Genomic DNA, 72089 nt, shown 5'->3' with positions numbered 1-72089 from the left:
TCAAGTGGAAGTTCTTTTATCCACGTACACTTGTGTCACCATTAACACATTTACCACATCACGAGCACTTCAACGGGACACACCTTCTAACTATCACTCTATAAGGAAGACCTTTGATATATACAAGGAGCCAATCGCTTACTCAAATTACCAGCTCGAATACCACTTATGTGTCATGAAGAGTAATATTCATATTGGGTCAAGAGCAACAACACAAGTGTGAGAGACACCACATATTCACCTAAAACTTTAAGGCATTAGGTATACGGGTCCTCCCACGTATAAAGTGTTCAACCTCCACTTTTTCAAACAATGTGTGACTTCTAACTCACACTTGTATCTCAACCAATTCTCCATTTAACATTGCCTAATGATCATAGAAGCCATTAAACTTAGGAATTATAAGTTGTGCAAACTTGGAGGATTCAACCATAGATGAGTCTTGAAGAGAGAAACAATGGAGAAGATGAAGATAACCATTTTGACTAACTTTTCTGCTCAAAATTTAAAACTTCATTTTTTTTCTGCAGTGATGGACACAAATTATGATTCAAGTTGGTCTCTGATATCCCTTGTTAGGAGAAAATGATGTCATTGACTTATCATTGATATTACAATTCTATTATATAGATTTATTACATGAGCAAGTCATTACTTGCGATGCAAGCAATAGATCTTGGGCTAATTACATTATAGTTGGAGTTACATTAGTTAGGCCTAAGAGAAGCTCTTAAGAAAATTGAAAGCTTTCAAACGCTTGTACTAGGTGATAATGGATTCTTTGCATATTTGATTGCATAAATATATTAATAATTTAATTTTAATTAATAAGTCATAGTATTTTTAATTTATTTTTTGAATTTTAAATTTAAATAGTTTGATTTCAATTAAATGAATTTCAATGTACTAGTATCACCAAAAAAAGTATGATCTTACAATAAGGTTTCGGGTCCAAACTATGTTTATTTTGCCAAGAAGGAATCATGGCTTACCTTTTCGTTAATCAATTGATTAATAATCATAATTGCTAGTATCATGCTATGTCTATCACCATTTAAATCATGGCTTCATAACATGCCTAAGACATACAATTATATGATTTTGAAACCAGTCACAGCAATAGTGCAATTCCACTTTCATGCTCTTATATTTATTCATGAGACAGTTGAGTATTCTAACCGCTAACTAACATTCAATTGATTCCTATGGCACCATATACTAATTGAAAATTATGAAATAATAAACATTGATTATGGTTGAGAAATTATTCATGGTGGATACAACTACAAGTAGGAAAATAGCTTCCCATGCTTGCTAATTAATATTATGATAACACATGCCACAAACTAATCAATCGATGTTATAACATATAAATATATATTATAACACCCGTAGTGGATATCACAAAAGGCTAAAAATTTGCTCAAATAATAATACAAATATATCAACTCCATCTCTTTGTACCTTTTTCTATAAAAAATCATATTTAAATATTGTACAAAAACTATTAAAAATAAATAATATCAATTTTAATAATGTTCACGAGTTTTGTAGCATCCCATACTATTTTCAAGATAGTGGTAGAGGCTGATTTTATATGCGATTGAGTTTTTAGATGTTATTTTATCGGCTAGATATGTGAATAGAGTTGTTTACTCCTCCTTAGAACGAAGGTCCTCCTCTTTTTAAATTTTTTTATCTTAGTGAAAAAATGCGTCTCTTAAAATTTAAGGTTGACGATCATTTCTATTAGTTTGTGGATAGTATTAGGCGAAAAATAAGCAAGAGTTAGATAATTTGTGAGTTGGTAGTAGCCCCTTAATGTTAGATTCTCTAAATTTTTAGTATTTTAGTTAGTTTAATCATGTTTTTTTATGGAGGTAAAGGTTTTGGTAGATGAGGTGTTTGTTCGGGGTTTTTGGTAAAAAATATCTCTTATAGTCTGTGAGTAACAATCTTCACCTCATTAATTAGAATTTAATCCCTTTCAAAATTCATATTGATGGTGGTGGAGTTATGCTAGAGATACGTTTTTGCGGTTGTCTAGGTTTACAATGCCCTTCTGATTTATTTTGGGGTATAAAATCTTTTTTTTTTTAACTCCTGATGCTTCAATATACAGCTTCCCTAGACATTGATCGGCACACTTAAGCATATAAATCTGCAGGTAATTTTGAGAAAGGTAAAACCAAATTGCTCTAAGACAATAATCAAAACCAAGACAAAATAAAAAGCGCCGCACCATTTTATTCCTTTTTGTTTGCCATTTGTATTATCGATTTGGATTTATACCCTTTGTTTCTTGAAACTAGTATAAAACAATTATACTAACATATTACCATTATATATTTACTATTATTTATGTAGGAAACCTAGATAAATAATAATATAAATTGATAAAATCAACGAATTAACTAATTTATCCATCCTCTCATCATATGTTTAACAGCCACCAGTTACTTTAAATCATTGAACTTGATGTTTCTCTTCAAGGTTGATACCATACACGTGTCTTATATCCTAGTCCTATTATATAGGGTCATTTTTATAAGACGTGGGGCTCAACAATATATTAAATAAGTATGCTCATTAAAAATCGGTTACCCTCCTAATTTAAAGTCTGTTTGCAACACACGGTTTGTGAAACATAAATGTTATTCAAACATATATTCTTTATTCAAATATGCAAGTAGATATTTAAGAACAAAGACATTAACATAAGGTCTCAAAATATAGGAAGCTTTATATATATATATATATATATATAACTCATCAAGGAAAATATAATTACTATAGATTACATGGGTACTCTTGCCCATATGCAAGAAGATCCTACTTAGGGAAGTTCAAATGACATTTACACTAATCATAAAATATCTATTTCTGACATTTGAATCAATTACTAACCACAACCAAGACATAAGCTTAATATTGAAAACAACTTCATTTTTTAATTTCTACACATTTTGCATCATTGAATAATATATTATTTCTTACTTTTCAAATGTTTAGGATGTTGTTATCCTGTCGCGATACGAAAAATACTCGAGCGTATCGTATGTTCGAAATACAACAGAGTCGTCACAGAATTTTATTTATTCTAAAAGAAAAGGAAAAATATTTCGATAAAATCTTCAAAGAACGACAATATGGTCATCGCAACCAAGAGCGGATTTAGGAGTCGGTTATGTAAGGAGAAGGTATTAGCACCACTCACATCCGTTGTACTGACCCATTTAGTTAGTCTTGTGAACGAATATTAACGTGATGTTTACTTGCGATCTTCTACTTATGCAAAGAGAAAGAAAGGGAAAATCTTTTTTAGTTTTTTATTATTGTGCTCGCCAAGATTTCAAAATCCTATGCCCACGTATTCCCAAGTGCAATGGAAAAATCAGAGTTTCGTAGTTCGGGTAGTAAATGTCTATTGGTTAGTCGATTTTAACGAGACACAGCTGATCGCATTCGAACGAAAAACATTGCTTTCTACCCAAATGAATGGCGATGCGAAAGCGGTCTATTCATGAAGTGAGTGGATGCGAAAGCGATTGATTTATTGTTTTTTAGAAAACGCCTTTGATGTTGATCAAGGTTTTTACGCTAGAATTTTCTATGTTCATTTGCTTTTGAAAATGGTTTGATGTTGATCAAATGTTTTTTTTTTGGGAAAAATGATTGATTTTAGTTACTGCATTATTCGATTAAACTAAGCTAAAACGAGAATCAAAAGCGAAATAAAGCACAATGATGAGAGGGGGTACATTATATTACATGGGGTTGATAAAACATAACAAAATCATAACGCACACATCAAGCACATGTTAGAAATTCTAAACCCCATTCTAAACACAAAACACATGTTAGAAATACTAAGACAATACACGTTCAAACGTGAATGACACCTAGCACACAACTTCATCAAAGGATGAAGAACAAAAATATGAGGGACTTGACTCTCACCCAACAATAGTGCTAACATCCAATTAAATTATGAATTCATCACAAAAAAACTCATGTTGAAAGCATAAAAACACAAATCACCAGGACTTTTGATAACATGTAATTATATCGTATATTAGGCTCGATTATAACATAAATTGTTTCGTTATTTTATTATAATTATATTTTATCACGGTATTATGCTGGTATTTTCCTTTGTTTCAGGTATTATGTTTATGCAAGAAGCATTTGGCAAAAGAAGAAGAAATCGAGAAGAAATCATATTAAAAAGGGCAAAAGAATCAAGTTGGAGGTACTGTAGTGAAGTGAGGTGCAAATAGAGGAATCCAAAGTGGAACACGCGAGGCCCAGCCCACGTGAAGTTGAAGCCCCCACGTCTCCAAGTGGGAGACGGTCGTCTCACCCTCCACAAAACAAGGGACGCACGTCCCCATCATCCAAGCCACGTCTCCAAGTGGGAGACGCCCGTCTCTAGGCCCACTAGAGGGAGGAGACGTCTGTCTCCTAGACCCAAGGGTGAAAGAGAGCCACGTCAAGCACTTGAGACTTCCGTCTCCATCTCTCCACTATTTTCTCCACTTCTTTCTCACGCAAGGCGCACGTCTCCAACACTTTCCAAGTCAAACTGTTCCTAAATTCTCGGGGAAGAAAGAGGAACACGTGAAGAAGCAGTTACCATATTTGTCATTATAAAAAGAGGCTTCTACAAAGTGAAAAAGGGTTGGACCATGCTTTGCCCCAACCATAATTTCTTTTTTCAAGTTTTCCTATTTTCAATTCCAGCATTACTTTTCCTGCATTGAAGCTTATTTCTATTTATTATTCTTTTTCTCTTTTCATAGTTTTAGGCAGATATTTATTTTCTCACAATAGTTTCTACACCGGAAACTATTGTGTAATTTTTACTGGATCTAACCTTACGTTAGATCATAGTATTTTATTTCCTTGTTTTTATTATTATTTGATCGAAGAATTTATCGAAGAACAATCCAACCGATTTGTGGTGGAGGTTCGAGTACTTGAAGATCTAAAGATTTATTCCAGATTTATATTATTCAGGTTTTCTATTTACCGCATTTATTTCTTGTATGATTATAAATTGTGTTCAAATTAATATGCCTGAATTTATAAACCAAATCTATTATTGCATGCTTAATCCAATTAATATGTCTGGCTAATTTATTTAGATGTCGGTATGTAAAGTAATCAACCGAAGGGATCCGAAATAAATTGGCTTAAATATGTTTTATTAAAAATCACTCGTTTCTGGTTTTGTGTCTAATTTAATTTGATAAAGTTATAAAACCAACAGAGTGAGAGTTTGAGGTTTTAGAACTGATAAAGGTTAAAATCAATAGAGCGAGAGTTTGAGATCTTTAACTGGATAGTAGACATAGGACATTAGTTTTAAGGATGGCGAAAGCGTATTAAAACTGATTAGAATTTATTTACTTTCAAAAAGTGTTTTTAAACCCAACGCAGAATGGCGAGAGCGTACGTTAGGGAATACTAGCATGATCCGAGTCAACAGAGCGAGAGTTTGAGACTAGGAGATTTAAGTAGGTAACGTCTTCATGAAGCGAGCATTTTATTAAATATGTTGTTTTCAAAAAGCGTTTCTAAATCTGGTGGGATGGCGAGAGCGTACATTATGAGTTAGGATCGTAGTCTTAATCAATAGAGTGAGAGTTTGAGAGGAGGACTTTTAAATGACATGGTTAGTAAAGGTTTTTGATTTAATAATAATCTGGCCAATGGAACTTCGGATCACCTAAGTTAGACGAACTACATACCGATATTCGCGCAGTTATATTTTATTTAGATTTAGGATTTTAGTTTCCCCTTAAACAAAACCAACCATCATTAGCCTTAGCTTTACATAGTAACTTTAGATAATGGTAGATCGATTTATAGTCCCTGTGGATTCGATATCTTTTAAAACTACACGACACGACTGTGCACTTGCAGTTATCTCGACTAATAGACACGTAAAGTCGCGATCAACTTTCAAGGGTTGTAATGATGCATAACAAGTAAGGGTCATATCTAAAGGCCTTTGAAACAAAATTGTCTAAACCTATGAGAGCAATCACTTCCTACATTTTCAAGCAATCAAAAATAGTACTCACCATTTTTCTCTTTGCTCATTTGCTACAACCTTGATCTTATTCTTTTTTTCTTTTCTTTTTCACAAATTTTTTCTTTATTTTTCAAACACTTTATTTTTCCATCAACTTAGCAACCAAACTTTAAGCAACCAATTATTTTTCTCCCTAACTTGAATACAACCAAACATCGTGACACGAATGTTCCCAAACTTTATAAGGCAAGGAAAAATTCCAACCACAATATATGGTTGATGGCTCAAGTGCTTTAGAATCCATGACGAACTACGTACTCATGCATAAGTTCATAGTTCAACACCAAGATGGATCCTAACACTAAGGCTCAAAGGGTTGAACAAATTCTCGCTCACTCACAAGGTAAATTACTTTTGGTTAGGTGGTTATGCTCAATTTAAAAAACTTCCTTGATCTTTTTCATGCTTTCAAACATCATAAAAATGATTTAAAACAAGGATTATTGGTTTCCTATGCATATGGTACACAATGGAAAGCTTCTCACCTTTAGGTTTTGATCTAAAGTGATTCAACTATGAACAAGTATTGTAAGAGAAGGAGTGACATGACATTTATACAAGTTACAAGTTTCATAATATAGAAAGAAATAAAAATGTACCTTGACAATGTGTAAACTTCAAACACTATCATTATCACACATTTACATGTTGAAACATTCAAACTTGAAACAATCACTCCATGCTTCCTCAAGTCATTTGACCAATTTTTGAAAACAAACAACAAAAAAACAATATTAGAATTTACTACTACAATTTACTACTTTACAACAATTTAAACAAACAACAATAAAGTTGGGTTTCCTCCTAACAAATGCTTGCTTAACGTCGTTAGTTTGACGCCTTTATTTAGTATACACTCCTTCTTGGTGTTTCCTTTTGCTTGGCTAGTTACTCCTTCACCTGAAGTTTCTCCTAACCAACACTTGAGCGACCGTTATGCAAAACAAGTATACATCCAATATAGACAAATGCACAAAGCTTAAAAATATAGAAACTATTGCAATGCAATTAATATCTAAACACCAATCCCTGACAACTGCGCCATTTTTGTTACTGCGGTATTTAGCAGTCAAAAAGAGTAAGTATTTATTTTATCATCTCCACATGGATTGGTGCGATATCAATGTCGTTCAACAATTAATATTTTCTTAAGCTTAAGTATGCTAGGGTTTTGAAAATTTAAAATTACGGAAAGTAAAGCGGTTGAATGATATACAAAGTCTCTAAGAGAGATGAGAGCTTGTCAGGAATATAATATGCAATTTTACCAATCAGTTGTGCACAATTTGAACATTTATCAATACCATCATGTATCGCTCAAAACGTTTATGTCCAAACATCTGATGAAAGTTGAACCTTTTAATCGACGATCTCTCCACCTATTAAGTGGTTCCTACCTTGTTGTTTAATTGACTATTTCTTACCCTATTAAACAACAAGGAGCATTAAGAGTTGATATTCTTTGTGAATGTTAGCCAAAATCTATGTTTAAAGTTTATAATCTAACATATGTTCATCTTACTTTGAGTTTTGAACCGTATTTCTCAATAACAATCCAAACCCATTAAGATAAATAGTAAAACAAAGATAACATCGATATAAATTCACAAATAGATTGTATACAACGCCATGATAAATAAAAATACATAAAACAGTAAATTTGCATCCAATCCCAACAGGAAGGGATTTTGTTACCCATGATAACTAAATACAAAGAGAAGAATGAAGAAGAAGAAACATCCACCGCGATTTCCCAACTATTGATGCAAACCCCAACTCCAATTCTTTAAGTTGCACCATCTATTGTTGTCTTCTTAGCCTTTCTCTCTCCAAAAATGGTTCTCAACCCTAAAATAATAATGGAACCCCCAAAAATTATGTTTATGCCCTATTTATAGATTTTCTGTTGGGCCGAATTCGTCCGACGCCCAAAAGTTTCGCCCGGTGAAATGTCTTTTTCGCCTCACTCATCCAGCGCAAAATGATCAACTGCCATGGGAAAAATATCTAATTTCTCCCAGCGACCAAAAATATCGTATGGCGAATTCCATGCTTCAAGCTCTCCCTGCGACTAAGCCTCTATTTGCCATTAGGAAGCTACTAATTTGTCTTGACTCAGGCTCTCTCGTAGCTCGCCTGGCGACCACAAAGCATTTTGTATGCTTCTTGCTCGCTTGGCGACCAAAGAGCATCCTGCAATTTCCTCTTCTTTACTTTGTGCCTTCTTCTTTGATGCATTGCTATAATTTCCGCACAAAATCAAACAAATCAACGATACCACAACTAAATACACAAAAGGTGGCATTCTAACAAAACTTGGGGAATTAGATGAATGAAAACGAAAAATGAAGTCTAAAAGTGCCAAGTTTTCATACGGAATCTTAGTCATATTTGGCACTTATCAATGTGTTGTCTATTATTGCATGCTGCAACACTTTACGAAGTATTGCCTATTTGTGAATATAAAAAATAAACTTAAGCAACGACTAGTCACTACATGCCGACCAAAGGTCGGCCCAACAGTGCTTCACTGGTGCCGCCGTATAACGCTTTGAGTAGATCGATTGCTCCGATGTGTCATGCTCAAGTGCCGCCTACAAGCCTCCACTAACGCGTCTACGCCCACGCCCTCGGACCAGATCATGGAACCGGAGGCAACACCGACAAGTGGGAGTATGTAGGAGACATATGACATAAGATTTGAGACCACCATACTTGTCCATGTGAGAATTTATCCACTTTAGCTATTTTATTGAGTTAATTAATGTAACTTTTTATAAAGGCTTTTAAGTTTAGTGATGCTTTCTATGTGAGACTGTTTCTCATGCATTGATTGCTCATTTCTTTACTTCCATATTTTTTTAATCATTTTAAAACACACCAATGATAATTATAATCGCTATAAATTATAGTACAACACAAACATCATAAAAGAAAAAACTACACTTCTATTTCAAATAACAATTTTTGAAGAAAAAAAAAAACTACGCTTTTATTTCAAATAAAACAATTTTTACAAAAAAAAAACTTTTTTTTTGACAATTAGTTTTATTTTAACCTAAGCAAAGGGACCTATAATCTAAATATCATTATTGATCCTACAAACTTCAGCATTAGGGTCTTGAGTAAGTCAAATAGAATCCTCCTTTTCTTGTAGTGGGATTTATTGTATTCAAATTATTATTATTAAAGGTCCATCACCTTTCTTAATTAGGAAAAAAATTCGTGGGAAAGTTTGGTAACCAGCTCCTTTTCTGACCAATGAGACTAATTAATATCCATTGACTCTTCAAATGATATTTCCATGCAAAGTGAATCAAAATAGTTTTAAAAAAAGTAATATCAATTATTTAGGGTTCTATTTTGAGGCAGTGTGCTTACTAAGACCACATGTAACCATGAGTTGTTTGATAATTACATATTTTGTTGTTTTATTTGATTTGTCAAAAATGATATGCTGAGAAAACAGATCCTTACTTAATTAGTTACATATTTTATTTCATTTTTTCTTCTTATCTTTTTGCTTTTATGACAATTTTCTACTTCCTTTTTAATATTATTCCTTACTATTAATTATCTATGACAATTTGTCTTTCCAAATATAGAGGGGGTAGGTGTATTAACAAACTAAGTGAAATTCAAATGAAAAATAAATTTAAAATGATTAAGTGGTTTTCATTTATAGTTCTAGAGAGCAAACTTTTGTAATAGAAAAATCAAAGTAATTCTCAAAGGAGATATGATGGAATATAAAGACAACAAAGAATGCATATTTTCAACGTATAACTTTAAACTAGCAAACAAAAATTCTCTCGAAGTTCTAAGTATAAGTTAGAAGAATTCTACCTAATTTCAATACTACTAATAGTTTAATATGATTAAGCTTTTAATGAAGGAAAGTGCTGAGAAGCTTCAATTTAACTAAGTGACTATAGTCATCTTTTCGTACAGGTGTGAGTATTGTTTGCATGTACACTCTTAGGTTATATTTGTCAACATTGATGGCAAGCATGCATTTACTCGTTCAAGTATCAAAATTGTCAAGCAAAAGACAAATTAAATATATTTGTTTTTAGTTAATTACAGTAAATAAAATTTAAAAAATTACATTGATGATGTAGATATAATTTATACAAATGTCCATTTATTTACATTATATGATATTACATTCTTGCACATGTAAAAACATCCTTCATAGTGAAATATAATGTAACAATGTCGTGCATAAAATATATATCATATTTTTATTATGATCCTAAGAAAATTGTGCATAATCTTAATCTTAATATGTTTAGTGTGTGAATGTAAAACTGAATTCTTAGTAAGACTAATCACTCTAATGTTGTTGCACTTAATTGGAATATAGATAAGCTTTAAATCATAGTTTAGTAGCTGTAGATTTAGTCAAAGGACTTGTGCACAACAATTACTAGTGGCTACATATTCGACCTTTACGGTAGAAAGAGCAACGTTATGTTGTTTCTTATTGTGTCAAATAACCAAACATTTTCAAAATATGTAATAAGTATCATTAGTAATTTTCCTTTCTAATATGCACCATGCAAAATCAGAATAACACAAATCTACTAAGTTACATTTTCTACCTTTAGAAAACCAAAGACCGTGATGGGAGGTCCGTTAAGATACCTTAAAAATTCTTTTAACGATCTTAAAATGAGATTCCCTTGATGACGCTTGAAATCGAGTGCACATGCATGCACAAAATAAACATGATATCATGCCTACTTACTATTACATAACATACAGGTCATATATAATATTATACCTCAATACTTGGTGATCTATATCTTCCGTCCATTTTCATTTTTATCAATTAGCACATTTGAAGTAATTGGTGTTGATATGGTTTTCAAATTCTTCATGTTATACTTTTTTTTTATCCCAAGAGGTACTTGAGCTCTCCCATAAGAAACATCTTAAATTCGCCTTGCATGACAATAGAAAACTCTCTAGACATATCTTCATTAGTAGAACCAAATATGATATCATCAACATACAGCTAAACTATAAGGATATGTGATCCCTTACATTTTACAAACAGAGTAGTGTCTACAGTACCACGAGTAAATTCTTTCTTGAGTAAGAAGCCACTAAGGTGCTCATACCAAACTCTAGGAGTAAATTCCTTTCACTTTAAAAACATAGTTAGATTTCTCATGGTACTAAAATGCGGGTGGTTGAGAGACGTACACTTCTTTGTTTATTAAACTGTTATGAAAGGCAGACTTAACGTCTATATGATACAAATTAAAATATAAGCATCATATTAATGCCAAAAGGATTCGAGTCGCTTCAAGATGAGATACGGGAGCATATGTATCCTCATAGTCAGTCCCTTCAGTTTAATTTGTATTCTTTTACCACCAGCCTTGCTTTATTTATTTTAATTATGCCATTTTCATCAAGCTTGTTCCAAAAAACATTTGGTACCTATGACAACTTTATGTTAAAGACGCGATACAAGATCCCATATGTTATTTCTTTTAAATTGATTGAGCTTTTCTTGCATAGTAATGAGCTAACTTTCATCATTCAAGGCAACAATGATGCTTTTTTGGTTCAATTTGATATATGAATTTGGAATCATTACAAAAATTAGTAATCCGGTAATGGTGTCCAACGAATGGTCTTTCGCAACAATCCTATCTTGAGGAACCTTTGTTGAGGTCATTGTTTTATCATCCTCTTATTTGTTTTCCTCTATATCATCTTCAATATTCTCACTTTTTGGAGGATCCATATCTGAATCGTCATCATTTACCAAATCTTCTGTCAACACACCTGAAACGTCAAAACTAAAACTACTTTTCCCCGTCTCTTGGGGTCTGATTTCATCAACAACTACATGAATAGGATCTTTAACAAAATATGTTCTATTGTTGAACACCCTATAAGATTTATGAGATTAATAACACCATATAAAGATTTCTTTATTAGATTTAGCATCAAATTTGTTTAGCTTGTCTTTACCATTGTTTAAACAAAAGCATTTGTAGCCTAAAACTCGAAAATAAGAAATATTTGGTTTTTTTACTTTTAAGTAACTTGTATGGGGTCTTCTCTAGTACAGTTCTAATGACTACCCTATTTAATATGTGGCATGCAATGTTAACTGCATCCGCCCAAAAGTACTTAAGTTGACCTATCTCACTTATCATAGTCTGTGTCAATGCTTCTAAATCAATTATTACGCTCTATAGCACCATTTTGTTGTGGAATGCACAAACATGAGAAGTTTTAGGTTATACGGTTTTTGTTCTAAAACATTTCAAAATTAAGGTTAACAAATTATTCACCGTGATCATTTCTTAAAGAAATTATTTTCAAATAAATTTGGTTTTAAACAAGCTTAGCAAATCTAACAAAAGTTGTAAAAGTTTCTTCCTTATGGGCTAAGAATAGGGTCTAAAGGAATTTATTATACTCGTATACATTCACAAATCCGTAATAATGTTCTCATATACTCTTAATCCTTGAAGGGCTAAAAAGATATAGATGGAGAAGCTCAAGAGATTTGTTTGTAGAAACAAAGTGTTTTATTTAAAAGACATTCGTGTTTGCTTTCCCATTTGGCAAGCATCATATTATGGAAACAATTTTATTAATCAGATTAAATTGAACATGTTTCAAACGCTTATACCACAGCCATGAGTTTTCACTGTGGATGCATCATTTAAGCTAAGCATATATATGTTATCAACTATAGAACCCTTAAACACTAACTTTTTATCAACTTTAAGCTCAAGTAAGCATCTTAAGGTATCAAAAGTGATTGAATACCCTTTGTCACATCAGTAACTAATGCTCAAGAGGATACCATTTGACTTAAAGAACTCCATCTATGGTGATTGTGGATGGATTTTCGACAATAACTTCTCCTAATATCTTACCTCGGTTTTATTTTCTTATGTAATGTGACCACATTCTTTATGATCAAAATTGATAAAAAAATCAACGTGCTCCCCATCATATGTTTTGAACAACCACTGTCTAGAAACCACATTCTTTTTGTGACGGTATGACATTCCTGTAATAACACTAACAAGGTAATTTAGGTCCCTAACTTATGTTCGGTCATTGAGGGTTAGCAACAAGGTCTTTATGAACCCATTTCATGATATTATTGTGTACTTTTACTTTCCTAAAGTGACATAGAGGCCTAATATGGCCTTTCTCACCATTATAGTGACTAACTGCTTTAGTAAAATTGCTATTTCTATTACTTTTAGTGAAATAGGCATTTTCCTTGAAATGTTTGCTAAATTTTTTCCTTTCAATACTTGAATTAAGAGAAACAACACTGGGTAATTTAATAAATTGTGTTAATTATCCTTTCAAGTTTTTAATTTCAAGTTTCAAAATTGGACAAGTATCACATTCCACTATATCAACATTTTCGTCTAAAGTACCATAAATACATAATTTATCATTTACTAGACATGCATGTTCCTCTTTCAATGACTCTAAAGCACTATTAAGATGTAATATTTTCTCTCTCAGGTTTTAAAATCATTTTCTTTTGAAGAGAGATTTTCTTGAAAGCACTTAGAGCCTCAACACGCATGTCTCGAAATGATTTACATAGTTAATTATACGAAGGTTTAAAAGATGAGTCTGAATCACCTATCTCCAAGTCCTTTTCTTTGTGACGTACCATTTAGTATATACAAACCACTTCTTTATCATCTGAGCTTGAACTAGAGGAGGAAGAGTCTCCGTCTTCTTCTTTCTCCCAGGTTATGTAGTCTTTAAGTCCTTTTGGCAATCTTTCCATTCGTTTTGTAGAACCCTTGCTTATTCTTGTGCTTATTTAGGATTGGAAAATTAGTTATATAGTTTCCGGATTTACAACACTCATAGTTGATCACATGTTAGAGACTTTCTGAATTTTATTAAATTTTTCGTCTGAATGATTGAGACGGTTTGTCTTTGTGAACTTAGCATTTTCATGAACAATTCCTCATTAATACTAACATCATTTTCCTCTACTTTGGCCTTGGAAGTGAAAGCATTCAAGGAGATGCTTCTGTTGTCTTCTCTAACTTTATCTTTCCTTTTTGTGTTACCATTGCTTGCTTCGAGTCTCTTTAACTCGTGCTCATGTTCGGTAAGTTTTCCAAATAGTGTAGATACTTGCAAAGTTTTCAAATCATGTGACTCTTTTATGGTTGTTATTTCGTACATATAGACCTTAACGTTTTATTAGCACAATCCTAATTAGATAAAGTTTGTCCTAAATTCTCTAACTTATTAATTATATAAATAAAGCGCATCTACATGGATTCCATGATTTCACCAGGTTCCATATGTAAAAGCTCACATTCTTCTATCAATGTGTTAACCTTATATTGTTTCACATCTTCAATATCCTCATTGAGCATCTAAAGTGTGTTCCACATTGATTTAGTTGTCTTACAATGCAAAATTGAGTAATGTACATTAGGGATCAAGGCAGAAATTAGTATATTTCTCGCTTTTAAATCATAAGAAGCTTTCTTAGTTTCTTCTTCATTCTAATCCTTTGGTGGTTTTATAATTTCAATTCCATTGACAATGCTTTTTGGGAAAAAATGATTGTCTTCGATAACAACCCAAATCGTTTTATCAACTGACATTAACTGAACATGCATGTTATCTTTCCAATATGCATAGCTTTCAATCTTGAATACATGAGCTCTATTATACACACCCTTCATATTGTCCTTACCCATATTCTCATATTTTAAAATCACAAAACCTGATCAAAAGACCAACTCTGAGGCCAATTTTCTGGGTTGATTTCACGATTTATTCAAAATACAGAAAATACAATGAATATGAGAAGATGAAGATACCAAACAATGAATGCGTCAATTAACTGAATTCAATTTACACGAGATGTTTAAATTGAACATTATTAATTGAGATAGAAATATAATATTACAAGTTTTACAACTATAATATGCAGAAAGATCGTTTGCCAAACTTAATCCATCACATACCTAAGCTTATTACACAAAATCACTATAAGCAATAAACCTAGCCACATGCGATTTTACAAAGCAGATAAATTCTAAAATCATACAATCTATGAAAGCAGATAAATCCTAAAATAAAAAAGAAAAATATAGAAAAGTGAACCAAGTATTTATGCTGGTTTAACGCGTTCTTCCTTGCTTGCACCTAATCTACTCTCCGATGGAGAACCATTGAAAATTCATCAGTCTCCTACTATATTCCAATTTTACAATGTGTCTTTCAATACAATCAGATAATCCTATATAATGCTAATACATTAAGTAGCTTCATCGTGAATCTTCTTCTGACATAAACAACTCACGGGATTGAATTCCACAAGGTCTTCACTCAACCTAGAATTGTTTCAACTTCCTAGATCCAAAGATTTGTTCCAAGCCTTCGTTCGTAGTATACTTCACTTAATCCTTATGGAAGTCTCTTGTTCGAGTTTTTGATCTCATTGAAGGAACCAGAAACTCTAACTTTTTCTGTAACAAACTTCACTGGGTCTTACTAAAGTTTTCCTTAGAAAAGAAAACCCATCTTCTTCCTTTGTTGGATTGTCATTACAGTTACACAATCACAACTTGATTCTTCGATCTGAAATTCAAACTTCACAAAGCATTAACACCTAATGACCCTCCTCTCACCATATCTCACACTTCCTGAGATCTGAGAAGCACAAACACAAAAATGGTGATTTGTTAGAGGTTTAAGATGATGATTTCAGATACAATCTCACACAACAATGCTCAAGAACTCACAAAATCAAGGAAAGAAAATTTGTTCTTCAAGATTGATTTGAGAGAGATTTTGTGTGATTGACAATACTCAAAAAAGGTCTTTCAAAAGTTGTGAAAATTGTGTTGTTGTTCTTATGCAAGAGAGAGAATCTTTTTTATTATATATACGTTGAAGTGTATGCATTAAAAATGAATAAAATGACCCTTATGATTCATGTCAAGAGTAAAGACTATGATTCGAGTCAAATGAGAGAATTATTTGAATCAAGAACATAATATCTAAATTTTGCACCTTTGATTCGGGTCATGTCATTCGAGTCAAAAAAGTTCTTGATTCGAATCACTAAACCAAAGAGGAACTTCAAATGTTAAGTCCAGCCATGATTCCAACCAGCCTTTCATGTGATTCAAAGCAAACTATCAACTGATTCGAATAAAAGGATCTTGTGATTCAAATCACACTTTCAAAAGCAAATCTTGATTTACACATTATTGTCATGATTCCAGTTACACTTAATTCCGATTCAAATCACATTTTTAGAATTTAAATTTTGAAAAAAATAAAAAAAATTCATAATTAAATTGAGAATTATGAACTCATAAGTTATTTGATTCAATTTTTTTCATTTATTGATTTAAACCACTTTGCATCAGTTTTAGATAAAATTGTAATTTATGCATACAAAATACGTTTTTAATGAAAAACACTCAATTCTAAAAAATGTGCATGGAACTAACGAATAAAACAATCAATTACTAAAACGATAAAATAAACGATAATCAATAAAATAAACAACAAAACTTTTTAATAGCATAGCAATTTCAATTATTTCGCAATTTTATCACAAATATTTCCCTCCAGTCCAGTCCAGTCTAGCCAACCTTCTCGGTCTAGTTAGATTATAAAACATTATTTATTAAAAAACTAAAGGGCTAAAAACAATTTCACTTATCAAGACATTTATAATTTGTTAAATACCAATCATGTTTGGTAAGAGATGCTTCATTCTAAACCACTACTGGTTAAAACAAACTAAATCCAATACAAATATAATTATCAAAAAGATATCAAAAGATCCTACAAGTACACTCCTTCTGGATTTATCACAACTCTTCAATATCTCATAAGCCTTCTATTCTATTCTAACCCTTCAATTTTATAGCTACTTTTATAATTTACAAAAAAAAGTTGTGCTTGAAAGTGAAATTAATATAGATCATTTGAGTATATGTTGTTAATTTCCACAGTCACTTTCTTATATTTTATGGTCAATAAATAACAAGTGAGTGAAGTGGCTAAAAAAGCAAATCAACAAACGTGAACAAGACTTGATTTCTACTACTTTTCTTGTTCCCGCTTTTACTGCTTATCCTTGTTTCCCCGCGCTACTGTTTCAGATTGTACCACAACCAAATTAACTGTTTTCAAACTAACAAACAAACAAAAAAAAGTTACAAACACTGTTTCAAAATAGATAAAAGAACACAGTATCCTAGGATAATATATTCCTATTAAACTCGGTCAAAAAATACATGTCTGATATTCAACACATATCAGTATCCAAAACAACACAGATGTGTTTATGTTCGTCACATATATGTATCAGACACAATACAGATGTGTCTGACACATATTAGTGTCCGATACAACAAATATGTGTCTGATGTTCGTCACATATCAGTATCAAACATAACACAAATGTGTCTGTGTCTGATATTCAACACATATCAACATCTGACACAATACTGACACATGTGATTATGTTTGATGTCAACGTATCAGTGTCAATATCGTATCTGATGTTTGTGATGACTAATAAGCTTTTTTTATTTTGTTGCTTTTATGAGTATTTGTACTCAAAGTCCAAGTGAGAAAGCAAACTAAAGTGGCCAACAGTGACTTGGACTAGTTCTTATAAAGAGAGCTCATAGTTGTACCTCCACCCAAAACCCTCACTCATTTTCCTTTTCCTCTCTCCCACATCTCTTTTCTCCCCTTCCCTCCATTTTCACTTCCTCTATACTTTCCTTTCAAAAAAGCACTTATTTACACAAACTCTCATCTTCATAACATCATGGACCATCAACCTAACCCTCTTCTAAATTGGGCTTACTTCTGCCAAGGAAAGGTAAAATTAACAACTATTTCAATTCACAATGCTAACTTCAATTTTTCTAAGCAAATTCATAAACTTTGCTTAATTCTTGATTGCTTCTGCTTAACTTAATTGCTTTTTTACAGTCAATGGAGGAACTGAGACAATCACTTCTATACACAACCTTAGAGCTTGAACAAACAAGAACTCTAGCACAAGAAGAACTCACAAAAAAAGATGAACAACTAACCAACCTCAAAGACCTAATCAACAACATCATCCAAGAAAGAGACGAAGCTCAAGAGAAATGCCAAAGACTTCTCCTAGAGAATCTCCTCTTCCATCAACAAAATGCTCCGCTTTCCGGAGTTTCCAGCATTGAAGATGAACCAACTCCAATCCCAACAAAAAGATCAATTGACTCAAACAACAATGGTTGTCTCTCCTTGTCTTCATCAGATTGCGAAGAAAGCATCGTTTCTTCGCCCGTTATCATCGACCAATCCATGATCGATATCCTAACACCAACCAAACCATTGCCTGAAAAAGGTAAACTTTTGCAGGCAGTGATGAAAGCTGGCCCTTTGCTGCAGACCCTTCTCCTTGCTGGACCACTTCCTCAATGGAAACACCCTCCTCCACCTCTTGAGTCCTTTGAGATTCCACCTGTTGCCATACCTCAGATCCTCCATCAAGATTCAATTTTTAGCTCCAATATTGATACTACTAATGCTAATTCTCAGTGTGGAAGAGTAAATAGGAAAAGGGTGTTTTTTGATGACTCTGATTCTCCTAATCAGAATAAGTACCAAAGGGTTCTACTTCACTGATTTCTACTGAGTCAGATTTTTACCATATAGTTTTTAATTTAGTTTTATAGTGCAAGTTTAATTGAGTTAGGTAACAAAAATTACCCGAGTTTCAACAAAATTACGGTATCTGGTATCACTGTGATACTGTCAAATCAAATTCACTGTGATTCCAAACATGGCAGAATCATAGGATTTTTAAGGTTAGAGGACTAATCTAATATATGTATAGTGTGTTTTTTTTTTTAATGAGTAGGAATCGAACTCGGTACTCTGAAGACCGGAGATGAAGAAGAGGAAACAAATTTGGTTTGATTTAGGCTTTTTTTTTTTTAGGAGGAAATATTTGGGGTGAAGAGTTTGTGCAATCTTCACAATCTTACTTTTGCTTTTTGATGCAAAAGAGGATTTGATTTTTTGTCTAAATTATTATTGTGTAACATTGAAATGTTGTGTGTTGTGTTTGTGAGTGAGATTGATGTATAGGAAGAGATGATGAAGAATTAAGAGAAAAATTGGGTGTGGAGTGGTTGGTTTGGGAGGTGAGTGTGACCAACAACAACCAAAAAGCTAAGGTCTTTGAGGTTTGTTTGTTGGTTTGGGGTGGACCCAAAAGTTAGAATCAGTATCTATTACTGGTGTTGTCATGTATGATTATGTTATGCTTTTGTTAGATAAGTTATGATTATTCAGATCTTAACTTTTCTTTTTTGCATCAACACAAATATTAATCTCTATATTATGTTTTGTATTAACTTATTATGTAACTTACAAAATTTTAAAAAAAAGTTACGATTACGATGATCTAAAGATTTTCGCGATTTCAATTGATATAAATATTGTTATATTTATTTCAATCGTCACAGTAAAAATTAATCATAATTTATTTTTCATCGTAAAATTTTGAATAATATTGTCGATATTGATATTTTTTGATATCGTTTTGGCGCGACTTTTTTTTTTTTTTTTTGTGTAATTGAACTATTTTTAAACCTTGCATAAGCTCATTTCTTGAAGTAGAAGAGTGGATAATGTTGACAAAATCATGTTCAATAAAAGCATGGCAATAGGAAAAGGATTAAAAATAAACAGGATTCCGGAGACAAATGAAACATGTTACATTATGATTAAAAAGTTGTCAAATTGATTAATATATTATACTATGCGAAAAAAGAGGTTAGTTATATTAATATTGTATAAAGAATGTTTCATATTATTAAAGTAAGTGCCTTGTCTATGACTTTTTTACCAAAGAGTTTTTACCATTTTAAGTCCTAATTTGGTGCCTTGGATTATCCTATTCAAGGATAAAAAAGTTTACAATAATGTTACAAGCAAAATTAATAAAGATCTCATAGCAATAGGGTCAAGGGCAGGAAAATCACATGGATAGTCATTTCCATAGGAGACAGTTAGATGTTACAAGAATATAAGGCATGAATAATGTCTAACAGATTTTTTTTTCCCCTTTTAAACGTTACCTCGTATTCATATTAACTTTATCTAGGTTTTGCAGGTGGTCCAGAAAATAATTGAAAAAACGTGTATTAAATCTTTTAAACAATTAAGGGTGTGTTTGGATTTGCGGTGGAGAGAATTGATTATAACAGAATTGAGTTTGATAGAATTGATTCTAGCAGAATTGAGTTTAGCAGAATTGATTTATTTTTGGATACATTTATGTAAAAGTGAGATGAACAATAAATTTCAGTGTAAAAATCACATAGAATCAATTCTGGAGGCAGAAGCTACATATTGTAGCTTCAAGTAGAATTAATTCTTGAGGGAGAATCAATTCTACTTTTGTCTAACCAAACATATCAAAATCACCCAAAATCAATTCTACACCTCTAGAATTGCTTTTGACCATTCCAAAAGTTAATCCAAACATGCACTAAAATGTTTTAGTTATCTCCCCATGTGGATTTCTCGAACAAATATTTAAATTTGTAAAAATAAACCTGACTTAAAATAATTTTTATCTTTAAGTTTTGATACGACAATCAGTTGTATATTGTATTTGGCAATGAGATATTATACTTACAAACAATCTGATAAACAAGTTAGTAGTGACTGTAAATGTAATGTCTAAGGTGCAGAATAATGTGTATTTGAGATTGATTCAGTCATTAAACTTTATGATAAAAATTTATGGTCTAGAGAGAACCTAGAACCTTTTTTTTTAGATAGTTGTTTTGTAAGATAAGTGTCTTAAGATAACGTGATCTTCCCCATCCAACAGATAGTGGGATGCCGCTCAGCTAGGATCCTCTGTGTCCATAGGGTATGTCTATCCACTGACCCTCTTTGTTCTCTAAGACTCGGATGTTTTGAAATTTGAAGGGTTGGGCCTCGACTCAATTTGGGATATCAACCCCTATGGCTTTATTTTAAAGGTTATTCTAGTCACCTTTGTTGGACGACATTAGAAATCTTTATTCTCTGTAGGATTTGATGAAGGGGTTCTTATGAGGAATTATGGAGTACGCGATATGGATTACACACGTTTTATCCTAACTTTATTAGAAAGTCCAAACGTTTGGTCAGAGGTTGCTGTCACCCTTACCCATGACCATAGTCAATGGTGATAGGTAATCGTCCTGACATCTACTTTCTCTATTTTTCTACCATTTACGGGAACATAAATGTAATGATGATTTTAATGGGGGAAATATGATTCTCCTAAATGACGTGGTGATTACACATTGATCCGTTCATGATCTCTTAAATCCCTGGCTCATAACAGTTGGATTCCTAGTTGTTTCAATTTCTTTGACCGATTGAAATTGTTTGTAAGAAAGGAGAAATCCTTTCCATTCTTCTCCATTCCTTATATTTATGGTTCCTAAATTGTTTGTTGTGGGTTTGATCTAATTGATGCTTCTTCATAACTCCCTATCAGAGTTTAACTTATCTCATCCTTACAAAACCGGTTGGTAAGGTGGGAAGTTCACTCTATATAAACTCTTTTAATGCTCTATCTCCAATCAATGTGGGACTTTAGGATCTTCCTAATACACCCCCTTACACCCAGCTTTCTTTTTAGGCTTGGTGCATGGATATTAACGGTGGGCGCCCATGGTCCGATCGATAGGCTCTAATACCATATTAGAGATATTAAGATACCATTAGAGATATTAATATGATAAGTCGCCTTCATGATAGATGGTTAGTATGGTTAATATGATAAGATGCCTTCATGATAGACTAATTATAGAATAAGAGACGAAAACATTAACCATATTTATGTGAATACGAGATATTTGGCGGGATCTTCCATTTATTCGGAGTTGAACTATATATGTATTCTTATCAGATGTATATTTTTTAATAGAAAAAAATGCATATTAAAAGTAATTAACATTTTATGAAAAAATAAGAATAATTAACATTAAATTGTATCTAAAAAAACCAGGAACAAAATTGAAAGCACCACAATTAAATTGTATCTAAACAGTCTTTCGTAACATGAAGTTCCCGTCAATAATCAAGATGTTGACCACTAACTTCATGTTCCCGTTAATATTTAATATTTTTCTCAGTAACTTCGTTCTCATTAATTTCAAACTATTTTGATCAGTAACTTCATGTTCCCGTTAATATTCAATATTGTGATCAGTAACTTCATGTTCCCGTCAATATTCAATATTTTAATTAGTAACTTCAGATTTCCGTTAATACTCAATATTGTGATCAGTAACTTCAGGTTTCCGTTAATATTCAATATTGTGATCAGTAACTTCATGTTCCCGTTAATATTCACTATTATGATCAATAACTTCATGTTCCCGTTGTTAATATTCAATATTTTAATCAATAACTTCAGGTTCCCGTTAATATTCAATATTGTGATCAGTAACTTCATGTTCCCGTTAATATTCAATATTTTAATCAGTAACTTCATGTTCTCGTTAATATTCAATATTGTGATCAGTAATCTCATGTTTCCCTTAATATTCAATATTTTGATCAGTAATTTTAAGTTCACGTTAATATTCAATATTTTAATCAGTAACTTCAAGTTCCTGTTAATTTCAAAATATTTTGATCAGTAACTTCATGTTTCCATTAATATTCAGTATTTTGAATAATGTAATATTAACGTTGTTAATTTATATAAATATTAAATTTCCATTTCATTTTTAAATATTTACTTTTAAATTTAAAATATTAAGTAACAAAAAATAGTTGAATAATTTTTATATTTAAATATTTGAATTAATATATATTCTTGATTCAAAAAAAATTATTAAAAATTTTAAATAAATATAATTTTCATAGCTCCCCAACTAAGCGATTTCTTTCTTATTCTCTTCATTTATTTGGTAAGTCTAATTCTCTATGTATTTTTTACTTTTTCAAGTTAACGTTTCCTTTATCGTCGTGCCTTATACAATTCTTGTGTTAATTATTTTATTTCATTTTGCTGGAATTTCTCACCTCTATTGGTGGTGGTATCTTCTTCATAAAAGGAGATTCTACCCTAGGTGATGCCACCTCCTCTCAATTGAGAGATGAGAAATGAAAAAAAAGAAGATATTAAGATACCATTAGGGATATTATCTCATTCAAATATATCTTAAGGGGGATTGTTCTCTTCAATTCTTTCATGTTAAGTTAGAGGGGTGGGTAGATGGGGCTCTTCTTCAAACTCACTAATTCTCATTGCATGTCCAAATAGAAAATGGTTAATATGATAAGATGCCTTCATGATAGACTAATTATAGGATAAGAGACGAACATTAACCATATTTATGTGAATACGAGATATTTTGCGAGATCTTCCATTTATTCGGAGTTAAACTACATGTATTCTTATCATTTTTTCATGGTTATGGGGTGTTCTAGACATAATATGTAAAATATCCCTTCTAACTAGGAATGATTTTTTAGCCATTGCCTTATATTCTCTCTTCTCATGTATGATGTGGTTTTCACGGAGATAAGGATACATATGCCTTTTGAATTGTTAGACAGGTCAATCTATTGTCATCTTCGGTGGCCCCGTCCCAATTACACCCAAATTTTTGATCCTTCATTGATGTATTCTAGGTCTTTATTTTTACCACCTACATTTATATTGTCAAGAAGATGCTTTGTCTTGCAGCTCGGAACAAAATGTGCAAACCTAAGTCTCATGGAGGTTTGGGCCTTAGGTGTCTTCTAAAGCTCAATGAGGCTGCTAACTAAAACTGACTTGGGATCTAAGGTCCAGTTCTGATCATTGGGCAACTCTTCTCAGAGATAGGATCATGAAGAATAGGTCCACTATAAATTATCACATTTTCTCTTCAATTTGGTCTACTGTTAAATCTGAATGGAACAACATTAATCATCACTCTGCTTGGGTTTTAGGCAAGGGGTCCAACATCAATTTTTGGTTAGACAATTGGTGTGGCTCTCCTCTTGTCAGCAACACTTCTATTGATTTTCTACAGCAGTAAGGTATTACTACTACCTCGGTGGTCTCTGATTTCATCTGCAATGGATCTTGGCAAATTCCCACAATTTGGTCAGATCTTTTTCCTTTTTTGGAGGTTATGCTTAACCCTTAACTGCTTAGAAATCTGGATAGTGAAGATGAAATGATTTGGCCTCACGGTACCTCTGGTCCTTTGTATTTTCAAGATGCCTTTAAATTCAAGAATCCTTCTTCTCCTCTGAGCTGTGCCAAAATATTTTGAGGCATGACATTTCTCCATCTAAATCTCTTTTTATTTGGAAACTCATGCAAAACAAATTGACTACTGATGACAATATGAGATTAAGGGGATGCCATGTGGTGTCTATGTGCAGTTTCTGCAGAAAATCAATTGAAACAACCCAACATTTGCTCTTTAACTATAACTTCTCCAAGAGAATTTGGCTCTGGTTTTCTAAGACTGCGCAGATGCGTTTCGCTCCGAAGAATTTTGAAGCTTGGTGGAATTTCTGTTCCACAGGGAGATCGAAACAATGTTTTATGCTCCTTATTACAACCTCAATATTTATTTTGTATAGCTTATGGGAAGCTCGAAACAACGAGAGATTCAACAACACGAAACTGTAAGTCAATCATATCATTAGAAGAGTTTGTTTACAACTGCTCACAACCGATCATATCTCCAAGGCAAACTTTTATCTTTCCATCTGTCATTTCAATCTCCTGAAAGCTTTCAACATTACTATTCGTCCTCCTAGAGCTCCCAACATTGTTGAAGTCTTTTGGCACCAGCCGTATCTTGGTTGGGTTAAGTGTAATTGTGATGGTGCTTATAATCGTAATGGCCTTCCAACAGCATGTGGGAGTCTGTTTAGAGACCATAAGGGCAATTTCTTTCTAGCTTTTGCGGATACGGTTCCTTGAAGGTCCTCCTTTTTAGCTGAATTTATTGTTGTGGTCCGGGCTATGGAAACATCGATGGAGAGAGGTTGGAATAGCCTTTAGATAGAAACAAATTTAGCCTTAGTTGTTCAGGCCTTCTCTAATCCGGTTTGGTCCCTTGACAAGTGAAAATCGATTGGTTTTTTTGTATAAATTTTTTTTTCGTTTCTAGGCAGATTTTTATTTCTCACATCTATAGAGAGGGTAACTTTTGTACTGATTTTTTAACAAATTTAGGCCTCAATTATAGTTCCCTCACATTTTTTAATTTCATTCCTTTGGGCATGAGGAATGAATTTGTTTGTAATAGGCTAGGTATGCCTAATTTTAGGTTCTTCTCTTGATGGGTTTTAACTATCTCACTCTTTTTTGTAATGTTTTCTTTTTAATATACAAGGTATATTTTTATAAAAAAAACATGAAAAAATGTAAATTTTAAAAAAATGGTATAGTTAGGGTGTGTTCAAAACCAAAACAACCCAATAGAAAACCGCAAACCAAACCAAACAGAACCGAAACCGCAAAAAACTGTATTTGCTTCGGATTTGTTTGGGTCATCTTTTAACAAAATCGCACGGTTCGGTTTGGTTTGCGGTTTGTATTTTGTAAACCGAATCAAACCGCATTATGTTATAACCTAACTTTTACTTAACTCACATCCAACCCAAACTTAAATTTATTATACCTTAGCCTTACGATTACGAACAATTTTCCCATTCTTACACATATGATTTCAGTCCCGATCTTCTCAAATCTCTAATAGCATTATCGCGCCTTCTTTGCCACATACATCTTCCCTATTCTTCTCTAATCTCTGCTCTCTTGTGTTCTTTCTTTTTCACCTTCTCATTTATATGCAAATGTTCCCTATTTCAGTTTCGTTTTTATCGCACATCTACTTCTCTAATCTCTCACCTCTTCTGTTTTTTCTTTTTCATCTTCAATAATCTCTCGTATCTTCTATTTTTTCCCATTATAATATCTTTTTATATTTTTTATGCTATTATTTTATGTTTATTATTCCATTTTTGTTTAATTTTATTTTTACATATTAGATGAAAAGTTGTTGTCAAAATATGACGAGTTTTGTTATTATTTGATAGTGGATGAATATCTAAATACAAATTTATTTGTCATTTATATGTGTATGTATGGCTCCATAAAAATATTTGTAAAAAACCGAACCAACCGAACCGAACCAAACCACATTGGTTTGGTTTGGTTCGGTTTTTTTCTAAAAGCCAACCGAACCAAATCAAACCGTACGATTTTTTTCTCGTGGTTCAGATGATTTTTTTCGTCAAAACCGTCCAAACCGCACCGCGAACACTCCTAGTGTTATAGTCATTCTGCATTTTTAAAATTCTAATTATATTGTATTATGAATTTCTTAAAAAACAAAAATTCAAATATTTTTCAAAAATAGATTAAAAAATATTAATTATTTTTAGAGCTTTTTAAGAATGGAGCATGTAGTTGTGAACTGTGTAGTTTGGTCGGAATTAAAAGGATTGATAGAAAATGAAAAATAAGCCGCTAATAGCGCAATTCAACATGGAGAATAGATATTAGTCAATTAATTAATTAATAAGACTCCAATAAAAATAATCTGAAGAAATTAAATTCTTTGGTTCTTAGTCAAAGAAACATTACTCTTTGGACTCAAGTGTGACTCTGAACTCATAAAGCCCATGTTGGTCGTTTCATTAGAACCTCAAGCCCAACTAATTAACCATCTACATTGAAGGAACAAAAAGTATATAGTTTAAGAAAATTAAAAAAAAAATCAATACCTACAATTGTTATTGAATTCTCCCTCTAGTCTCAATGTTTTAAAAATCGAATTGAATTTGTAAAATTTTTAATTTAAAATTTAATTGGTTTAACTGATTAAATTTATGGTCGAACCATTAATTAAATAAACTATTAATATGAAACTAATTTTTAATAGATATGTCACACATAATCATACATTCATAATTCAATAAAGTAAATATTTCAAAAATCATTTACAAACTTAACACTATATAATAACACAACATAGTTGTACACTTCATTTCAACATTCATTTAAGAATAATTTGATATTTACATATTAAAAAAAATAAAAAATAAAAAATGACCAATTTGATAATTTTTTGAACCTGACATTTTTATAAAACCGGCTCTGAATCTATAGTTCGAATAATTTTAGATGGTTCAATTTGGTCGGTTCTACTTCAATTTTGACATATTAACAGTTTTGAAAGGTTAATCAAAATCGAATTTATTTATGATATACGGTCCAAACGATTGAACCGACCGGTTCGGTCAAATTTTTAAAACAACAATAAATTAAGTTAAGTGTTTTTTTAAATATTTGAAATATTAATGTATTTGATTCATATAAATCAAATATATTAATTATTGAACGTATAGACTTTGTTTATAGATATGAAATATAAGAGGGAGTATAGTCTTGACGTGAAAACTACATTATACATCTAACATTAATTGTTCCAACCATTAGGTTATATTCCATCTACAATTTTCTCATTTTCGTCAATCTTTGAACCTAGTACATTTTTCCCATAAGCCACCACTCTACACGGTTACCATAGCACACGGGGCATTACATTCAAAATAAATTATTTTGTTGAGTAAATGAAGTAAAGTGGAATAAATAATAATAATTAAAATAAATAATTTAATAAATAAAAGTGTGAATTTAAAATTCTACCATCGGGTATTTACGACGCAATTTGTGCAATTTCGATATTAAAAATCATCTGAATCATAAGAGAAAAACGTGTGAATCGGTTTATTTTGGTTGACTTTTAAAAATTGGTTTGGATTGATTCAGTTTTTTACAATATTTATTGAGTCATACATGCATATATAAAGAATAATATAACTTTGTGTTTAATCACTCATACATAACTATATAATGATAAAACCAATCATATATTTAGACAATAACTTTTCATTTAATATAAAAAAATAATAATATTAAATAAAAGTGGAATAAAAAACATAAAACAATATTATAAAGCAATATCAAAAATCATTAAAAGAAAACAGACAAATATAGGAGATTGAAGTTTGAGAAGATAAAAAATAAAGAGCATAATAGATGAGAGATTAGAGAAGAAAATGTGCGATAAAAATAAAATTATATATGAAATAAGTTTATGATGATGTTATGAATGAAAAGGGTGTTGAAAATAAGGTCGTTGCTCAAATAAGCCCGTTTTTTATATTTCCTTGATTAAATATGTATTTTTTTGTTGTTTTTAATTTATTTTCTTCTCTTCCTACAAAATGAATGGATGATTTGAAGAAAAAAAAGTTTTGAACCAATTAAACGAATTGAATTCGGTTCCACTTAAAAAAAAGAAATATTTAATATTTAATTTGATATTTTTTTTTACCTCAAATAAGCCCGTTGACAACTAGGGACATGATTCATCTACATATTTTTTTTTCTATTTTTAAACTATCTTTTTAAATATTTAAATTGTAAAATGTAAAGCATGTGTAAACGAGTTTTACACTAATAATCTATACAAAGTAAAATTTTAATTTACTCAACTAATTCAATAACAAATCTATATATGAAAATCAATTATATTTCTGGATTATTATTCAAAAAGTTCTAGAATGTGACTTTGAATTTTCAGTCATGTAAGGTGCATTGAAAGTCCAGTCAAAGTTGAAGATGATGTGCATGTTTGCCCTTTGCAGAAGGGAATCCTAATGTCATAAAGTCCATCGTCGGGTCCTTGTTGGTTTAGTTGCCTTCAACATGGGCAACTGGTTTGATAGATGAAAGACTTGAGACCATTTGAATGTGTACACTTAAAAATGCATGTATACCCCACGACTATAATGTGTACCCTCTACTTAGATAATGCAATTATGTGTACCCTATCTGAATGGTCTCCCTTAATTTAATGTAGATGATCTTATTAGAGTATTTGAAGCAAATACCTCGGTTACTCTAACTAAACTAGCACTTAAGTTATCTTGTATTTTAGAACAATGTTAAATTGGTAAAGTCATTTTGTTATAATTGCTGATGTTGCAAACTCATTTGGAGTAATGGTTGATGTGGCAAAGTCTGTTAGCCAGCTCAAAATAGAAATTAGATTCTAAACTACTTATGTATAGATTCTTTACAGTGTAATTGACGTATTTAGAACAATTCAAAAGATTTTGAGCTTTGAAGCACAAATATAATTGCTTAAATATTCATCATAAACATTTTTACTCTCACCGTTTTGTTTAAGAGTATGAGAGAGATAAGAGTAACAACAAGATCAATGTTTCAGAACTAAAAGAGAGGAAACATTACATCTCTATTCAAAATTTTAAGATATCATGTTTCGGTGATAAAAAAAGAGGAATGATCAAGGTTTTGACACAGTTGGTAAGCATCTCATTCCAATAATCGAAGATATTTTATTAGTTGAAGGTTTGAAACATAACTTAGTATTCACTCATTATGTGGTAGAGGTAACAAAGTAACTTTTGATTCATCTGTATGCAGGGTGGTAAAAACTGAAAAACAATTAAACTTCTTTACTAATTTAAGAAGTGGAAACACTTATATTATTAATTTTAATAAATTGCCTCCAAATGAAGTTTGTTTGTTTTGTAAATAAGACGGATCGTGGCTATGATATAGGAGAGTAACCCATATTCACATGGACTATTTTAAAAAGTTGGTCTGCAAGAAATTAATAATTGGTCGGTCAAACTTGAATTTTGATAAGAATTGATAATATGGTGTGTTAAAAGGGTAAACAAGTAAGAACCTCATTTAAATTGAAAAATGTCATTTCTACAAATAGGTCTTTATAATTCTTGCATACAGATCTTCTTGACTCATCCAAAACATCGAGTTTTGGTAGTAATTATTATGCCCTTGTTATATTGGAGGATTAATCTCGCTATATCTAGATACTTTTTATGGACATGTGACTCTACACACAAGAGGGTGGGTGAATTGTGGGTTTCAAAAAAGTATGGTTTGAAAAACATATAAGATTATTTGCAGAGTTTAAAAACATTTTAAAAGGTTTTCATAAATTAGCAGCGGAAATTAAATTGTTGAAAATAAAGAGTTAAGAGATAGAGAAAGGACACCGAAAATTTTTACAGGTTCAGTCAAGAAGACTTAATCATGTTCCTAAGATTTGATATTGAGAGTATCTAATAATATTTAAGAACATTTAGTAGGTTAAACTCTCGAACCCTCTTATACAAGAAAAAATAAAGTTTTAGACTAACTTTCAACAAAACAGCGAACAATAGAGAGAAGCAATTAGTCTTCCTTCTAAACAGGGGATTGAAACTGTTAGTCTACTTCCCAAACAACAACTTGAAGTGGTTAGTCCTCAGGTCAAACCGAAATTTTTCACAAGTTAATCTCGAACCAAGGGTGAGCTTTTGAACCAGACTGAACTCACAAATCAAACAGAGGTTTTGACCAGGCTAACAATGAACCAATAAAAGATTTTGAATTGGGCTAATCTTGAACCAAATAGAACTTTTAATCTAGACATAGCTCATGAACCTACTAGAGATTTTGAGTCGGGCTGATCTCAAACATATGTAGTCTTTTAAAGAGGATGAGTTTATGAACCGAAATTGTGACTTAAAACATAAATTCTAAAATCAAAGCTTTTAACGGGTTTAGCTTTCAACCCAAACAAACACTCTGTTATGGATAAATTATTTAACTAAGGTAAATAAATATTTGCGTTAAATATGCTTTTGGTCCTTATTAAATTTTGTTTTTGGTCCCTATAAAAAAATAATTTTTTGTCCATACAAAATTATTATGCACGTAGTTTTAGTCCCTGTTAATAAACCAATGTGTATTTTTGAATGATTATTTACAGACATGTTTAAAACGATATAAAAAGTTCCTTGAAAAATAAGGAACTCAAAATTTGATTTCTAAATTGAGATTTTCATTACTTTTATCATTATTTTTTGAAATTTAAAAAATTTATATTTAATTTTTCTCAATTCAAAAAAATTAAAATTTGGAAAATAAATATTTTATAGTATTCTAAACATGTATGAAAAAAATTATTCAAAATTTTAAAAATTAAAGGATAATTAAACAATTTTCAAAATTTTAGAAAATATCACGGACTAAAACTGCATGCATAAATTTTTTTAATGACTAAAATATATCATTTTTTTAATAGGGAATAAAAAAAAATTGAGATATTTATAAGGACCAAAAACATATTTAACCCAAAATACTTTTAGGTGAGTTTAAAACAATGCCCTTCCTGAATACAAAGATACCTCACTAAACACAGACTTTCTCGAAGCGCTACGGCTAAACTTAAAAATATTTTATAGAGAGTGTGAGATATAAGATTCACGTTTCTGGATGTAGAAATATGAAGGGAATGACCTCTTTTTATAGGCTAGATATTGGTACAAAAAATGAATATTTTTTGGGCCAAATTGAAAGTGCAGTCACGTTGTCGTATGTTATCTCTTACTTTGTTTTAATGTTTTTCCTAATTTGCTTGTATGATATATAATTTGTTTGTGTATTTGAAATTCGCTTATCAATTTATATTCGAGTGCTTGTACTTTATTCGCATTTGAGTTGTATTGTAATCGCTTCAGCCATTAAAACCTATCATTACTCAACAAGATAAGAATGTTTGTTCATTAATAATGTTTCTTTTTTAGCCTAGCAACTTGTCTTTTTGTTGTTTCATCAAACGTGGTTTGAATAACATGGAACTCTTAAAATCAAAATGTTGACTGTTTGATTTGAATTAGGTACTAAATGTGAGTTGAATCATAAATTTGTGAAAATTTGTGATTTGTTACTGAAATGCTTGATTCGAATCATAAAGTAAACCTGATTCAAATCATAGACTCTTTTGACTTGAATCAAGTGTTAAATATGAGTCGAATAATGTGTCATAATGAAATTATATTTGGGCTCTGATCTTATTGATTCGAATCAGGAACTTAACTTGATTTGAATCATTCTATCTTGTGATTTGAATCATGATTTTCTCTTGACTCATATCATGGCTTCAAAAAATCCAGTTTTTTTTATCTGAGATTTAAAATAGTTGTGTCTTTGGTGAAAGCAAAACGTGTGTGAAAACCTCAAAATGGTGAAACCCATTTTTGAGACAAAAATACAATTTGTATTCTCTTATTTTAGTGTTTATACTCTTAGCATCCTAAATCTTTCTCTTCTTCTCTAGAGCAACTTCTTGAATGTGAATTCATGTCAGATTAATTTTTTTTTGTTGCATCTTGTTCTTATGCAATTGGTTGTTGTGTTAAGTGGATTAGAGAGTGATTTAATTAATCTGGTTATGTTGTTCATGATTAATCAAGATAATGATAACAATCAAGAACCAATACCCATTTACCCTGAAATTTAAGAGAACCTTGTGTATGTGTGTGTGTTCTTCATTCACATTCATCTAATCCCTTTACTAACACCTTGCGTGTTTAGATTGTTTGTGAGATATTTTGACATTGTTTATCATCTACATCATTAGTCATTCTCCATTGTTGTGGATCTTCATCTCTAAAGATTGAATATTGAGGAAGACTAGTAGTACATTAAGGTATCTAATATTTTTGTGTGAAGTTTGTTGTTTGTAATATGTGTAAATATCATTTCTTAAGTAAATCTCGCGTCTGATGAAGATTTGTTTCCTTTATTTTTTTTTTTGCTTGTTTTATGCTCTATTTAGAATAATGAAAGTTTTCTCAAAAGAACAATTTTCAAGAGCTAAAAAGAACAAATTAGATTGATGGAGATTTACCATATCAAATATTGTAAATCATATTAATGGAGATTAATGTTTTTCACTTTTTGGATGAATCTACATATCACCCCTAAAATTAACCATACCACCCCCCCAAGATATGCTTTTACCATTATACCCTTGCCTAAAGTCACTAATTTTCAAAAATATGCGTTTCTACCGGAAATTTGGGGGGGGGGGGGGGGGGGGGGGGGGGGGGGGGGGGGGGGGTGTACTGGAAATTTTGAAAAAATTACCGGATTTTTCGATTTTTTTTGCAAAAAAAAAAAACTGTGATGCCATAAATTTGAAATTTCCGGTATATCGGAAATTTCAAATTAATTAAAATTTCTGGTATGATGTATCAGAAATTTCCTTATAACTGAAATTTTCGGTATTTTTTGCAAGAAAAAACAAAAAACTGTGATACTATAAGTTTGAAATTTTCGGTATACCGGAAATTTCAAATTAACTAAAATTTTCGGTATGATGTATCAGAAATTTCCTTATAACTGAAATTTCTGGTATGTTGTACTGGAAATTTGACAGTGCATCCTGAAAAATTCTTCCAAATTTTTTTTGTATCTCAACATTTTTCAACAAGGATAAAATTGGATTAAAAAATATGAGGGTGTTTTTGGATTTACTTAGTAGCACAAAATGTTCCAAAATTCAAATGGGCCGTGCAACTGGATTCTATTCAATTTAAGGATGAGTTATACATGTAAAAGACTCGGACCTTGAGACAACAATCAAGACATGTTTAGTTTACTGAGCCTTTTGTTTTCATTGTTAGTTTGTGTTCTGAAAGTGTATTTGAAAGTGTATTCGTGAGCGTCATTCCTATATATATATATATAGAGGAATAGAGTTTGTTTTGAGTTGTAATTGGTTTCATAATTCATACTATATTGTAATTGTCCAAATACTTGCTAGAGTGTTTGAGAGAAAGCGAGAAGGATCTTATATTTAGGGGGTTCTGAATAGAAATTCATAGGTAGTATTAAGAAAAGGGTGAAGGTTAACATGGTGAATCAAATTTATTGATCTATCATGGTGAACTAAAAACTACTTACTATTACAAGTTAAACAAGTTTTTTTCAATTTCAATAAAAGTCTAATATACTACTTTAATTACTTTATCATTTTTACATAATCACCCCAAAAAATATATAATTTTATATTGATCTAATAAAATATTTTAATTATAAATCATAAAATATTTATTTAATAAAATATAATAAATTAATGATAAATAAAAACTAAAAACTAAAGTTAAAACAAAATACCTACAGTCACTTAAAAAACCTAAATTATATATAGTAAACATAATTAACTAAACATAATTAAACATAAATTAACTAAACATAATTAACTAATTAAACATGCTAACAACATCTATATAGATGTTTTCTGACGATAATTTTTAGTTAAAATTTTAATAACGTTTTGAGGACAAAAAAGTGGAAAAAGAAAATAATATGAAAATATTATTGAGACTAAAAGTTAAACCTTGAAAAATTAATATTGAATATATATATATATATATATATATATATATATATATATATTCTATTTTTTAATTAATAAAGTTACAATTATAATTTGTGTTAAATATTAGAGTTTAATTTGTAATTTATAATATTGGGGTCTAGTTTGTAATATGTAATTAATATTTGGATCTAGTTAAAAATATATGTATATGTTAGGATATAAATGTAAATATTTGTTTCTCTATTTATGACTTGAATAGTAGGTAACTCATAATCAATATAATCATTGAATTTATTTATTATTAAATCAATAGTAACTTTACTAGTTCACCATGATGAAAAAATAAATTTAGTTCACCATCCTATCTTTCACCTAAGAAAAGAGATCTTGAACTATAAGGGTTCAACTAAGACCAAATTGTACTTTTACTATTCAGAATTAATTTCCTTTCTTAGGTTAACACGCTTTAGACGTTGGTGACTTTGCATTGAACTGAGTTAATAATTTTTTTGGGTCTTTTTACATTTATTTGTCACTGTAGTAATTTTGTCATTCACATTATTCAACTCATTGTGTCTCATTGTGTCTCATTGTGTCTGACATTTTTCAGTGGAAGAACAAAAGTTCAAATTAAATATAAAAATTGACGTCAATTAAAAAAAATGTCTATGCAAGAATTCAAAGTGTGTTCCTTGAGAAATGTTTTCCATTGATTGCATTCTCAACTTAAAAAATAGAAAATAGGCGATCTTCCTTTAAAAAAATAAAAAAGTATCGTGCTTATGAATTACATATCGGTTTAGTTATTGACTAAGGTGAAAATTTTGTTATAAAATTTAGGTAAATTCTTTGATACTCATGTGTTTAAGTTAGATTCCAGTATCTTTAGTGTAAATTACATTTTAATTTTAATTTATTTTAAAATAAAATAAAAAATGATGTGCCATTAAATTTTACTATTTGATTGGACGAAGATACTAATACCCAACTAAATTCAAGGATAGAGTGTTCACCTAAAATTTATTATTTATTGTAGGGGTTGTTCATGATATGGTTAACTGTGAAAATTAAACCGAACCGAACTATAATAAAAATTAACTCGAACTGAACCGTACCGTTTCAACTTATTCATAACCGAACCAAACCATAATTATTAGTTTGGTATACCGTTTCGAAATTCCGAACCGTACCAAATCATTAAAATGTTAAAATTCTAGAACTGTTGTTTAAAAAAAATAAATTTAGAACTATTTGTACAATATAGTTCGGTTCACTAACCAAATATAACGGTTCGATTAATTTAACTTCAGTACAGTTCGGATCGGCAGTAGGGTTCGGTTCATAGTTCTTTTTGAACAACCCTAATTTATTGTAATGTTTATTCAAATGTGTTGTTAACGTTTATCGACTTTTAAAATTCAAATGTGTTGTTAATGTTTACCAACTCTTCAAATAAATGTGTTATAGTACAAGTTAAAAATCTAAGTTAAGTTCCTTCACACACACGCTCCTTTGAAACGGTAGGAAAATATTGATTGAATTTATTCGTCGGCCTAACTTAAGCGGAGCTTGTTATATGTTTTTTTTGCTTCGTTGTTATAATTAATAAGCTTTTTTTATGTGTTTGATGAATCGAGCATATAGATATAAAATTTAATTCATACATTCATACTACATCATGCACTAGCAAGAACAAAGAGACACAAACATAAAAACACAGCAATGCATGCACTAGTAGGGCCAATCCAAGCAAGATCTAAACCGATCCAACAAGAAACCACCCAACTACATCATCAACAAAACAATTAAAAACAAAGCTGCATAACAACCAACAGGACAACAAAGGAATTAATACTAACTTAGAGACCAAATATGTCTATACCAGAAACACACCTCCATAGTAGCAATGCATAAGCAAAATATAAAGGAAATTAATTAAGGGTCATGAGTATAATTTAAAAATGACAGGTATATTAAATGTAAGGGAAATAAAGGGTCATGAGTATAATTTAACAATGACAGGTATTAAAGGGGGTTAAGTAGGGAACATGTATAGTAATATCACCTAAAAGGTGAAATTTGAGTAAAGAATGAAGAGGGAAAATAATGTACATGCAACCACTAATTTTTGAGTTATAGTGCTACATGACATTGCCCTTTTGGAAAGTAATAGTTAGTTTCACTTCATGGGTGTATTTAATGCTGTAATTTGCAAGCAATGGTAAATGTCCACTTGCTTATTTTAAAAGTCACTTACTCATAATAAATATCACTCTGTCCTATTACTTGCCTTAAGGTGAGACTAGGAAACATAAATATAGTTGTGCCTACATTTTTAAAGCGACTACTTGTCAATTTTTAAAGTATTTTGTTGGGATAGCTAGGTTAATTAAAAGTATAACTCAATGATATTAGAAATGATTAGAATATAGAAGTACTAAATAAGATGGTCAACTCGCTAGGTTCGAAGTTAGAAGGAAAGAGATTCCGAATGAAAATTTAACTATATTTTAAAAGTTTGTTTAGAAAGTTTTAAGAAACTTAAGTTAGTTTTTCTTTTTAGACAAAAATCATATGTCATCTATTATAAATATGACTTAATAATACACAAATCATACTTTTTGCAATTATTCTTAGTTTGACTCAATTATTAATTAGTATTATTAACTTCATTTAGCTATAGTTAGATTCTTTAGTTATTCAAATTTTTTTAATTATAATCTTTATTGATAAATCAATTTCTAAGAATTCGAATAATATATTTTATTTATAGTATTACTTTATAGATGATATCGACGAATTACATATATTTATTTGTTCGAAGACTATTTCTTATATATAGTGTTCCATTATGGAACTAGAAAGGATATAGAAAGCAATTGTAACTTTGGATCAAAGCTTCTAATGCGGTGGAGTGAAAGACTATGCAAGGTTAATACTTTTATGTTCAAGTCAATATGTGAGAAAGAAGAGTGAAATAAAATTGAATTTAAAACTTGTTACTCTAATTTGGCGCCTTCTCAATATATATATATATATATATATATATATATATATATATATATATATGGGAAATAACAAACTCCATATTTGCTAGGAGTGAAGCAGATAGTCGTTGGATGCACTTGTAATTGAGATCATTTGTGATCATCAACATGATAATTCTCATGTGCTAAGAGGACTATTGGAAAAAATCTGGTTCATTTAAGGTGGCTGGTTGTAGTCGATATGACCGGCCCATAACAGTTGCGTCTAAAGCTCTTGTCTAAGCGTAGTAAGGCGAGGGTTTTGTTATGCCAGCCTAGGACGCCGACCACACCATCGATCGCCTTCGGACGTGCGAAAGATAAATGCTTCAAAACATCTTTTTGGAAGTATCATGATCATCATTATGGCTCTTGGGAATCGAAACTCTTGAGTACTTCGTGCGAGTGATTTGATACGTTTGGTGGAATATTTTTGCAGGCTAGATTATAATCTTTTGAAGAATCATTGCCACTTCTTTGAGTCATTATTTAGTTTAACAACTATGTTCTTTTCTTACGTTTTACATCCATGATTTGAAAAGTGAGTGCATTATGAAAGAATATGCGATAAGTATGGTGATTTTACCATTCCCTTCTATTAATGCACTTTCTCAATCACGAGCCTTCATCTCCCTTTTACTGCCTTAAAGGTAGAGGTTTTGAATCATCTAGCAATGGTTCCTTCGTAACTTCATCCTACAAGTTGGGCGTACGCGAAGATATACCAATATTGGTGCGAATATTGGAATGGAAAGCCTTTTGTGATCCTTTTATTTCATCTCTTCAAATATTGTTGTGACCAGGCAACCCGGACGAGTGGTAGAGGATTAATCTACCTAGAATCGACTATTCACGACTTTACACCTTTTTTTAGAGCTTTAGTCCTTTGAGGACAAGTTTATTTTGGTAACCCTGCCGACCCCAAAGCTCGTGCTGCAGTTTGTGACATTGGTGGCGGAGTAGAGGCAAAACGTGCTAAGTTGTTCCCCGAGTATTTGACTAAGAGTCACTTTCTGCTGGGGAACCATCTTTACGTGTATAAGAAAAAAGATCTTTCTAGAAAGGCTCAGTACCAAAAGTCTCATTTGATGAAGTGTATCAGCAATATGGGATACTTAGGAGGAGTTACTTCTGTGGAGGAGATAAAAAAGAAACGCTTGCAGCGCCTTATTGACGTCCGATAGCTGATAGGAGCCCACTCCCTAGAAGAGAAAAAGACCATCTTTGGAACCTCCGGGCTAAAGTATAAAACCTTCAATTTGCATGTTACTTCTAGGTGATGTGGCTTTAATGAGGATAACAACTTTTAATGATGACAAATTATGTCTAATGATGACTATAGTTAAGCATAAGCAGTTAAAGCGGTAAAAGATGCAAACTAAATTATTAGGATTTGATGGACTTGAATCTATGTTGATGTAAAACAAATGGAACTTAACCCAAGCCTCATCTCAAGTGAACTCAAGCAAGTGTTTACAAGATAGAAGTGTATGACAAGTCTTGAAATATATGAAAGTATATGAAAGCCATAGTTCAATACGTCCGAGTGAATACATTGTAAAAATATAAGGGCATTATCATAAAAGTGAATGGCTAATCACACACACAAACAAATTTTCAAACTTATTTTTCTCAAGAAAATATTTTCAAAATGCCTTGAAGTTGTGTCAGATGAGTTAGGAGATGTCAGAAAAGCTCTAGGGAAAATTTTGTCTTTTCCAATATATTGGCACTATAACCCAATCGATTTGGACAGTTCAAAAATTTCCTAAGAAGTTAGGACAACATATGAATGAGGTATAACGGATAAATATCTTTCCTTTTCATTTTTAACTTGTTGATTGATTAAATTAGTCCTACTAATGGATTGGTGCATGTTATCGATCGACTGGCAAGTCGTAAAAGGCCATAAAATCTTTTCCTTTTTTTGTGTGTCAATCTTTAGCCTATAAATAGAGCTCCATTCTCATTCTTTTTCACATCCATAAATGTGATTTCATTTCTCACTTCTCACACTCTCTCTAAAAAATATCTTTTGTTTATTTTCTCTCACTAAAATTTTAGTCGTAATGTTTTTTGAGAAAGTTATTTTGCTCGTAAGGAAGCTGTAACTCTAGAACGATAGTTTTGTAAGTTCACAAAGGATTTTTTTTTACTTTGGTTGAAAATTTTATCCATTTAGAGATTGTTTGAGTTCTAAGTTAAACCCATAAATAAGCTTTGGTTATGAGATTGTGTTATTAAGTTTTTATTTAGGTTCTTGGTTAGGGGATTGTGTGATTTAGTTTATATTTAGGTTCTTGGTTAGCCTGTGATTAAACGAAGTTTAGGTTCAAGTTAGGCATAGGATAAAAGCTTGTTTAGGTTCAAAATTAGCTCGTGCTAAAATCTCACGGGTTCTTCGTTAGCCCGGTATAAAATCAAGGTTAGGTTCGTGAGCTCAACCCGATGTTAAAAGCTCTATAGGGTTCAAGATTAGCTTGTCATAAAATCTTTGTTTGTAATCTTGAAAACTAACCGCTCTAATTTTCTTGTGTAAAGGAGACTAATCGCTTTGATCCATCGTTTGGAAGGAAGACTCACCACTTCACTCCTCGTTTTTTTGTTTGGTTCGAATTTTGCCATAAACTTCATTTTTTATTGTGTAAGGAGATTCGTGAGTTTATCCTACTAAAATTTCTTAAGTTTATTAGATACGTTCAAGATCAAACCTTGGGGACAAGACTAAGTCATTTTTGACTGAACATGTATAATTCCGAGTGTTTTCTTTCTTCCCTTAAAATCTTTAATTTTCGCACTTTATCTTTTGTAAATTTACTTTCCGCTGCTTAATTATAAACCTTTTCTAAAAATATTTTTAAATTTTGATTTTAATGCAAAAAAATTTTCCAATCCAATTTTTTCTAAAACACACAATTCACCCCCTCTTGTGCGTGAAGTCACATTTCCAACAGTAAGAACCTCCTGGAAAGACTTTGCTTTCTTCCTTCCTATTTTCGATTTGAAGGGATGATCCTTCAGGAGGCCATTCTCGAAGATCCAGTATTGAAGATTATCTCTGAAGTCTATAAGGATTTTATGTGCATAAAACTATAAAGCCCCTCGTTCAAATGAGTTCGAGCCCATTTTCGTTAAAAATCTCTAGGAGGATATTGGGGATGATATTTATAATTTTATGAGGTTTACTTTTGATAAAATTTACATGGATTCAAAAATGCATAAGTCTCTAATGATCAAGATTTTTAAAATTGATAATCCACACACTTTCAAGGAATTTCACCCTATTAGCTTGTGTTGTATGACTTGTAAGTTAGTCTCAAAAGTTTTGGTGAATCTCTTTAGACCAATGTCTAGTGAGATTGTGATCCCTTAGCGAGTAATTTCATTCTAAGTAGAGGTAAAATTGATAATCATATTATTCTCCATGAATTCATTTACCATACATGTAAGTATAAGAAGAAACAATATGTTGTTATTTATTAGGTTGGCCTTGAGAAGACTAATGACGAATTAGATTGAGATTTTCTCTGTGTCATCCTCATTACTTTGGATTTCCTTATAGAGTCATATCTTTGATCTTGAGCGGTATTTTTCTACTTTTGTCTCTTTGTTGTGAAATGAGAGTATGACTAAACAATTTCAACCTTTTATATCCCTATATTTTTGTTCTTTGTATGTAAATACTTGGTGATTTGATTGATAAACCATTCTTGGAGGATTACTGTCACTGTCTACTTATAAATTTTTATGGTTCTAAAGTATCTCACCTATTTTTTAGGATGATATGCTACTATTTACAAAGAAAAACTTCTCAAGCACAACTCATTGCTAAATATTTTGGATAATTTATGTTTTTTTTAGGTTTCAAAGTGAGTCTAGATAAGTCAAGAGCTTACACCTCTAAAGGTGTTAATTGAGCCACTAAATATGATCTTAAGCAGCACACCAATATCAAGTTTAACTACCAGGTATAAAAATATTAGGGATTCAAAGTGAAATACAAACTCCCAAGGAAAAATGATTTCTTGGAAATTTATAATATGGTAGCTTAAAATTTTCTTAGAAATGCGGAATTTTAAATAATCTAGGGCGTGCCTATTTTTTCAAGACGATTCTTGAAATTGATTCGTTGGTAAGAGTGAATTTCAAATGTGCATTTTAATGATTAGACGTATTTTTGATATTTCCAAATTATCGTTTATTTCTAATTTAATTTTATTGATTTATCATAAATTTGCTTGTATCATTCCTTTTAGTATAGTACATTGAGTTTTCCCTTACAATATCTTTTTGTTTTAAGCAATTTGGTCAAAAGTCAACTATATGTGCCTTTAATCACAAGTTAGAACTCGAAAAACAAGATTTTTTGAAGGGGATTTGAATAACAAATTTGGCTGATTTGAATAAAGAATAAAAGGAATTTTGTAATTTGGCGCTATAAGGTTGATTGGAATCAAGGATGTGTCTAATATGAACCAAAGACTCCATGATGTGAATCATGATTCAAATCATGACTAATTAAAGTCTTTTGAAAAATTACCTCTGATTGTGTGATTTGAATCATGTAATTGCTTGATTCAAATCATGATTAGAATTGAACAAGATATTTTCAAAATTTATCATCTTTGTTCAATCTATTCTTTCATCTGATTCAAATAACAATTGTAGGATTTGACTTGAATCATCTGCTTAAAATTTCACCTATTTTGTTCATTACTTGTAGCACATATATAATTCATTTTTTGTCACTCTCTCGTCCCAAGTGTGTGCATAAAGAAATAACTCTCATTGTCATACACACGAATGTGAACCCATATTTTCATAAATAAAAAACCCATAAATGTTCTTTCTTTCACAAACACCTTTTCTCTCAAGTCAAGCCTATATAAAAACTTCATAGAGTGTTGATCAATAAATTTAAAATAAGGAGTTGTGTGAGATTATTTAGATAACCAATCATCTTCAACCTTGAACCAAAAAACCCATTTATGTGGTGCTCAACTATAAAGTTTAAGTGTGAGCGGTAGATGCAAGGTACATTAGGGAATCTAATGTTTTTTGTGAAGCTTTTTGCATATATGAGGTTAAAGAATCAGTTTGTAATTATGGTGTATGGAGATTGATGCCCAACAAAGAAAAAGATTAATTTCTTATCTACTGAAGACTTTAGTAGAAATAAGTGAATGTTGCTACAGACGAAGTTGAGAGTTCCAAGATCCTTCAGTAGAACAATGGCTCGGACAAAAGACTTCCGGTAGGGTTGAGCAAAGATTGTTGCAGACAGAATCTTGGAGTAAATATTTAGGTCTAAGAAGACAATTGGTTCAAGATCGAGTGAATATGTTGTGAATTCGAAATTTTTTAGTGTTTGGCCACAACACAAGGGAAATCAAGATACTAACATGTATTGGTTTAAACATCATTTGGCTTGAAGTTGTAAGTAGAGCCGTCAAATAAGCCCAATTATTCAAAGCCCTTATTTTTTGGCCCCACTAAAGCCCCACTTAATTAAGCCCCTTGATGATGAGAAACTTTTTAGGCCCCATAATTTTAGACCCCTTAATTAATGTGTTATTTTTGGGCCCTATTGAGGGGGGCCTTATTTTGTTTCAAAAATTTCATTTTTTGTTCCAATATGGATTAGTATTCTTGTAATTTGTAAGATAGGATTACATGGTCATTATGCATAAATAGTAACATTATGATAGAACCCCTAAGTCTATTAATATTGAGTCCAATATAGTAGAACCCCAAACATTATATTGAGCCCAATTTATAAATTTTGTTTAAACTTTGTTTCTCTGTGTTGTATTTTTAAGTGAATTTGATATGATATACTGTGTTTAAATGCTCTAATTTAATTTTGGTAGATGGTATATAATTGCATAATATTTTCTAGCTGGATTTGAGTGATTAAAGATTGATATTGTTTGATTAAGGATTAGCTAATATGGAGAATGGAATATATTAGTAGAATATTTCTCAATCCCTGCCTTTAGTCCACCTTTGAGAACTATTATATGCTAATAAATTAGTCCACCTTTGAGAACTATTATATGCTAATAGTAGGAGTTAGTTGATCAAATGTAATTTGTCAGTATCTTGTTTCTTATATAATTAAATTAAACAACAAAATTGGTGTATGGACATGTTCTAAATGGCTTAGTCTCAAAATGTATATCCTGCACATAATAATGAGCCACCAAATAATATAGCATTATTCATTCTAAGTATAGTTTAATGTTTAAATTTAGATTGAGAATTGATGGTATATTATTTATCAAAATTAAAATTTTATTTTTATTATAAAAGAAATTTTTAATTTTTAATTTGGGGCCTTGGGCCCCGTTCTTAATTTTGGGGCCTTGTATTTTTAGGGCCTACATATTTGAGGGCCCATTATTCTCGGATTTTTTTAAGCCCCCTCATTAAGTGGGCTAGGGCTCAAACTTTTTGCCCCCTTAAATTGACACCTCTAGTTGTAAGTATTGTCTTGATTGTTTATTGTATAAAAAAACTATTGTATATTAATTTGTAAAATAGTGGAAGACCTAATGGATTTTCAATGATTCACCATTGAAGACTAGACTAATCGTCAGCGAGGACGAATGTGTTGAACCAACATAAATCAGATGTACAAATCTCCTTTTCCTTCTCTATTTTGAAATTTCAGTATAGATTTGCATGCCTTAGGTTCTATCGCTTTTTAGAATCACATGTTGATAGATATTATCCGCTTACACTGATTTATTAAATTTGTTATTCGAATCTTCTTTCTAACGATTATGATTGTATAAACTCTTAGTGATTATATTGACTGTTAGATTAATATGATTCAATTTAAGCCTTGTCTGTGTATTGAATTAGTTTAATTGATATATTAAATTTGTCATTCGAATCTTTTTGAAGAAAATGTTTTTAGAGGAATAATCTATTCAACCTCCTTAGACCATTTTATATCCATATTATCCACAATAACTCTTACTTCTTTACCAATAAATTATATGTAAATTTATTGGTTTCTTCAATATGTTTGAATACCTTAGATACAGCTGTGAGAAATTTTATTTAGTAGAAAAATGACAGATCGATCGATGCATATTGTTGGTTGAAACCACAAATTGATTCATGCATATGATTGGTTCGAACAAAATTATTAAGTCTATAGTGTCAGGTGGTGTAGGGATTCGTTCAACCCGTTTGCAAAACATTGTTTTATTGGATTTTTTTTTTTTAAACTTAGTGCAATCATTTAAAAAACATTGTGTTTCATTTTTGAAAGATGAATATCTCTCTTTTGAAGATAATATGTCTCTAACTAATAAAAAATGACTCACTTAAATTAAAAGTCATTGCCAAGAATCTTAATCTATTGAAAAATGATTTCATTTTTAATAGAGAAGATGAAAATGCTAATTTTTTGTCTCAACCATGGCTTTCAAAACACCCACTTTTTGAGAATACTCAATATACTTCTCCTCAACTTATGGATGCAGCTGAAATCATCCAAAATCAATTTTGGAGGCAGAAACTACAAATTTTAATTTCAAGTATAATCAATTATGAAGATAAAATCAATTCTACTTTTGCCGTTTTCAAAATCATTTATAATTAATTTTACATCTCTAAAATTATTTTTTGCATTTTCAAAAGCCAATCCAAACATGCAGCAAGATGAGAGTAACTTTCTCTTGCTTTTCTTTTCTATCATGTAACCCAAGAAAAACCAAATGAAACCAAGAGTAAGAAACACTAAAAAAGAATGGCATCCTAAAAGCGGTGAAAAGGCAAAAGCAAAAAGAGAGTGTAGTGTTGTAGTACAGTAAGAGTAAAACCAGTTTAAAAACTTTGCAACAAATTACATCCAAAACATTACCGCGAAACAAGGAACAACCTACTCACCTTCAATTTCACTCTCTCTTTCTCTCTCTTGTCCCTTTTCCAGTTCCAACATTTTCTCAACTCATCAAACCACACTCACTGTCCCTTAATTTCCTCAACCAACACTTCATTCGTACTACTAAAGATCTTTCCTTTATTGTTTTTTATTACCACCCTTTTATTGTTCAACGTTAAAGATCTGATTTTTTTTTTTTAAATAGTGGTGTAGAATTCACCCACCCTTTAACGTTTTTGTTCTAGTTGTGGAAGAAAGTTTGGATTTTTATCAAGTTTTTGTTGTGGGGTTGTTGAAATGGAAGCAAGGGTGAAGAAGTATAGGCAGCAATTGAGTCCTGAGAGGTCTAAAGTGTGGAAGGAGAAGCCTCCTAAGTATTACAAGAACAGGAAGGTTCCTGTTGTTTACTATCTTTGCAGGAATAGACAGCTTGAACATCCTCATTTCATGGAGGTTCCTATTACATCCCCTGATGGTTTGTTCTTGAGAGGTAAATACTTAAATTCAACACTTTTTTTAAGGAATTCTTTAGGTCTGTTTGGATAAATAGCTTAATTTGAACTTCCTGCTTTTTTGGAAATAAGTTGTTTTTTTTCATAAGCTCTTTCAATTATGGTGGTAGTTAAGCTCAAATAAGTCAATTCAGGTTTATAGTTGTTTGTGTTTTGTTTGTTTGTGCAGATGTGATTGTTAAACTTGATGCTTTGAGAGGTAGAGGCATGGCTGATTTGTATTCATGGTCTTGTAAGAGGTGATCAACTTGTTTTAATTACTACTATTTCTTGTTGGTATTTAATTTTGTATTGTGTGAAACAAAAGAACGATTTCGATACTTGATAGAGACGGTACTAGTCATGGTTTTAAGTTGCGGTTATCGCTGCAAAATACAACACTATGGTTGAAATTGCGGTTGCGATGATGTTGTCAAGACCTTGAATTCGTTTATATTGTTCTCCAATTGTAGTTGCAGACCGCATTTTAAAACCATGATACTGGTCCTTTGTTTCCCTTTTGAATTCTATGAGGAGTTATTAATTTTGCTAGGCCTTTTGTTATTGTTTTAAAATGTGGCGAAATTGTACGCGTTCTTCTGTGTTCATGTTTGTTTGTTATGTACTTATAGAGGCTACAAGAATGGATATGTGTGGCATGATCTTAGTGAAGATGATATAATTCTACCTGCACATGGTAATGAGTATGTTCTGAAAGGCTCCGAGCTATTTTGCGAATCGAATTCAGGTCAATGATAATTTAGATCTTGTTTTGTTTGTTTATCTTTAGTTCTTTACACTTTGTGTTTTTACGAAATCTTACTCATTATGAATTTTTGATTTTGACTCGCAGACCGGTTTAGCCCCATTAGCAATGTGAAACTACCGAGTCTAAAGCGGTTGCCTGAGCCAGTTTCATGTAGGAGCCACGACGAGGCTTCTTCTTCCTCTTCAAGTATGAACGAAAGAGAAGGTAGAAACTCTCAAGAAGAGATTTCTCCAAGACAAGATCATACCGGTTCCTCTGATGCTTCTCCGGAGTCTAGTGACGGGAAGAGTGATTGTCCAAGTTTACCGTTGACCGAATATAAAATCTACAAAGCCGATGGATTATCCGATGCTTCAACTCAAACCGAAGAACGCGTCAGCAGACCTCAAAAACAGAAAACGTGTACTAGAGGTGTATCGACCGAGGATAGATCGTTAGAATCTGAATGCGATGAAATATGCGAAATCCAACCGTCACAAGTGAAAGATGATTCAGAAATCCGTACCGATGTTTTTCCTCCACTCTCAAATTCGAGCCCGTCGTCTTCTGCAGGGAAGACCGAAACTTTGGAATCCCTTATTAGAGCCGATGCGAGTAGAATGAACAGCTTTAGGATTCTAGAAGAGGAAGGTATGCAAATGCAAGCCACTACAAGGCTGAAAGCCTCAAATTTGCTGATGCAATTGATCTCCTGCGGGTCTATATCGGTGAAAAACCATAGTCTCGACCTTATCCCTTCCTATAAGGCTAGATTTCCGCATTCGAAATTCGCCTCTCCCTTATTCTCAAACTCAGTTATGTTGGGGGAATTAGACTGCTTGGCAGGGAATCCGAAGGTGTCAAGCTTTAGAATGGAAGACAAAGAGTATTTTAGTGGGAGCTTAACCGAGTCCAAAATGGCGAAGGAAGAAGAAGAACGGCATCTTCTCAAACGCACTTCTTCCTTCAATTCTGAGAGGTAAGTTTTACTCTCAAATCTTTTTTTTTTAATAATGTTGGACGAGACTAGATAATTCGATAACCTGTGCAATAGCAATAATATGAAGCTGAAAAATGCTTAAATTCGGTGTTTATAGTTTATTTTTTATGCGAGTAGGAATCAAACTCGGTACTCCTGGATTTACAACACTCACACACACTACACATCAACCACTTGCGCTAAACTCCATTGGTCGTATCGTAATTTAGTGCTTAGAGTTTTCATCTAACATGAAAAATTTCCAAATATAGCCATTCATTAAACAAATGAAATGACTTCATTTCAAATTTAAACATCACTTTAGCATCTTTTTGGATAAAAAACAGTTCATAATCTTCAATCCCTTTAATCACTTTGTCAGCTCTGAATTTGTTTTATAGGATTATAAGATTCTAAAATATGTCCTGGAGAATATCTTTTGCAGCTTATTTCTTAAAGCAAAACAATATTTAATGGAAAATAAGTTCTTTAACATGCTTCAATTCATTGCTTTATAAGGAAAAACATATATTTCATTAGAACTTCCAATATCAGAAAGTGACACACTCAACAAGAACGAATAAAAGTAGGAAATAGAAAAGAATAAAAGCTAAAGGTTAGACAAATGAAGATTTAGATACTCTTGTGTTTTTTTTTTCTTTTTTCTTTTTACCAATCACATGCAGTAACATGGAATAATAGAGACTAATAGCATTTCTCATTAGCTTTTATAGCTTATTTTGAAACAAAGTTGGAAATGATACAAAATATTTACTCAAAATTTTACAGGACAAGTAAAGAGTTGAAATCACAAGACATGGAGGAATCATCATGCTCAAGAAATTCAAAATGCAATTCGCGTCCGGTCAAGGCTTCTTCGACGACCATAAGATCTCCTATTTCCGATGGATCAAGAAACTCAGCGGATAGAGCTAATGCCACATACGTATTGCCAGTACCATCAAATGGTAGCTGCAAAAGCATCCCTAGACCTTCCTCAGAGAAAAACCAATCTACGAAGATAAACTCATGTAGAGAAGAGAAGGTGATCAAAATCGAAGAAAGTTAAGTGTTCATTTATCTCTTTCTACTTGTTTTCTTAAAACATTGTTAAAATCATAGTCTTAACACTGCAACCGTAATTTCAAACCATAATTAAATACTGTATATTTTGAGTCGTCGTTTGACAAGTTTTGATTTTAACTCAACAGGCTTTCGTCGGGAGCTCGGGTTATAATCCAATCTAAACCATCTTCCAACACAACACCTTATTATAGGTCTTAGAGGTTTTGCAACTAGAAAAACTTGCTAGTTTTTTTTGTTTTGCTTTTGGTGTGTGTGTGGTTCACATGATATATATATTCGAAATCTACAAATTGAAAATGTTGTGACATGTGGGACTAAAGTGCAGGTGTGGTCCTAATGGGCCACTACTCTTTTGTGTAAATCTTGTATGCTTGTTATATGAAGTGTAATTTGAAATGAAGTGATGGCACAATTCTTTTATGTAGCTACATATTCTACATACTTTTGTATCTGTTGCTTTTGTTTGTTTCAATTTGTTGTCTGCTATTTTGTTTGCATTTCCAAGGTTAAAAAGTACTTGAAAAGAATAAGTTATGGGTCATTTTCTAACACTTCAATAATAATAATAGTTACATATTATTCCTATTCTTTACTTATAACTCACTCTGTTGAGACGAGAAGAACTACAATAGACGGTAAAATTATACATCAAGAGATTTATAAATTTTACAAATTCAGTTATAAATACTTTTAATTCAATAAACTTAACTTATGACTGAGTCTAAAAACAAATCAAGGGTTGACTTGGTTTTTTCCGGAAGGGTTGACTTAGTTGAATGATGAAAAATAATAGAGTGACTCATGCTGCAGCAATCATCAAAGAGGATCTAAAGTCAAGAAACATGGATAGAGTTTAGTATTTTACAAGTAAAATAAGAATGCTTTTGGTTATTTATAGAACTAAAGCTAGCTAGAGTAGAATTCCAAAACATCCAATACTAATGTTAGTATTACGTTTTTCCCTATCTAATTATATGCTTCTTTTGAGAAAAATACTTTTTATTTAAATATAAGTTCATTTTTAATTATTAGATATAATAATAATTATTTAAAATATATTAATATTATTAATCTATTTTGTAAAGGCAGATTATCTTTAGTTGATGTTACAACTTTTCAATTTTAAAATAAAATGAAAAATATAAATTTATTAAATTACAAAATATTAATTAATGTAGTGTTTTGCTCTAATTATGCACTACAATTTGAAAGGTCTAATAAATGTTTTGATGAAGCAAAAAATATTTAAATCAATATGTATTTATTTTTTTATGTATTTCAATTGATGTTTCTATAAAGAAATATTTTAGTGAAAAAATTAAATTATTTTTTTAATCGAAGAGAATATTTTTTTATGAAGCAAATTTGAAGAACCAAAATGACGTATTTTTACAATTTCACAAATTTTAGTAGGTAATTATTCTAATAATTATTGAAATTGAATATGGATATTATTTTTTTCTTCCGGAAAATGTTCAATTTCTTATTTGATGATTTGTCATAGTTCTCTTTCAACTAAATCTGTTATAAAACATCGAAATGTTAATATTTCTCCTACACATCTTATTATGTTGAAAATGTTGAAACTATTATTCACTTTTTATTATTTTTTCGCGAGTTGTGTCTTTTTATTTTTATTATGTTAAAAATATTAATTTATGCGGAATTGATAATACAAGTGGCAATTTTATTATGGGAAAAGCTAACATGTGTCCTAAGGGCACAATTTAATAAGCTATTTATAAAAATATTTTATTGAAACATGTGCCTTCAATGTCTCGAAACTTTAAATATGAATTTATTACATTTAATTATATTTGACTTTTTCTAATTATAATATCCTTAACATGTGCCCTTAGCATGACCTTTTTAATATTTCATTACTTATAGTGACTCAAAATGTGGTGACGTCTTGTACACTATGTTTGGTTTGAGAGAAATTGTAAAGAGAGAATTAGCAAAGAGAGAAGTTGAAGAGAAATGCTATATTTCTCTTGCTTGGTGAACAAAGAAATAAAAGAGAGAGATTTAAAATATATGGGGCCCACATCTTTTTGCAATCTCTTCTGTTTAGAGGAGAAATGGAACAGATGGATGCTATTTGTCAATCTTTCCGTTTATACCCTCGTTTTGCACTTGTACCACTGTTATGTATCCTTGTTTTTCATTTATACGACTACTGTGTATTATATACAAATCATGTTAATTGTATAATAATAATAATATAATAAGATTATAACAATAAACTGTTAAATAAAATTTGGCAAAAATTCTTTTCACAGTAATGTTGCAAACCGATTATTAGATAATAAAAAAAATAAATATTTTTTAAAAACCGGATAATAATAAAAATTAACTAAACTATCAATTAAAATTTTGACAATCTTTTTTATTAGCTTTTTTATATAAAAAAAAAATATTAGGGGCTTTTATGTCAATTTATTAAATCATTTAACTTCTTTCTTTCTTATTTCTCTTCTATCTCTCTTATACCAATCAATATATTAAATCTATCTAATTTCTCTCCTACTTCTCTCTTTCTCACCTCTTTCTTATCTCTTTCTCTCTTTTCAACCTCTTCTCACAACCAAACACACCAGTAGAGACTTTTTAAGATTGTGGAATAATTCATTCGTATTAAATAATGACAAATCATTATTTAATAATAAAAAATTAAAATATATAAAATAATAAATTAAAAAATTTAAAAACTAAGAATATTTGTTAATCTTTTACCATTTTCCATCTTAGATCTATTTCTTCTTCATCCATTAAAAATAATGAAAATATGGTGAGGTCTGATAAGGGATTCTTGCTTTTTCTTCACCCATATGTGTTTATCAACAAAAAATAATCTATCTCCTATCGAGCGATTACAATAATATTTAGAGGTTAAAGGTAGTGCACTGATAATGTAAAAAAGTTTTACACTGTCATTCAATAGAAACAAATCATTTTGCGATGTCATATAATTTTTTTTAAAATTACAGTATGATTTATCCTGATTAATGGTTGTGATTAATTGACAGTATAAGATTTTTTTAAACTGTCCGTGCATCACTCATTTTCTCTAATATTTAAATAGGAGATCAATATAAAATTAAAAATTAAGTTAAATAAACAAAAGTTTTAATTAAACGTTTAATTTTCTTCGTTCTCTTAATGAACCAAAAAAAAAAATAGTTATTTACCTTTTTTCAACAAAAAATATTCAAAGATGGGCCAAGGCACGTGAAAGCGTCATCCAAACTGTTGTCCCACACACCCCATTTCGTGTCATCCATACTCTTCATTTTCAAACAGATGCAGCATATCTCAAATTAATTTGGTTCTAACTAACTTAGAAAATATCAGTTGAATTGTGTGTTTTAATTAATCTATTTTTTGGGTTCAAACAATATTAATCCAGGTTTTATATTTTTTTTGGTATATAAAATTTATGAATACATCTTTGATAATTAAAAAATTTCAGAGACATTTTAAATTTTATAGATCATGTTGGATTATTATTATTATTATTATTATTATTATTATTATTATTATTATTATTATTATTATTATTATTATTATTATTATTATTATTATTATTAAGTACGTGTGAGTTAAAAAAAATTCCACGAGAATTTCGACATTAAAGGTCTGTTTATTTCAAATTGGAGGAAAGGGAATGAGAGGGCAGGGGAGGGGAGAGATTTGTTTTAATTATATATGTTTGCTTCAAATGAGATGAGGGGAGGGGAGATGAGAGATTTCGTTTAAAAACATGTTTGGTTCACGATGGAAGGAGAGAAATTTTAATAATAATTTACATTTTAATGATAATTTTAATAATATTTGTATCATTGAGTGATTAAAAAGTTATAACTTACTACCTAACATTAAAAAAATTGAGTACACTTGATTTGAATTATAGCTCTCGACACAAAATAAACTATACGTTGATAACACTTTTTAAATACATAAAATAAATTATAATAAAAAACAAAAAATTACAGTGATTATAAAATTTATTAAATAAAAAATAAAAAATAATTTTAAGGTGAAGAATAATTATAATAAGTTGATGGAAGCATTAAAAAATCACAAAAAAGAAAAACATGAACATAAAAGAAAATAATAAAATAAAATTGAAGATATTTTAGTAAATATATTAATTTATTAAATATTAGAACCCACTTTCCCCCCCTCCCCTCCCCTCTCCTCGGAATTTCCCCAATTTGGGGAACACAAAAAGTGTTATTTGGAGAGATTTTGCTCATCCCCTCCTAAAAATTAAACCAAACACATTTCATTATAATTATTCCCTCCCCTCCTCTCTCCTCCCCTCGTTCTACATCGAACCAAACACAAGTTAAATTCTAGGGTTAAATAAGTTTTTAGTCCCTATAAATATGGCAACTTTCAATTTTAGCCCCTGCAAAAATTTTCTTCAAACAATGGTCCTCGCAATATTTTCCGTCCCTATTTTTAGTACCTCCCGTTAAATTTCACTAACGGAGGCTTACGTGGCACGCCACGTGTAACGCCACGTCAATTAAAGTCAATACTAATTAAAAATAGATAGATTGCGGGGGTTTTAAACCCCTTTAAATAACTTAAAAAAACTAGAAATTTTCAGAAGCAATTTTAAAACTTTTTTTCATTTTTAGAAAGCATCACCAAACAATTTTTTCTCTAATTGTGAGCGTGAACTATTACTACTACCAATTCGGGTTGTTATCAATGGTGACAACGGCTTGTTATACATGTTTTAATTACTCATTTTTTAATGCAGTTCAAGGAAATGGGTGGAAACAGGAGGCCTGCTGAATCATTGAAAACAAATGAACAGTCTACTGAAAGAAAGAAAGACCTTGGTGATTGGATGAATATGATTAAATCTGCCAATGAAGAGAAAGATCATTGGGGTAACAATAGATGCAATTTGAGTTTATTCCCCCTTTCCCTAATTAAATGATCTTCAGGTTTTATCATTCAAACCATTTTCATTTTTACTAGAATGCAATTTGTAATTTTCTTATCTTATGGTAGTTGATTGTGATTATTCTAAACATGTGCAATAAGGTTTGCACAAATAAATGAAATAATTTACCCATTTTCAACTGTATTTTGCATTCTTTTTAACACCTCAAAACTATGTTTTTATTGGTTTGCACAAATAAATGAAATAATTTAAATCAGATGTACCCAGTTTTAGCCACCTTTGAACCCCTAAAATCTTGCTCATATTAGGTGCCATCTTATTATCCAGTTAATTTATCTAATGTTAGCCTTCCTCTCTATTAACTCCTAGAAAATTTCTAAATGTCATGTAGTTTTTGAAAAAATTCATTGATCAACTGTTTTATCTTAATTTAGTTTAACCTGGGTCCTTGTTCATTAGTTCTTATCATTATTGGACTCTTTACCAAGTTCTTTTCATGTACAGGTCCCAGATGAAGCAGTCACAAAATGCACCGCATGTGGCACTGATTTTGGGGCTTTTTGTTGGTGCACAATGAATAAAGATGATGACAAAGAGAATAATAGAATAACGGCGCAAAAGAGATGAGAGAATAAATGTTGTATTCTACTATTAATGATAGCTATTACAAGGCTATTTATAAGAAAAGAAAATCTTGCCACATAAGCCCTAAAACAGTAAACTTAGTGAACAAGTCTAAGGTACAAACAGTACAATACTACAAAATACTAAAGTACCCTTACTACTAAACAACTAAGCTAATGGGACCCAAAAGATAACATCTTCTAGTCAACAACATCTTCTGAGTAACAATCAGAAGATCAGCCCACATCAGAACTTCTGATGCTCATCTTCTGAATATTGAATTACTCTTCAATACCATCCCTTAATTCATATTCTTCACTCAAAGCTGACAACGCCAATTCCATCCCTCAAGAGCAGAAATTGATCCGTCTTGATCGCCTTCGTCAGAACATCAGCCATCTGCTTCTGGGTGCTACAGTGCACAACTTCTAATGTTCCATTCTGGACCTGGCTTCTCAAGAAATGATACTTAGTCTCAATATGCTTGCTTCTTCCGTGTAACACCGGATTCTTGGCAAGATTGATTGCAGACTTGTTATCAATCATCAGCTTCAGAGGCTTCTTCACTCTAATCTTCAGATCTTCTAATAGATTCAGAAGCCACACAGCTTGACATGCAGCTACAGCGCCTGCGATGTACTCAGCTTCACAGGTTGATAGAGCAACAACAGGTTGCTTCTTAGAACTCCAAGAAATAGGACCTCCCAGAAACATGAACAAATATCTAGAAGTACTCCTTCTATCAACTCTGTCTCCACACCAATCAGAATCAGAATAACTCAATAACTCTGATTCTTCCTTTCTCCCAGAAGGAAACAATATGCCAAACTTCAGAGTTCCCTTGACATATCTCAAGACTCTGACAGCAGCTTGGTAATGGGACCACTTAGGTTTACTCATGAACCTACTAACCAATCCAACCGCATAGCATATATCAGGCCTGGTATTACACAAATACCTTAGAGAACCAACCAGCTGTTTGAAGATCGTAGCATCAACATCTTCACCTTCAGAATCAGAGTCCAACTTCTGATTCGTTTCTGACGGTGTAACAGCAGCTTTGCAATTCTCCAGCTTGAATTTCTTCAGAAGTTCTAATTCATACTTCAGCTGATGCAGAATGATACCATCTTCTGAATACAGAATCTCCATCCCTAGAAAATATGACATTTTCCCAAGGTCTGTAATCTCAAACTCATTCATCAGCACCTTCTTGAACTTCATCAGATCTTCTGTACAACTCCCCGTAAGCAATATGTCATCAACATACAGACACAACAGAATCATATTGCTTCCAGAATGTTGCACATAGACTCCATATTCCATCTCACACTTCTGAAACCTTTGCTTCTTGAAAAATGAATCAATCTTCAAATTCCAAGCTCTGGGTGCTTGCTTCAATCCATACAGAGCTTTGTGTAATTTGTACACCATCCCTTCCTTATTCTTATTCACAAAGCCAGGGGTTGTGACACATATACCTCCTCTTGTAATGGACCGTTCAGAAATGCAGACTTTACATCCAGATGCATCAAGGACCAACCTCTGTTCGCAGCTAACGCAATCACCAGTCTGATTGTTTCATGTCTAGCTACAGGAGCAAACACCTCAAAGTAATCTAGTCCAGGTTTCTGAAGAAAACCTCTAGCCACTAGCCTCGCTTTGTGTTTACCAACTGATCCATCTGGCTTTAGCTTTACCTTGAAAACCCATCTGACACTGATGGCTTTCTTCTTCTTTGGAAGTTCTGTCAGCTTCCAAGTCTTGTTTCTTTCTATAGCCTCAAGTTCTTCTTTCATGGCATTCAGCCAGACCTTCTTCTTGAGGGCTTCTTCAATACTCACTGGTTCAGAATCTACTAACATGGCACACTGGACGACCTCCCCTTCTGAGTCAACTTCTGTGTCTTGCAACATGTCAAAATTTGCAAACCTTCTAGGTATTGTTCTGACTCTTTGTGGTCGTTGAGCTACTTCAGAGTCAACTACTCTAGAGTCACCACCTCCATGATCATCTCCAGAAGCTTGTCCTCCAGACCCTATGTCTTCAGAGTTTTCCCTTCCAGAATCATTACTACCACCAGACTCTGGATCATCATCAGAATCTGGATCAGAATCAGATTCTCCATCTGACTCATCTTCAGAAGATGCTTCATCTTCTGACTCGTCTTCAGAAGATTCTTCATCTTCTGACTCTAACTTTTCTTCAAAAGTTATCTCTACATCAGAAGTTGGTTGAGACTCTCTCCAATCCCAAACTTCTAATTCCTTCACAATGACGTCTCTGCTGACTTCAACTTTGTTAGTTTCTGGACAATAGAGCTTGTATGCACCTGTACTGTGATACCCCACTAATAACATCACTTTGCTCCTATCATCCAGCTTCTTCCTTCTAGCTTCTGGAACGTGTTTGTAACACACAGAGTCAAAAACCTTTAGATGAAGAACACTTTGCTTCTCTTTAGTCCACTTCTCTAAAGGAACAATTTACTTCAGCCTCTTCGTTGGACACCTGTTGAGCACATATGTTGCAGTAGCAACAGCTTCTCCCCATAGATTATGAGGAAGCTTATTCTCTTTTAGCATACTTCTCGTCATATCAAGCAAAGTACGGTTTCTACGTTCAGCAAGACCATTGTGTTGAGGAGTATAAGGAGCAGTAACCTCATGCTCAATTACATTATCATCACAGAACTTCTGGAATTCTGTAGAGTTATACTCACCTCCACCATCCGTTCTGAGAATCTTTATCTTCTGACCACTCTGTTTCTCAGCCTTCACCTTGAACTTCTGGAATTCTGTAAACACCTCATTCTTAAACTTAATGAGAGTTACCCACGTCATTCTTGTGAACTCATCCACAAAAGACACAAAATACCTATTTCCTCCAAGTGAAGGTTCTGGAAATGGTCCACACACATCAGAGTGCACTACTCCCAGAGCATGCTTTGCTCTTGGAGCAACTTCTGATACAAATGGCAATCTGGGTTGTTTGCCTTTCATGTATACCTCACATGACTTCTCAGGCTTCACAATCTTTGGAATGCCATGTACAAGCTTCTTAGAACTTAGATACCCCAGGCTTCTATAGTTCAAGTGCCCCAACCTCTTATGCCACAGCTTACTGTCACATTCTGAGCCTTCAGCACTCAGACACTCTGTTTCAGCTGTTTCTACATTCACCTTGAATGTTCTATTGCTTCCCTGTTCAGATTGCATATTCAAATTCTGATTGGAATCATACAACTTCAAGAGGTTGTTCTTCATAACAACTGAGAAACCTTTCTCAATAAGCTGACCCACACTCATCAGATTGCTTCTGATTCCAGGAACATACCAAACGTCTTTGATCAGAACAGTCTTTCCATTCTTCACTTTGACTTTGACATTTCCCATACCTTCTGCATAAAGATACTTATCATCAGCACATCTGATCTTTGTCCTCCTTTCAGAGTCAAAGTCTATCAGCCATTGTTTGTTTCCAGTCAAGTGATTTGAACACCCAGTGTCCATATACCACCATTCTGACGAACATCTTTTGTCTGACTCTGAAGCCATCAATAGCACAGGTTCATCATCTGATCCTCCTCTGGCTATATTTGCTTCTTCTGATCTCCTTCCTTTGTTTGCCAAATAGTCTCTAGCAAAATGGCCAAACTGTTTGCAACAGTAACATTGAACTTTCTTCTTATCCTTTCCCTTCTGATATCTCTTCTCATCAGAAGTTGAGGCTTCCTTCTGGAATCTATCACCACGTCTATGCTTCTGGTCCTTCTTGACAAAAGAAGCCTTCAGAGCTTGTTCAACTTCTCTCTCAGAAGTTCTCTCAGTCAGACGCAACTCTTGTGCTTCTAAACTGCTTTGCAACTCTTCTATTCTCATGGTTTCCAGATCTTTAGAATTTTCAATAGATACAACAATATAATCAAATTGAGGAGTAAGTGACCTCAATATCTTCTCTATGATTACCTGTTCAGAAAGGGTTTCTCCACAAGCCTTCATCTCATTAGTGATCACAATCACTCTAGAGATATACTCAGAGACTTTCTCATTGTTCTTCATGTTGAGATTCTCATATTGCTTTCTCAGGGATTGAAGCTTCACCTTCTTTACTGATACGTCACCACCGTAACACCTGACCAGTATATCCCACGCCTCCTTAGACGTCATAGCATCATAAATCTTCTCAAACACATTCACATCCACACACTGATGGATGAAGAACAACGCCTTTTGATCTCTCTTGTTCGTTTCCCTCTGCGCTTCTCTTTGTTCTTCCGTTGCATCCGCTGCAACCGGAACATATCCTCTAGTGACAAGATCTAAAACATCTTGAGCACCAAATAATACACGCATTTGAATCATCCATCTATTCTAGTTTTACCATCAAGAACTGGAAGTTTGGTATTCAAGTTGCTTCCACTCATCTTTAAACTTGTGCAGACAAAAACAGATTTCACTCACACTCACACAGTGTTTCCCAACCCACAAACAATCAAGAAAAATGTGATTCAACACAACTTTGTTTCCCTGAAACAAAATCAATCACACAGTCACACAAACTCACGTTCACTCGTGTTTCCCTGTGTTTGGAACCGGAGCTCTAGATACCAATTGTTGGTGCACAATGAATAAAGATGATGACAAAGAGAATAATAGAATAACGGCGCAAAAGAGATGAGAGAATAAATGTTGTATTCTACTATTAATGATAGCTATTACAAGGCTATTTATAAGAAAAGAAAATCTTGCCACATAAGCCCTAAAACAGTAAACTTAGTGAACAAGTCTAAGGTACAAACAGTACAATACTACAAAATACTAAAGTACCCTTACTACTAAACAACTAAGCTAATGGGACCCAAAAGATAACATCTTCTGGTCAACAACATCTTCTGAGTAACAATCAGAAGATCAGCCCACATCAGAACTTCTGATGCTCATCTTCTGAATATTGAATTACTCTTCAATACTTTTAACCGCACGGTTGATATTCTTGTTTCCTTTCTCATGCTATGTTTTCTATGTTTTGTGCTGTGTTTCTAATGACAACGTCCTCTGCTTGTACCAGCATCACTGTAGGAACTGTGGTGATATTTCCTTCAGATAGTTTTTCCACTCCTTTTAGAATATTCTCTGCAAATCATCCTATACCTCCTACCATGTCTATTAGAGCTCCAAACAATGAGCGTGAAAGAATTTTGAGAATCATCAAATTGTGAACTATTACTACTACCAATTCGGGTTATTGATGAAAAAATTGTTTGGTGATGCTTTCTGAAAATGAAAAAAAAAAGTTTTAAAATTGCTTCTGAAAAATTCTGATTTTTTAAGTTATTTAGAGGGGGTTTAAAACCCCCGTAATCTATCTATTTTTAATTAGTATTGACTTTAATTGACGTGGCGTTACACGTGGCGTGCCACGTAAGCCTCTGTTAGTGAAATTTAACGGGAGGGACTTAAAATAGGGACGGAAAATATTGCGAGGACCATTGTTTGAAGAAAAATTTTGTAGGGACTAAAATTGAAAGTTGCCATATTTATAGGGACTACAAACTTATTTAACCCTAAATTCTATGAAAAAAGTAATATAATCAATCTATATTTTAATACTTATATATAAAATGGTTAAATTAGTAAATTAGGTTAACACTTTCTAAAGAAGGTTCTAGATAAATATTAATGTTAAATATTGACTTCATAATCTCGATTTATCTCATAGATTGAAAGGTTATGCATTTTTTAGGCGTCTAAGTACAAATAAACATAAATATTTTGTGAATTTGACAAAGCATTACATTTATGTCGTTGCAAGAGTGAAATTTTGACAAGGTCGCTTAGATTACAAATAAAAAAGAGTATGCGTCATTAGAGGTAAAAGGTTCTAGAATATTGATACAATATTTTTTAAATTGACAGAGAATGCAAATATTAAAAATAAAATCTCAAAATTTAAATCAGATGAAGAAAAAGAAGAGGAAATTTTAGAAATTATTTTGAGATTTTTTGAAATTAAAATGATTTTATATGATTTTTTAAAGATGAAACAAATAAAAATAAATTAAAACAAAATAAAATAAAAGCAGAAAAATAAGGCGCGTTGGATCAAGACTCATTAATCTGATCTGACATATCCAAAGGCTCAAAGGCTAAAGTGCACCATGGAATTTAGTTCAGAAAATACATCAGATCCAATTAAATCCAACAAATAAAATTAAAATAAATGGCCTCGTCTCATTGGCAATAGCGTTTGAAAACAAACTCAGGTCACTCACGCACCTCCAGTCGTCTTCTCCGGTGAGTTGCTCATCGGAGTTTAGCATTTGATAATTTCATATCATAAAACCAATGCCATTAGACTCTTTTCATGGGTGCAAACTCAACTAATAAAACCATTAAAAAAAAATTCAAAATGTATAAAGAGAATTTTGGAAAACATGGAGGATTTTCAGAAAACGAAAAATTAAAATTAAATGATAAAATCAATTACTAGTAAATGAAAGGTAAGTTAGGGAAAGATTCAGGGGAGCAAGAGCTACACAATGGTATCAAGTTTGAGTTAGAATGAAGCTTCTAACTACATTTTTAAGATTTATAAGGAAATTATGGTTAAAAATATACCTTATAAATTAATCTTCATTTTTAAAAATCATAGCTCATCTCTTTTGTGTTTGGAGTTACTTGTTCCATAATAACGTAAGGAAATTATGGTTAAAAACGTACCTTAGATCTTGCATGAGATCTTTTATATATGAGAAGTGGTTAGAGATCCCTTTACTTTTCGAAGAGGTAAGCGGGAACAGTTGGATGACATCCAACGGAGAATAACCATCCTTAGTGTGGGTCTAGTAAAGTTCTTAAGATGATGGGTGCATTGTGCCTTTGATACGTTATGACTTAGGATATATGATTGGACCTTCCCATTATTAAGCTTTTGGCCAATTCAAAATAGTTATCCCTTAAACCCTTGTTCCTATGTTGTATAGTGAGGGCTTTACCGAGTTTGTATTTAGTTTGAGTTCTGGTGAAAGGGAGTAGAAGAGTCTCGATGAGACATTGATGTCATTGGAAAAGCGCATTAAATTCCTTCCTTGTGATAAGAAATGCTTACCAAGTACGTCTCAACACGTGTCTATATGTATGACGGTAATAATTCTTATTTGTACTAGGTCTTTTGAGTGCTCTTGAACAACGAGCGTTGAAATTTTGACTGTTGAAGATGCGGTTCATTCTTTCCAATACCAAGGATCACAAGGTTCACCTTCCTTAGAGAATATATATGGAATCCTAGAGTTATCATACTATTATTTTCGCCATTTGCGACTCTTTGAAATTTCTTCTCACACGTCTACAATCTTCCTCAATCTCTTTCGATTATCCACTAATTTGTGCTTGTGCCATCTCTTTTGCTAGAACATACAAGATTTGGGTCATATATTGAATTCATCTTTTTAAGGTAGTGTATGAGTATGAAATTTCTTTTCTTTTTGTAATTGCTTACTTTATTCGGGTTTATGTAGAAAAGTTTTCTCTACTTCATGCTTCGGTGAATTCTATTACTATAGACGACTTTAGACGGACTCAAATTTTTTCTTTGTGTTGAGCTTGCGTTTTTCTCATGATCATTTCTTTTATGTGGTGATGGCCTTTTTTTGACATTGACAACTTTCTACCCAAAATCCAGAAAGCGACATGAGATAACTCAACAATGTATTGGTGGATAAAGAGATGTTAGAACACCGTCTACTTCTTCGTTGGTGAAGGTGACTTAGACCACACCTCTAGTGAAGTGTGTCCTTCCTTAGGCTAGGGATTGCTTCCTCCCGAAGAGGATATGAGGACCTATAACAAGTATGATAAATGTGTCATTCCTCTCCACAAATATTTGTTTCTTTAATAGATTTTCATCTTTCCTTCAACAACTTTGAAGTGGGTACTCTGAACCACCTAGAAATTGCTACTTCAATTTTGCATCTAGTGAAGTGGATTTATATCAAGTCTTTAAGTATTAGTGCAAATAAAAAATGTTTGTTTTCTATAGATTGGATGATTTAATTGTTCTAAAAAGCAAGTTTATATAAAAGGAAATTAGTAGCCTTCTTTAAAGATTTAGACTATGTTAACAATATTGTTCCTTCGAGAGCATCACCAAAGAAGCAAAAGAAGCAGTTGATCGAAACACGCTCGAAGGAGGACATGAAAGTCATTTTGATGAGAAATTTCCATTTTTTTTCTTTGGCATGAAGAACAGGAAGGACCCACCAAATAATAATTATTTTTACACTTGATTCCATTCACGCTATATAATTATTTGGCAAAATTATATTCAGGGTCTATTTTATTGTAACAAGTTGGTCCTTTATATTTTTTTTGCTATAAATTAGTCCTTTATGTTAACTAATGTATGCATCCTTGACCTTTTTTCTGTTTTATTAATTTTATTTTATTTCGTTTTTAACTTTTAAAATTCATATTAAACTAATTGTTGGTCCAAAAATTATGAAAAAATTCCTAAAAATATTTCTTCTCATTTTACACTTTGTGTAATTTTCTGAGAATTTTATTTTCTGTTTTATTATTTTTATTTAATTTATTTCTTTTGTGTGCATTTTAATTAGTTTAAAAATATTTTTATGCTCTAAAAAATTCTGAAAATTTTATTATAGGATTCAATAATGGTCTCTAACGCATGTTAAGTGATACATCAACACCATTAGTGTCACTTCGGTTTTTTTGGAACGAAGTTTATGAAAAAGGTTAACTGTGCAGACGTTAGTTAACATAAAGGACCAACTTGTAGCGAAAAAAACATCAAGGACCAACTTGTTACAATAAAATAACTTAAAAAGATCCTGGGTATAATTTTGCCTAATTATTTTTACACTTGATTCCATTCACACAATATATATAGCAGCTAGTCCACATCGGTAATTTGCTGCATATCATGATAGGAAAGTGACACTTGACAATGAGCTAAGCTATGACTCTGAATTTGAAGTTTTTTAATATGCAAAGTAATCCATTGCAACAAATAGCAGCAAAACTTAGCACAAAATGTACAAGTTGAGAATTGCATGCTCATGCACAATTATCTTCAATATAGAACCAATTAAATAAAATTTTAATCCTATAAATGATATACCATGAGAGAATCAAATCGTCTTCACATTTATCCATTTCTAAAAATTCATATAAAGTAATTATAATTCTAATTAAACAGCATGATGTGAAAGTGACATGTTCAAAAATATAAATATTATCCATCCTATCTACTTATTTTACTCTCTTTAAAAAATAGTAATGATGAGTTCATTAACAAACTTAAAATGATATAGACCCAGTGCAGTGCATATTGAAACTCATGTTATTCCATTCATACCAAAACTATTATATTATAATAATCATGTTACCCTTTATATATATAATACTATTAAACTTCTCAAGTATATCCATATTTTCAACCATGAACTCAAATATGGATAATCACCAAGACTCACTAGTGTACACAGATAATTTTGAGTTGCATGATTTCATTGATGATCCAAACTTTGATCAATTTATAGATTTAATTAGAGGTGAGAATGAAGATGCAACAATATGTAACTTTGGTTCTGACCTTATCAATGATTGTTTCATTGATAATCATCAACAACCTCTTTCAATTCCACTAAACCCATTACTTGATCACAATAACAATAATATTAATAATATTGTGAATGTGTATGATCCAAGCTCTTCAACAATTGGCTCCTTCTCTTGTTATGATGAGGAGATTAAGGGAGAAGGAGAAAATAATGGTGATGATTCTCCGGCAACAACAACCACGAACTCGGTCGATGATGCCAAATCTAGGGCTAAAACCGATCGGTCCAAGACTCTCGTTTCGGAGAGGAGGAGGAGAGGTCGAATGAAGGATAAGCTTTATGCATTGCGTTCTTTAGTTCCCAACATTACAAAGGTAAGCATTTTTATTTCAATTGATATTTTTTAGACAAAGTGGTAAAAATCACTAAAAACTTACGTATACAATCGTGAGTATCAGGTCTGAGCCCTGGTGATGACGTCCAACTTATCAATATCGGCTTTTGCAGTTGAATTAGGATTTATCAGATATTGAATTTCAAACATTACAAAGATGTATATATTTGCTTTAAACTAGGTTAAGATTGCTACTTATAATTTTTCAATCTAATATAGATGATAGTAATTGAGAATAGTAAATTTAAAGTAATAAATGTATAATTGAAGTGAGTGAGGTAACTCAACTAGCACGTGCTTTTATATACACAGATGGATAAGGCCTCTATAATCGGAGATGCGGTATCATATGTGCATGATCTTCAAGCACAATTTAGGAAGTTGCAGGCTGAGGTTTCAGGGCTTGAAGCATCTTTATCCATGTCTGAAAATTATCAAGGATCAATTAACAACACCATGAATGTTATTCAAAGCCATCCCATTTGCAAGAAAATTATCCAGGTTTGTTTCATTATTTCCATTTCATATTTTAAAATATGCACACAATTTTAACAATTGTGCATTATGTTATAGGTGGAGATGTTTCAAGTGGAGGAAAGAAGTTACTATGCAAAAATAGTATGCAATAAAGGAGAAGGTGTTGCAGCTTCATTGTACAAGGCTCTTGAGTCTCTTGTGAATTTCAATGTTCAAAATTCAAACTTAGATACAATTTGTGACACTTTTCTACTTACATTTACATTGAATGTAAGTTAGTAAACTATACTCTCTCTATCCAATACAATGATTAGTACTAATTATGATTAATTAGTGATCATTTGATGTTTTTTAAAACAGGTAAAAGGTTCTGAACAAGAAATGAATCTTCAAAATTTGAAGCTATGGGTGGCAGGAGCTCTTTTGAACCAAGGCTTTGAATTCATGCCATCCTTTTGATCCATTGCATGAAGTATTAATTTGGCGCGAAGATCGTAGAAACCGAATTTAATTTCCTATAAAAATTAGACTAAAAATTAAAATTTGCATTAGATTTTGAGACTTTTCAGTGTTTAATTGTTTCTAATTTAAATGCTTGATTCAAGTGTTTTAAATTAGTGATAAATATTTTGTCAAAAAAAAAACAAAATTAGTGATATAAATTCCTCTTACTATTAGCCAAGTATGAATATTGACACAAGTGTGTGCCCAGTATAACAATATTATCTCTTAGAACTCAAAATCAATATTTTCTCATAAATCTAAGTGCGATGTTTCTAAGTTTTGGATTGAATGATTAACGAGTTATGAGTTTTTCTTCCGATATATGTGTTATGTATTTATGAATTAAGAGCATGTTTATGATTTGGTTTAAGTCGAAATTGTGACGCCTCAAATGAAATGTTTGTTTTGAGACTTTTATACTCTGATTTTCCGTGTTAATTGCGGGGTAGATTTGGGGTGTTACAACTGACACCTGTAAGGGGTTAGCCATCCAAGTAGCTACAAACATGTTAAACTAACCCGAATAACCGGCATAAATCCAATCCCATGCCAAAGATTTTGCCACAAATACTATCTCCCGACACCCCTTCACCCCACCATTGAACAATATGTCGTTTTTGACTAACCAAATAGCCCGAACAACAAAAAACCAAATGATTATACTACAAGGATTATTTATGTCCCGCCTTCTTATGACAAAATAAAACCATAAAATATGATTAGAGATGGAGAAACAGTAGGATACAAATTAACACCTACACATTCTAAAACAGAATTCCAAACTTCCACAACAACACAACAAGATGAAAAGAAATGAATATGTGTTTCTTCTGGATCCAAGCATAAAGCATAGACAAATTTATGCACACCTGATTAAACTCCTCTCTTTGCCAACTCATCCTTTGTTTGAAGTCTATATTGAAGCAGTCTCCATCCAAAAACTTGAATGTTTGACGACGCCTTTGATTTCCAAATGAGCCTCAGAGTTTCCAACGTTCCAACACTTAAGATTAAAACCTGATCCAGCCCGTTAGATAACCTTTCGAAGGCTGATTTAATCGAAAAAGCTACAGCTAAAGGCCACCAAACGAAATGATCCTGTAACAATGGATTAGGTTATGTGTGTTGCAAGATGGTATGCAAATTGGCACACTCTGCAACCTCCACTTCTGTCAAAATAGTGGTGTTATCGCACATGGACCAAACCCACTAGTTCTGGTCCAAAAGTCTAACTTCTGGAATCCTCACATTTGGTTCCTACAAGGCGATGAATAACGAGGCAAACTGATAGCGCAATGGTTCGTTGCCTATCCAACGATACCTCCAAAAATCAATATCAACACCATTACCAAATTTGCACGATAAACACATGCAAAACCAATTGGTTTCGGCTCCACAAGCACCTAACAGAATGCAAAAGTCCCTCCACCACAATGAATGCTTTGAGTTAACACTAGAGGAACCGTCGACCCAGATTGCTAACTTGATTGCTAACTTGATGTATCCATATTTATAAGATAAAACGTTATGCCATAAATATTCCTTCTCAACCAAAACCCTCCAACCCCATTTACTTATTAGTTCTCTGTTGAATAAATCACAATGCTTCATGCCAATACCACCAGCACATTTCGACATACAAATAGTCGACCAAGCCACTCAATTAATCCTTCTTAAATTTTCTTGACCGTTCCATAAAAAAGAGCTCTGAATGTTAATAAGTTCTTGAATAACAACTTTAGGCGCTTTGTAAAACGAGAAATTAAACAATGGAATCTAATTTAGAACTGAATTGAGCAAAGATACTCGGCCTCCAAGATTTAGATGTTTGCCTTTCCATGACACCAATCAATTCCTTACCTTTTCCAAAACTGATTCCCAAGAAGATTGCCTCCTTGGATTACAACCTATTTGAATAGCAAGAAACTGCAATGTTGGGGACTGATAACACAATTCAAAAAATCAGAAGCTGCCTGCAGAAAATCATGCTCAACATTAATACTGATAATTCAACTCTTGCTAAAATTAACTGATAAACCTAAACATATCTAGACGAAGCAACACTTTAATCGTTCCTAAATTCTCCCATGTAGGCTTCTCCGGAAGAATCGTATCATTAGTGAATTGAAGGAGCTCAACATGAATATTATCGCCCAAAGAAAAATGATGGTAAGAGAAACTAAGAGAGTGAATATTACCACATCAAGCCCGCCAAACCTTCTGCTGCAATAATATAGAGGAATTAAGAGAGTGAATCTCCTTGACGAAGATCCCTTCTGGCTTGAAAATCGATAGTTGGGCTTCTATTTATCAAAATCAAGAAAGAAGAGGAGCACACACAAGCTTGAATCCATCCTAACCATTTGGGCCCAAAATTCATTCTTTTCAAGACATATAGTAGATAGCCCCAAGAGACCGAATCAAACACTTTTTTGAAATTAACCTTGAAAAGGAATAACTCTTTATTGTTCCTTTTAGCATAATCTACCACCTCATTTAATACAAAAACGCCATCCTGAAGCCCTCTGTTAGGAACAAAAGCAGATTGGTTTATAAACACTAGTTTACCCACCACACCCTTTAGCCTTGTCGCCATTAGTTTAGATTTAATCATGTATACGCTACTGTTAAGAAAAATTGACCTTTAATTGGAGAGAGATCGTACTTTGACACATGGGAATTAGAGAAATAAAAGAAGATGGTATAGCTTTGGGTAGATGAACTTGCAAAAAAAATTATGCAATCAAACAAGTCGTCTTTAATGATATCCCAACATACATGGAAAAAATCCATAGAAAATCCATCGGGGCCTGGACTATTCCGTTGGTTGCGTTCCAAATAACATCATGAATATCTTGCAAAGAGAAAGAAGCTTTTATTCCAATGTTATCTTTAGCAGATACTATTGAAAGAAACATCGTCTAGAACCAGCCTGTTGAATAAAGGCTCTTGAAACTGATCCTAAAAGTAATCTACCGCCACTTGTTTTATACTTACAATATCATTAACGACAACCTTCCACATCTTTAGAACGATTAGATTGTTGCAGAGAAACCTAGCTTTCATAAAAGAGTGAAAAAAATTGGAATTTTCGTCACCTTCTTTTAACCACTGGCATCTTGACTTTTGTTTTATCAATGATTCTCGAATATGAAGGCTACTTCAAACCTGGGCTTGAGCCTTGTGCCTATTGAAATGCAGTACTTTTGTTGATATATCATTCACATCTTCTGATGCGCACAGTATATCAGAATCACTAAACTCCTTAAAAAATATGTATTTTTTAATGATTATTTTTCAGACATGTTTAGAATGTTATAAAAAGTTCCTTGAAAGAAAATGAACTCAAAATTTAATTTCTAAATTGAAATTTTCATTACTTTTATCATTATCTTTTAAAATTAAAAAAATTTATATTTAATTCTTCTTATTTTAAAAAATTCTAAAATTTGATAAGTAAACGTTTTACTGTATCCTAAACATGTATGAAAAGAAATTATTCAAGAATTTAAAAATTGAAGGGTAATTAAGCAAATTTCAAAATTTTAGAAAATAGCATGGATTAAAATTGCATGAATAAAAGATTTGTAGGGACCAAAATATATAATTTTTTTAATAAGAACTAAAAATAAAATTTGAGATATCTATAAGGATCAAAAATATATTTAACTTTTGTTTTTTTTTTGGAGAAATTAAAAGAATATATTACTTCCCAAAAAACAGTTACACACTAGCTGATCCTTAGATCCAAGCTTCAACACAAACTAAGAAGTACATGAAGGACACTACCTAATTAGAGAGTGTTACAGTAGTCCCATACTTTCCTATCCCTCTTGGAACATTCTTTGACAAAGTCCCTAAGATGTATAAAACTAACATCATTCCCATCATCCTGTTGGAATATTTTCCTATTGCGCCAGACCCATATATGATAGATAGTTTCCGTAGCACAAAGTTTGAGAAGCTTGGCACGGTTACTTCTTCCTCTAGCTTGAAGAGTAATCCACTCGAGTTCCTGCTCCCAGTCATACGGGCGTCGCTGCCAATGCATCCAGTCCAGGCAACTCTCCCAAATTTCTCTAGTTTTCCTGCAGCCAAAAAACAAGTGGTTACAAGTCTCAGCATCTCCACAAAAGACACACTTGCCATCATTGACAATGCCAAATTTGCTTAGCCTATCCTTAGTAAGTAATCTTCTATGGCAAGCCATCCATAGCACAAAAGTAGCTCGAGGTCTAGCTAAATTGCCTCTCATAAGATTCTTCCAAGGAACATCTTGCTTCTCCCCTCTTAAAGCAATGTACATGGATCTAGTATGGTACTTCCCCAATTGCTGGAATTTCACCCAAGCCTCAGTATTGAGTAACATATGTCTATGCTTGAACACAGCTTTAATAGTCCAAGAAACAGTTTGTTTAGCCTGGTAAGTCTCCACAGCAGTGTTCTTCAAATAGAAGTGATTCACCCAATTAATCCAAAGTCTATCCTTCTTGTGACTCAAATCCCACAGCATCTTCCCTATAATAGCTCGATTCCACAACCCCAATGCAGTAATATTGAGGCCCCCAGCAGCTATTGGATCACACACTTTCTCCCAAGAGATAGGAGCTTTTCTGCTCTCATTACCCTGGCCAGTCCAAAGAAAACGCCTACACAAGCTTTCCACATGAGTTAACACCTTCTTTGGCAAGGGAAAAACCTGCAACCAGTAGTTAGCAATGGCAAAAATAACACTTTTGATCAGTTGTACCCTCCCCGCATAAGAAAGCATACGGGTGCACCAATGGTGAAGTCTGCCGAGCATCTTATCTATTAAAGGTTGGCAGTTGGCTATGGTTAGTCTTTTGCTATCTAGTGGAACACCTAGATACTTGAAAGGCAAGGTACCCAATTGGAAATTAGTCACCTGCAGAAGCTCCTGGTGAGTGTTGTCATCTACACCTCCCATGTATATCTTGCTCTTTGGTTTGCTCATGTGGAGACTTGTAGTGTGAGCAAAGCTATCAATCTTTTCCATAATTAACCTGATCGATTGTACATCTGCCCTGGAAAACAATAGAATGTCATCAGCAAAGTATATGTTAATGATATTCAGCTTGGCACATCTAGGATGGTGTTTAAACTCCTTGTTACTCTTCAGTCTTTGCAATGATCTATGGAGATACTCCATTATCAAAACAAACAAGAGAGGGGATATAGGATCCCCCTGCCTCAGTCCCATCCTGGCTTTGAGAATCTCACTAGGGCTACCATGAACAGAGAACCTATAAGAAACAGTTGTTACACAGGCTAGGGTCCAGTCAATAAATTTCTGAGGAAAGTCCAGGTAACACATGATTTGGTGCAGGGCAGACCATTCCACAGTGTCATATGCTTTCTGTATATCCATCTGGATCATACATCTAGGAGAGATGTGCTTTCTCCCATAACCTCTAACCAGTTCCTGAGCAAGTAAGATGTTGTCCTGAATTAGTCTTCCAGGGATGAAGGCTGATTGATTCTCATTGACTACAGAATTGATGCAGTCCCCCAGCCTTTTAGTCATGATCTTGGAGATAATTTTGTAAAAGGTGCTACAACATGCTATAGGCCTCCAGTCCTTAATTGTCTTAGCTTCTCCGGATTTAGGGATTAATGTTATGAGGGAACAATTGAAGCCCTTGTGCAATCTCCCAGTTCTGAAGAATTCCTGAGCTGCTTCTATAACATCACCCTTCACTATTTGCCAAGTCTCCTTAAAGAAGAAAGAATTAAAGCCATCCACACCAGGAGCCTTGTTATTGCCTATACTCTCAAGAGTTTTCCATACATCCTCACCCGTAATAGGTTTGATCAGATCAAGAGAGGCATCCCTTGAAACTTTACTGCCACTCATCATGCACTCTCTATCAATTCCCTGCAGATTGTTGGAATTTGTTCCTACAAGAGTGGTATAAAAGTCAACAATTTCTTTGGTAATCTCCTCCCTACTGCTCAGAGTATCACCATTGAGGGAAGTGAGGGTGATCATCCTGTTCATCTTATTCTTCTCTCTAACAGAATTATGGAAAAAGCCATTGTTACCATCCCCAAGATTGAGCCAGTCAATCTTGGCCTTCTGTCTCAGGAACTCTTCCTCCACACGATGGAGATCCAAGAGTGTATTAGTATGCACTTTCACACTGTCTATAGCATTACCATCGAACAAATCAGTCTGCAATTTCTGCTGGGCCTCAATCAAATCCTGCCGTGCTTGCTGAATTTGAATTTGAATCCCTGTGAAGTTCTTATGGAGAGGCCTAAGAGGAGCTTGAAGTCTTTTCAGTTTCACCCAAAGCCTATGCATAGCAGTCCCATGGGCCTGTTGACACCAGCTATATCTGACAACATCCTGAAATCCTTCCCTCCTAGTGACACAATTGATGAATTTGAACATTGTTCTCCTTCTAGCCTGTGGAGTAAGGCAGCTGACTCTAATTGGTGAATGATCAGATATTCCTGGAGGCAGCACTTCAACAATGACATCCTGGAAAGTCTGGAACCATTGCACATTCCCTATAACTCTATCTATTCTGGAATAGATAACTCCTGAGGATTGTTTATTGGACCATGTGAAATGACACCCCCTGGTAGGAGCCTCAAACATGCCAAGCCTTTCATCATATCATCCAGATCTCTGTACTCCTTAACACTAACAGGATTACCTCCTATTCTGTCTTGACAAGTCCTCACATTATTGTAATCCCCCAAAACTATCCAAGGAATAGTCACATTGCTCCCAAGGCTATCAATTTGCTTCCACAAATCTAGTCTTCTCTCCAGTTGATTATAGGCATACACAATAGTAGCTAAATAGCAAGTTCTGTTGTCCAGGCCCAGCACCTCTATATGGATATATTGCTCCTCAACTTGCAAAACTATGATGTTAACCTCCTGACTTTTCCATAGCAGCCATATGCGACCA

General features: G+C 32.3%; 3 protein-coding genes across 3 annotated transcripts; all 3 read left to right on the top strand.

Annotated features, from left to right (window-relative positions):
• The first annotated feature begins 17790 nt into the window (after positions 1 to 17790).
• Positions 17791 to 19505, top strand: LOC131647941 (uncharacterized). Its single transcript, XM_058917751.1, has 2 exons — positions 17791 to 17990; positions 18104 to 19505. The coding sequence occupies exons 1-2, from the start codon at positions 17937 to 17939 to the stop codon at positions 18785 to 18787; spliced, it is 738 nt and encodes a 245-aa protein (XP_058773734.1). The 5' UTR covers positions 17791 to 17936; the 3' UTR covers positions 18788 to 19505.
• Positions 19506 to 45279: 25774 nt separating this feature from the next.
• Positions 45280 to 49064, top strand: LOC131653587 (protein SOSEKI 3-like). Its single transcript, XM_058923780.1, has 6 exons — positions 45280 to 45826; positions 46018 to 46087; positions 46460 to 46575; positions 46681 to 47554; positions 48344 to 48619; positions 48766 to 49064. The coding sequence occupies exons 1-6, from the start codon at positions 45634 to 45636 to the stop codon at positions 48836 to 48838; spliced, it is 1602 nt and encodes a 533-aa protein (XP_058779763.1). The 5' UTR covers positions 45280 to 45633; the 3' UTR covers positions 48839 to 49064.
• A 14567-nt stretch (positions 49065 to 63631) lies between these two features.
• LOC131647940 (transcription factor FER-LIKE IRON DEFICIENCY-INDUCED TRANSCRIPTION FACTOR-like) lies at positions 63632 to 66154 on the top strand. Its single transcript, XM_058917750.1, has 4 exons — positions 63632 to 64145; positions 64478 to 64666; positions 64739 to 64912; positions 65003 to 66154. The coding sequence occupies exons 1-4, from the start codon at positions 63651 to 63653 to the stop codon at positions 65099 to 65101; spliced, it is 957 nt and encodes a 318-aa protein (XP_058773733.1). The 5' UTR covers positions 63632 to 63650; the 3' UTR covers positions 65102 to 66154.
• The last annotated feature ends 5935 nt before the right edge of the window (positions 66155 to 72089 follow it).

This window comes from Vicia villosa, linkage group LG2 (assembly GCF_029867415.1).
Source record: "Vicia villosa cultivar HV-30 ecotype Madison, WI linkage group LG2, Vvil1.0, whole genome shotgun sequence".
Taxonomy (NCBI): Eukaryota; Viridiplantae; Streptophyta; class Magnoliopsida; order Fabales; family Fabaceae; genus Vicia; species Vicia villosa.
Note: the sequence above shows the minus strand (reverse complement) of the source record. Positions and strands in the feature narration are given on the sequence as shown.

Bases quoted from the DNA above. Each gene is read 5' to 3' on its own strand.
- LOC131647941 (XM_058917751.1), top strand. From the start codon at position 17,937: ATGGACCATCAACCTAACCCTCTTCTAAATTGGGCTTACTTCTGCCAA. The intron at 17,991-18,103 runs GTAAAATTAACA...GCTTTTTTACAG, and splicing joins CTTACTTCTGCCAAGGAAAG to TCAATGGAGGAACTGAGACA.
- LOC131653587 (XM_058923780.1), top strand. From the start codon at position 45,634: ATGGAAGCAAGGGTGAAGAAGTATAGGCAGCAATTGAGTCCTGAGAGG. The intron at 46,576-46,680 runs GTCAATGATAAT...TTTGACTCGCAG, and splicing joins ATTTTGCGAATCGAATTCAG to ACCGGTTTAGCCCCATTAGC. The intron at 47,555-48,343 runs GTAAGTTTTACT...AAAATTTTACAG, and splicing joins TCTTCCTTCAATTCTGAGAG to GACAAGTAAAGAGTTGAAAT.
- LOC131647940 (XM_058917750.1), top strand. From the start codon at position 63,651: ATGAACTCAAATATGGATAATCACCAAGACTCACTAGTGTACACAGAT. The intron at 64,146-64,477 runs GTAAGCATTTTT...TTATATACACAG, and splicing joins TAGTTCCCAACATTACAAAG to ATGGATAAGGCCTCTATAAT. The intron at 64,913-65,002 runs GTAAGTTAGTAA...TTTTTAAAACAG, and splicing joins TACTTACATTTACATTGAAT to GTAAAAGGTTCTGAACAAGA.